Source organism: Glossina fuscipes, unplaced genomic scaffold (assembly GCF_014805625.2).
Source record: "Glossina fuscipes isolate IAEA_lab_2018 unplaced genomic scaffold, Yale_Gfus_2 73, whole genome shotgun sequence".
NCBI lineage: Eukaryota > Metazoa > Arthropoda > Insecta > Diptera > Glossinidae > Glossina > Glossina fuscipes.
Window position 1 is genome coordinate 64 of NW_023998436.1, and position 72,089 is coordinate 72,152.

The 72,089-nt window shown below is 34.7% G+C and overlaps 2 protein-coding genes across 2 annotated transcripts; one reads left to right on the top strand and one right to left on the bottom strand.

Annotated features, from left to right (window-relative positions):
* Nucleotides 1-10,934: 10,934 nt before the first annotated feature.
* Nucleotides 10,935-11,802, top strand: LOC119638147 (borealin-like). Its single transcript, XM_038034808.1, has 3 exons — nucleotides 10,935-11,082; nucleotides 11,174-11,494; nucleotides 11,540-11,802. The coding sequence occupies exons 1-3, from the start codon at nucleotides 10,935-10,937 to the stop codon at nucleotides 11,800-11,802; spliced, it is 732 nt and encodes a 243-aa protein (XP_037890736.1).
* A 44,312-nt stretch (nucleotides 11,803-56,114) lies between these two features.
* On the bottom strand, nucleotides 56,115-57,008 carry LOC119638081 (borealin-like). The gene has a single exon (XM_038034705.1). It carries the CDS (start codon nucleotides 57,006-57,008, stop codon nucleotides 56,115-56,117), a length of 894 nt encoding a protein of 297 aa, XP_037890633.1.
* Nucleotides 57,009-72,089: the final 15,081 nt, after the last annotated feature.

Sequence of the window (72,089 nt, forward strand, 5' to 3'; positions counted from 1 at the left end):
GGCCCTGAAAATCGACCTAGAAAAATATCTCGACTTTTCAAAAAACTTCAGGAAGGAACATTCACGGCTGAGAAAAATATTGCCATTGATGAAGCTTTGATTTCATGGCGTGGACGACACATCCTTGAAAAATATACACCGAATAAAGCACATAAATACGAGATCAAATTATTTAGATTATGCTCATGTGAAGGGCATATGTGTGATCAATGGAAATTTACCCTAACAAGTCAATTAACAAGAGTAGAGAAGAAGGATTAGGACAAACTGCGGGTGACCAATTTTCAGATATACTTCTTCACAAAAGACGAACATTGTAATATGTAATCTCTGAACCAAAAGACTTATCTGGTTCGAGCTCTTAAAAATACCAAAAAATTCATACTAATTCATGCTAAAGAACACAAAAAAGTAAAGGAAATAAATTTTCATGCTCTATAACATGGAGTAGACGAGGCTAATTTTTCTCATTTTCGAAATAAAAGTTTTTGTCGCCTAACCTTTTAGGCAGCGTAGGCGTGTCCTTGAAAAAGTTTAAGTCCAAATTGTTTTGCAAATTTGTAGCCAGAGTCTTCATTTTTTCGAACGGAAGAATCTTTACCGCAGATGCTACACAGTTGGACAGACGGACAGTTGGACTGATGAACAGACGGGCATGTTTCGGTAGTTTCTGCGTCCTATAAAAGTATTGAAAAAATAATAATTAAATTTTGATGTATTAAAATATTGGGTGGGCGTAGTCAAGTTTTTTCATTCTTATGCAGATGCTGCAACATCGCGCACATATTATCCAATCCTTAAATGAATTTACTGCAATTTACGTGCACGTTAGTTCAAGGATTTGTAAATCATCAGATTTGCATTAAAGACTAGAGTTCTTGATGTCATATATTAGAACTTGTTTTAGTCAAGAATTGGAAAAATGATATCTACACTAATTTGAATAAGTTATATGAGAACCATAAAAAAGTCATAAAAACTATTATTAAACATTTCCATGAAGTAAAATTATATTTTAATTTAGTTATATTTTCTCTTAACTGAAACGAGTCTCGTGTAAAGATCTCTTATGTTAAAGAGACGATTTCCCAACAAAGAGAGAATGTACACGCGTGTCTGCAGATTTATATTCATTTTGCTTGCTTTAAGTGCTGCACACAATGATTGCGTTATGCGTGACACACGAACTGTCCAAATAATAAATAAAATTGATTGTTTTTGTATTTAAATGTTGATGAAGATATTGCTTGCTTTGTGTTATGCGTGAAACTTTTTTAAAATTTATGCGTGCGCGGCTTTCGACAAACAAGACAGGGATGTATTTTCGTGAAAACAAATACAGTTAGTATTATAGAGTTTGCAGCGGTTCTCTGCATTTACCAAAATTTGATTGTAACAGTGAGAAATGAAATTAAATTGAGAAAATTTGATTAAATTGCTTGTATTAAAACAAAATTACAATGATTTGCGTAATAAATTCATTTGCAGAGAAAAAAGCAAATAAAATTAGGAGAGCAATTAATGAATACGGCATATATTAAATAAGAGCAAGTAAGAAAAGAGCACATTGGGCCTTTTTTAGACATCCCAGGAAGTTTTCATTTGTTAATTTGTTGAATAACAGAAGAAGAAGATAATAACACCTTGCCAGGATTCCGCAATAAGAAAAAGTTTAGGAAGTTATATCGGAGGAAGTGTGTAGTACGTATAGCATAACAAATTTGCAAATGGTTAAATTCAAATCTTTGATAACTGTTAACTAAAAAGTGCAAAGTGAGGCAAAGTCTGCAGAAAGCACGCTTTGTTAGCAGCTAAATAATCTCGAGGTTCAAAAGCTTGAAGAAAAAAATTTTTAGTAGTAATGATCCGATTAACCGATGTAGTGGGCGTAACCATCTGTGTTTGGGATAGTCCCCCACCTCCCGTTTTATTATCATGGTCATTGTAGCAAGATTAAGTTCAGGCTATCAGTCTTCTTTTATCGCTCAAATGTTTCTTTATAAATTAAACTAGACTACTACTAAATACTATATTATTAAAAATACTGTTAAGATACCAGGAATAATTAAAATTCTTCTTTTAATTTAAAAAAAAACACTTCTTTTTCGCTTTACTTTAAAAAGTCACTTTTAAAGAAATTTTTCTTTTCTTCGTTAAAGTTTATGTCAACAAACGTTAAGCCCCACGTAAAACGCATAACGCAATCATTGTGTGCAGCGCTTCATGTAGACATATGCCTTTGCTTTCGTTGTTATCATTTACGAATCATGGATGAAAATCAGAAATAAGCAACAAAATGTATTTTTATTTATATGTAACTGTATTAAAGAAGGGTTTTTTTTTTGCACGTAACTTTTAATTTCTTCTCATTAGACTGTGAAATGAAATTCTTGTAATTTATTTAAGTTTTACTCATAACAAATATACTTTCTTTGAACAGAGACTTTCCCTAACAACGATCACGCGTACACCGGTCACGGGTCAGCGGTATATTGAAACTGAGTAAATAAATCTACAGTTTGCTCGCTCATTTGATGTTGCCACTATTTTTTTACCCAATTCCCTATGCACGATGTCACCATATCAAAATAAGGCCACTCCAAAGAAGTGATGGCAATTTAAAGTGAAGAACCGCGCAGTGTTTGGTAAATAAAAGTTTAAATGATATATATATGTGATATTTAAATTATTATAAACTTTAAAAAGAGACTTGTCAGCTTCCAACACTTAATATAATATAAAATAAAAAAAATAGATGTCTAATTGGTCACTAATATCTTCTAAATAAACTTTTAATAAATTTTTTAACTTCGATTTTCATATATATACAGAGTGTGTTAGATTTCTGCAGACGTATGTAAAACGCAAAAGCGATAAAGACAGGCCCCCGTTTTATCAATCAACTCAGATTCACTTTCACAATCGATCCGTTTGGACGTTTGTCTGTCTGTCCATTTAATATTGTGCTCAAGCTGCAGGTAACAATTTTTCAGATCTTTTGATGAAATTTGGTACACTGACAAGCATTATTGAAAATAGTTCGGGTCGGTCTATTATATACCGTGCATACCGTCTCTCATATAACTGTTGACATAGAAATCAACCTCACCGAATTTGGACCACGTGGATCTTGACAAGGAGTAATCTTGTGAGAAAATAAAATTTTACAAAATATATATATATATAAACTTAATCCAACACAATGAACCATATCCAAAAGGAACACGGTGTTTACAAAAGCAGGTGACGAATGCTTATGGTAATCGCATTTTATTTCACAGCCTGAGCAACATCCTCACAAAGTGCTCACTTACTGCCCTTACCTTTATTTAAAGGACTTTGCCATTTTATTCGCAAACGATACAACAACCGCTAAATCTTTTGCATCCAAACTCTCTCTTACCGGTCTCTTTACCGGTCATATTATAAGTCTTCGATATGTGTTCGCTTTTTTTTTTTTATCAATGCTACTATAGTCGTTCGAACGCTTACTATGTACAATAAGTACAACGGAGTTACATATCATTCCTACTCAATCAGAATAATTTCGTTTCTTCGAAATTTTTTTATTTCAATTTTGTTTTTATCTTAAAGCAGTTGAGTTCCTGACATTTGAAAAAAATCGGGTTCCTTTATTCATCTATTTTCAGCTCTGCAATTTTCAGCTCAGCAATTTGAATTTGGTTGAATTGTCAAACCATCTCTTTACAAGAGTTATAAGAAGGGAAATTTCTATGCCCTAGAATACGTATGTTCTCTTGACTCATCAGAAAGACTGGGATATGTCATAAATACATTGAACGGGATGTAACCGACATGAGATCTTTATGAAATGGTATCAACATATTTTATTTTGTGCTCATATGACCCTGTACGACAAGGCTTCTCCTCTCCAGTTGTTACGCTACGCCATCTTACCTACAGTTTGGATTCATTGTAAAATCTGGACTTCAACTGGTTATGAGTGTATTGAGCTCCAGCGTCTCACCATTTTGCATTCTTTGCATCAACTTGAAGGTAAAGACATACGCTGCAAATCAAGTCTGCTACTGAAGCCTGGTACCATTATAACCAGTTGGACTCCTGATGTTACAATGGATAGAAAAGGATAAGTAAGATGGTGAACCGGAGCAAGTGCCTTTTCACACAGTCAGAGAAGAGCACTGAACTGCTCTAAAAAATAGAACTCGATGAAATCCTCACGTTGGGTACAACGCTCAATAATGGGTATAGCTTAGTGGCACCATTTCCCGGACCTCCTGATGAGTCTACAGAAAAGATTTTTCGAGGCAATCCTTAATTTGGCAATGAAGAAACGGGAAGTATTGGCGACTCGCGTGTCAGAGACAATCAGTTTTACTGAATACGGACAAAAGTCCGCTAAAGCGAATAAATGTACGATTATTTCGTCCCGAGTCTACTAAATGTGGAGAAGAATTTGGTTTGACTGAATATATTTTTTTAAAAACATACACGATAAAGCGCGTTGGGACTAAAAACTAATTGAATTATATTCCTGGACTGAGAAGGATGTAGAATGCTTAGATGGCCATGGTACCGGGGTATCCTTTAATATAAAAAATGTTTATGCCATGTGATGCGCCCATTTCAAAATGAAGGAGAAACTCTCTGGGCATAGTCCTTAAATTTTGTTGTATTCTAAGGTTATCGGCTAACATGTAGGATTGGTTTCCCTATAGTGAATAGAGACGAAATGAAAAGTCATGCCTTTAAGAGCCATTTTAATCATCTTTTACTTCATATGAATTTGAAATAACATATTCTGCAGTTTTAAGATTTCTCCTCTTAATTGGAATTTATTTCTTTTGACTAATTATATACCACATGTGATACAGCGTATATTTTGCTGCCGTATATAAAACCCAGAAGGACTTAAGGTAGACTTAGCGTTCGTTATTACGTATATATATGAATATTCAGAAAATAATTCTGAATCGATTTAAGCTTGTCAATCCAATCCGTCTAATGTCTGTTCATATAAATTAGTGTTCAAGCTACATGTCGCAATTTTTGACACACTTTTATGAAATTTGGTACACTGACCTGCGTTCATCTAAAGACAACTACTATTGAAAATGGTTTGGATCGGTCCACTTTCCATCTTCATATAAGACTCTACTTTGAGAAGTCGTTATATGGAAAAAAATTTGAACTTTAAAAATTTCTCAACAAAAGTGGCTAATAGCATTTCGGCATTATAAATTGATATGAAAATTTTGGACCGGCTCGGGCAATTTTTGAAACTTTTCTCAGATAAGAAGATTATGACAAAAAGGTCTCAATTTGTGTAATATAAGATAAAAAAAATTAACTCTACCAAGTTCGGATCATCTTGGCTTATTTTTCTACTTCCACCAAAAATAAAAATTACGAAAATTGATCATTTATAGAGCAGAAAAGTCCAAATTTTAATATATTGTGATGAAAAATGACATATAATAGTAGATTTATATAAGATTTAGCTGAAATAATTGAACTTGAAATCCGTACCTCAACTTTTGAACCTTTGAGGTAAAGCATTCTTTCAGAAAGTAAGACTTTGTTTGCAAAGATATACAGAAGCAAGGTATAATTTTTGTGTTCTATGGCAAAAATAAGAATTGTGTTAGGCAATATGGTGTCGGCTATTTAATAGCCGTCTTAGGCCCGCTATAATGTTATCACTTGTTTCAATATGGATAACGGGATAAAAAATTCGATTATTGAAAATGCAATGCACCAATGCATCGAAGTCTTTCTTTCCAATCGGCAATTGTGGACGAACTCTTAGCTCAAAGCACATTCTTAGTAATTTCCTAAACTGTTCCTTTATTAGGAGTATGATTTTCGGGCCAATTAATCCTTTGAAGATCCTTAAATCAGCTACAAAATGTAATATAAATTCAATATATTACTTTATTAAAATTAATTTTCTTTTCCAAACGGGAGCTTGTTTTTATACCCATCACTGCGGGATCAGAGGTATATTCATTTTGTCAAAACGTCTGTAATGCCTAGAAGGAAGCTTCGGAGACCCCACAAAGTGAATGTATTCTTGATCAGCACCAGCATGTTCGTCTGTCCGTCTATCCATCTGGCTGCCTACATATTAGTCTCATTGAACTTTGAATAGAACGCATTATGTGCCAAAAATGCATCAAACGCAGGAACCATTATTTTTCTATTCGATTCTCCAAAAAAACTGTCTTATTGCGTTGGATTGCGAAAGGGACACTACGATAAAATATCGTAAATGTCTATTTGTGTTTTTTTCAGGTCGGAAAGCCGTTAGAAAAAAAAACAAAATGCAAATAGTGGCTTCGTTTGTGGAGGTTAGTTTGTTTAAATACATTTACAGCTACCCAGGCATAGAGAAGCCTTCATCATGGAATGCTAACAACAATAAGTGATACAATAGAGTCGATTATCAAACGGAAAACGGCTGTAGTTAGAGAACACCATAATAACTCGACCCAATATTACATAGCCGGATGGGCTGACTGGTTGTCCGTCTCTGCGCCCGTCCGTCTATGGTGACATTCTCTTGGCCGCAAAAATGAAGCTAGCGACTTTAAATTTAGCAGAAACATTGGAAGTTCTTGCACATAGGTTGGTATGGAAAATGAGGCAAATCGCTCCAAGGACAAGCCCATGGTGCCACCTAAACTGAGAAAACCTCCTTTTTTCAACAATAACAAAAAATTGCCTTTTTGCTCGTTATTTATAAACTATAGCAGTTCAATTTACAAAATTTCGGACACACGTTCCATGGGCGAAGTTGTGATACCTCTACAAAAATGGAAAAAATAAACATCGACTATTTAATATTTTCATGTATAAAAATTTAGTTTTTTTTTTTCAATACCTTCATAACGCGCAAAAGCCCCATAACGCATATAAATTCCTAGATAGTTCCAATTCGCACAGATGTTCACACATCTGTCCACCTGCTAGTCTGCTCAATTGTGTAACGCCTGTGGTAAAAATGAAAATACTTCCAAACTTTTTAAAGAACAACTTTTTTCTTTGTGAAAAAGTGATTAAACTTAATGCAAGCGCTTATTATATTACCCATCACCAAATATAAGAAGATACGCTCATCAGCGTTTTCAATCAATTTGTGAATTATTAGGAGCTGAGGCCAATTTCCTCTTGTCGTTATTGATTTATCGCAAGATATGAACGCTTTTTCGGTAGATGATATTTGATTGCTTTCCTACAAGTGACTTATATAGAATATTACATTGAGCAAGAACGCATGCACCTTATCTCAAATGCTACAGAGGGCAGAAAAAAATTAGTAAACTTTAACATGTAAAAGCTGTCTTTCATCACTTGTTTAAAAATGATAAGAAATTTTCAAATTGTGTAACAAAAGTTTCTTTACTAAAAAAGAAAAAAAAGAAAGGGAAAGATAGAGAAAAGAGAAACAAAATAAAACAAGTGAGAATATTGTAGTTGGGCAAGGCCGACTTTTACATGCCCTACACCACATTGTCTAACATAATTCTTATTTCCGCCTGAGTGGCCGAAGGCGAGGAATCTCGACTAGCAACACGATGGTCGTGGGTTCGAATCTCAAGTGCGGTAGAGTTTTCAATAAAAGACAATAGCCTTACAATGCTACTGCGTTAATAGTTTAATCTTAGAATTTATTTCTCTGGCGAAATTAATAATAATAATATTAACAATAATAATAATAATACATCTTGTTTTCACATAAATTCAAATTTTTCAAGTGCGTATTTATGGAGAAGCATTGTGCAACCTAACGTAGAATAAGTTTAATCCTTACGTAGAGCAAGATCCAAAAATAGGCGTAGATGTTCCAAATATAGTAAAGCTAATTTTTTTTATGAAACTAGTATAATATTATGGGCCAATTTCGATCACCACGTATTACAGCTTAGACTTTTCTGCTCTACAAAGGGCCAATTTTCGTGAAAATCCTTATTAGAATAAGATCTAAAAACTAGACCGAGATAGTCCACACTTGGCTCAGTTAATTTTTTTATGTTAAATTACTATTATGATATAATTTTCTTCATGAGGCATTGAAAATTGCACCTTTTTGTCCTCTGAACTTCGGGTCTCGTTATATGAGCCAGGGTTCAGAAAACTGCCACAGCCTGTCTAGAGTTTCCATACAAATTTAGAATGCCCAAATACTACTACTTAGCCACTTTTGTTGAGAAATTTTGAAAATTGCAATTTTTTCTCATATAAACACTTTAAAATAGGGCGTTATTTGGGGAGTGATCGAAAAAGTGGACCGAATGAAACCATTTTCAAAGCAGTCGTCTTTGGGTGAAAATAGGCCAGTGTAACGAATTTCATCAAAATGCCTCAAAAATTGCAATCTGTAGCTTGAACACAACTTTTACATGAAAAGACATCGGACGGACACACTGGTAGACAAACAGGCTTAGATCGATTTTGAAAATGACTCTGAATCGATCGGTGGGTCTATTTTAAGCTCTTCTGCGTGTTGCATACGTCCGCACTAGCTTAATATTCCCTGTACCACAATAGGTGTAGGGTATAAATATGCATTGTATAGTATTGTACTGAAAACTTGTCTAGAAAATGGTATGCATAGTAAATATTGTAGTGATGGATAAATGTGTTTACTAAGAGTTTTCTTTTTCCAAATCGGTTTCAAACTTTCTTATTTTAATGTAATTGAAAATTCTTGTTTACGTTTAGAAAGTAAATATTCACTCCATAAACACATGATGTTGATTATCTTTATATATTTATACTTTATACTACTTGTGGTACAGGATATTAACTTAGTGTGAACGTATGTAGCGCGAAGAAGGGCTTAAGGTGTATCCAACTTTTATTATGCCGATCGATTCAGAATCATTATCTGCATTAATCTAAGCCTGTCTTCCCGTCTGTCTGTCTGATTTATGTGCATGTAAATTTGCGTTTATATAGGAAAAACATATAATTTTTTTATTCTTTAATAAAAATAAGAATTGTGGTAAATAATGTAGCTTAGGGTAGGTAAAGATCGATCTTGCCCGACTATAATGTTCTTACATGTTCCTATGTGAATAACCTTTAGACTTCACTAAGCCGTTGTCATAAACTAATTTTTATACCCATCACCGAACGATGTGAGGTATATTCGCTTTGTCAAACTGTTTGTAACGTCCCGAAAGAAATATCAGAGACACCTCAAAGTGTACACACTCTTGATCAGCACCGCATTATAAACCGATTTAAGCATGTCCGTCTGTTAATCTGCCTGGTTTGCCCGTCTATGAAAATGTCTATAACAAGCATTCTCTTAGTCACAAAAATAAAGCTATCGACTTTAAACTTGGAGAAATGTTGAAAGTTTTTGCACATAAGTTGATATGAAAAATGGATCAAATCGGTGAAAAGATACGCTCACAGGATCAAATAAATTGACAATACCTTTGTTTTCCAGAAGGATTAAAAAAATGATTTTTTGCTCATTACTCGTAACTTATAGCATATAAATGTAAAAAAGTTTGAACGTACACTCTATGGACGAGGCTGTAGCATCTATACGAGCATACGAAAAATTGATCACGCCTACTCATTTCGATAGTGTATTAAAAGCGCAGAGACAAGCTTCAAAAATCGTAGAGTTAATAAATTCTTCGCCAGTTTCAAATTTTGAATGCACCTAAAAATGTCCGCCAGTTTGTCTGACCACTTGTCTGTCTGCACAGCTGCGCAGTATTTGTGATAAACATTCTGCCGTTAGCGAATATGTAGGTATCGCCTACAATTTTACAAAACAATTTGGAAAAGACTTCAACTTCTCCAAGGACACGCTCACAATGCCCACGCGCCCCTGCAAGAAAAACTTTTACTTGGAAAATAGAAAATTTAGCTGCGGCCACTCCACATTACAGAGGGAATTCTTTTACTTTTGTTGACTTTGTTACGATAACGATGATGAGTGTAAAAGATTCGGTCACGCCCGAATATAGTTTTCTTGTTTATTTTTTCGCTTATAAACTCTTCAACTCGTCAAGGCATTTATGATCTGTTTATGTCTTTCGTCTTCATTGCTGCGCATTAAAGTTTTTTTACTTTTCGCTCATTCATTTTTTACTATTTTTTTTCTTACCTTATGATGTGCGTGACTTTTAATAAAATTTTCTTATGTTAAGACTCACTTAACTTTTCGCATTCCAATATCCAACCTCTTTTATTTGATAAGCATATTGACGCTACTTTTCAAAAAAACGAATATATCCACCATGTCCAGACAACTATCATAATTAATTTGCAATCAACATAATTACTTTATCGCCTTCTATTCTCAAAGTATTTTCATTTGTTACCCATATCGCTGGTGTTATTAAGAAAAAATTCATCCACCATGTGGCGATGTTCACCATATACGTTTTGGAATGAACCCCTTTTGCCGTCACCAGTGTACAAATTAGTAATAAGCATAAAATCTCAACAAATTGAAAAAAATAAAATTTAATTACTTGTAACGTTGTGTGGGCATGGCCGCTTTCTTTGCACATTAAGAGTTGAGTGTTTCGTTACGTAAATGCGGAAAATTTGAGCCTTCTCCGAGTAACGAGCAAAAAGTAATAGTCAAACTCGGTCCATAAAAAATAATTGGTGCTTCTTATAGAACCTTCGATTGGGCATTTTTCAAACTATAAATGAAAGGTGAACCTAGTCCAGCAGCAGTCTTAGACAAGTAGTTGTGCAACTTGAAGCTTTTATTATTAGTAATAGTGAGATTTTTTATATATTATCTTAGGGTCAAACTTTTACCTTTTTAAAATGAATATTCGTTCGGTTCAGGTAAAAAAGGGCAATAAAAAACACTTGAACAAAAAACTATTTTTTTTAATACTAAAGTAGGCGGGAAAACTTGTGTAGTTAAATTTTGTTATTGAATTAAAAAATAGTCAAAAGGAGAAAAAATGCCGAGGACTAAAGTAAAGCGAAATTTAAAACACTACCGCGAATCTGAAAATAGTTATAAAAAAATACGTGAATTCAAAAACACATTTGATATTTATCTCGCTGCTATGGACAATAATATAAAAACTACCGTCGCTGAATGGGACGGTGAACTAGATTTGATGCGTCAAAGAAACAAGCGCTAAGCTTTTGAAAATGAAAATGGGTGACCTTCTAAAAATAAACTTAAATGCCTTAGAAGATACCCCATTACGTGAACCGGTTCATGTAATTGCAATGCAAAGCAATAATTTTGTTAGTGTTAACGACGAAGGGTATCTTACAGAGGACGCTTCTAGGCCATGCAGTTTCGATAGTGCAGCCTCAGCAAAATCGAGTACTGCTTCGCAACAAGAAGAAAAGCATATTTTTCGTACACCAAAACCATTAAATTCAGTTCACGTCAGATACCCGATGCGAAGTCTTTCAGCTTGTGGTGAATGCTCTATTTCAATTGCCATGAAGCATGGAGCCCGAAATAATATGTTGTCTAATCGTATACGAATTCATAGTGCTGAACGTAAGCGTGAAATATGCCCTCAAGGATAGTCAGTATCGCCGCCAGCAGCCTTCATGCGTTGGCCTAAGCCAGGAGAAATGGTTGTGTCGAAATATGGCAGCCCAATAATAGCTCAGGTATTGCCGGATAAAGGTGCGAATGTCCATATACCCCTACAAGACGGCGTAGTGTCACTGCGTCCGAAAAAGCTTGATGAAGTTCAAGCAGATATTTTGGAAGACCTGGATCCTCAAACCTTGAGTGAATTACGTATATTACATGGCAATCTTGAAAAAATAGTCAATATGGCTGACGAAATCAGTAAATAGAAACGATTTTGATTTGTATTAGTCTTCTCGTTATATTCTAAATAAATGCATTACATGTACAAGAAGACGTTGTAAGAAAAAAACACCCTATCAAGGTGTTGTCTTTTTAACAGAAGGGATTTCTTCCAAAATTTAAATTTGGAAAATCTCTAGTAACTGACATGAGATTGAGAAGACTGAGACCAAGGGGCCACGTACTTATTCATTCGGTATGAAAATAGAGTTGAAAGCAAATGCAATATGTCCAGTCATGTCAATTATATGTGCTTAGCACATCTGCAATTTGTCATTCGAAATGACAGTAATAAGTAAAATCGATACGTTTTTTGATCAGTAATGTCAGCAACGCTACATGAGTTGATCAAAAAGTAATAAGAATTTTCAAATATGCAATAATAAGCAAAGCTCTTGGGCCCTCTGAGCAGTAATGTCAACGCAGAAGTTTACATAGGTTGATCAAAAAGTAATGAGAATTTTCAAATGAGCAAAGGTCTTATGTTCTCCGAGCAATAATGCCCACATAAGTTGATCAAAAGCTAACGAGAATTGTTACATATGCAATAACCAGCGGGAATTTTTAAATACGCAGTAACGAGCAAAGTTCTTAAGTCCTCTGAGCAGTAATTTTAACACGAGAAGTTTACATAGGTTGATCCAAATCTAACGAGAATTTTCAAACATGCATTATGTCATGTATCAAGTTGAATCTTTTTGCAATATAAGGAGTGCAGATGCAAATAGACGGCTTTAATGTTTTATCAATATTCGACGGGCAAACGAGCAAAACACATTTGTAGCATACTCGGTGAATAGCAAAAGATTATTATTGGTTGTAGGAGAAAATTGATTTAAGGTGCAATGAAGGCTTGAAAACAGTATAAACAGACCTTTAATAATGATATTAATAATAATTAATTTAACATTAGAACCAGCAATGTCTTGCATACACCTATCTCCACCAAAAGAAGGGTCGTATTAGTCCTCTATTTTTGCTGACTTCCCAGAACCGTAAAAACGAATGAAGGAAGCGCAAAGGTTGGTAAAGACATTCCTTGATTTAAAAAGGGTTGCCATGTGCCTACATACATGCTCACCATGAGAAAGTGAGAAAGACAACCTACAATTTTTGATCCTGCGAATATGGGAAAATCTGTTAGACATGCAGTCTTATCTAAAAATAGTCCCGATTGGCTTACTAATATACCCACTGTTAACGATAAAATTTGAATGCCAATTCATTTCATTCACAATAGGGCGGAAGAAATGCCGGCATGTGTGAGTATAAGAAGAGAATGAAACTAAATCGGAATTAAAATTTTTAATCGCAAATTGAGACCGTATTAAAAAGTCTTCGCAGAGTGCAGTTATTCGCTCGTCTTGGTAATAATACACCAAAAAGCACATATTATTTTCATGGAAAGCGCCGATATTATTAGATTAGATTTTCTCTTCATATAAGAGCTTGTGATTTGTGACAGCGGCAACATCTGTTGGGGCCCAAAAAAAACGAATAGGGCGTTATACGGAGAGTGGTCGAAAAAGTAGACCGTTCCGAACCATTTTTAATAGCGTTCATCCTTGGGCCAAAGTACATGTATGTACCAACTTTCATCAAAATATTTCAAAAGTTACAAAGTGCAGCATGAACACAATTTTACATGGGCACAGATCAGACGGACAGACGGAAAGACAGATAGGCTTAGATTGCGAAAATGATTCTAAATACGTCGGTATAATAAAAGGTGGATCTATTTTACCCCATCTGTGCGTTACATACGTCAGAACTAACCTAATATAACCTGTACCACAAGTGGTGTAAGGTATAAAGAGTTTCGCGACTGGCAATTAAGGGTTGTCAAAAATGGAGCATTGCACGAAAGAGCAAGACGTTTTCATTGTTGGGCAGTATTTCAAGGAAGTTTGGAGGCCACAGTTCGAAAATTTCATACAGAATATGATTTAATTTCGCCAACTGGGAAGAGAGTAAAATGTGAAAAATTGTGAGTGAAAAATTAAGAAGAAGTTTGCATCAATTAGTGATGCTAAATACGCTGGCCATCCAATAGCAAATGTTGACATCGGAGCAGCAAGTAAGAATATTTGTGGAAGTCCACAAACGTTTATTTGGCATCGTCGTGGCCATGCCAATTGCAAATTTCACGAAGCTGTCTGCAGCGTACACCTGCGATCTACGTGTCCGTGCTTATAAAGTTCTATTAACACAGGAACTGAAGCCTAATGATTGTGTACAGCGAAGTGAGTTCGTCGATTGGATTATTGAACGTCAACAAGTGAATGCTGATTTTTCAAGCGGATGATTTTGCTGCGACGAAGCTCATTTTCGCCTCAACGGCTTCGTCAATTGTCAAAACGGCCGCATTTGGGATTCGGAGAATCCGCACAGGATTATTAGAAAACAAATGCATACGCAACGCGTCACCATTTCTTGCGGGAAGTATCATTGAACTGTACTTCTTCGAAATTGCAACTGGAGGCCCAGCAATGACCGTTACTGGGTCTAGTGGAATAAACCAGTTTTTTCTGCCCAAATTGGGTGATATTGATGGAAACGGCATGTGGTTTCAACATTCCGTCAAATAAATCAATTGCTCGATGAGTTATTCCATGTTTGCGCAGTCCCTCGTTTCAGTGATCAGAATTTCGATAAAAGAGCATTATTCCATACATAACCACACATAATATATTTGATATCGAGCCAGTCCTAAATTGAAAATCATGATTAAAGCAAGCACATGCAATTACGTAATAATAGTGCATTCCAGTAGAAACGTTTATTTAAATTTATTAACTTACGTTCATGGAACAAGTTTAAGTAAATGTTTACATATAACAAATATAAGATAAAAGTTTACCATACTACGTCTTGTAAACGTAGCTTTGTTCCGCCGCACGTCCGTATATATATATATATATTTGAATTATTAAGACTGTGTGTCATGGCGTATATACCAGCAAAGGGATAACACGCGAACCCATATGCAGAAAAGAGCATGTACGGTAAGTGGCGCGAGACAAATGCAAACACATAAATAATGCAGTACGAGACCATAAACAGTTTCGCGTACACACAAAGTAACAAGATATTGCAAGTTGTGGTGAAAAAGACCATAAAGTAAGTGCGAATCAACGACAACAACGACAACAACTCGTATTTAAGAGAAGAATTTTACAAAATTTGTCTATCTGGTCAAGTGACTGTTCGTCCCGGATTTAATACGTACCGGCAACAAAAAGGAATGTTTAAAAAATTTTTAAAGCTTTCTATTAAATAACCAGAAAATATTAAAGAGTAACAAGTAAGAAAATTATATTCGGTTGCGTCCGAATCTTTTATACCCATCACCGTTACCCCTTAAAAGATTGAAAAAGAAGAGGAAAAATATAAATTTGCATATTCCATAAAATCGGATGGGTTTGGGTGATTTTTATACCCACCGCCGAATAATGAGCAGTATATCCATTTTGTCAAAACGTTTGCAACGTCCAGAAGGAAACTTCAGAGACTCCACCGCGTGTATATACACTCTTGATCAGCATGAAATTCTCAATCGATTTAAGCATGTCCGTCTATCCTTCATCTGCGTAATGTTTGTTGTAAGCATTCTTTTAGCCGAAAAACGAAAGTTATCAACTTCAAAGTTTGGAAGTCCTTGCACGCAGATTGATATAGAAAATTGGCCAAATCGGTTGAAGGACACACCTACAGTAACGCATAAACTGAGAATACCTCTGTATTTCAAACAAAGAAAAAAATTGGGTTTTTTGCTCATTACCCATAGCTGATAAATGGTTAAAAATTTGAATGCATATTCTATGGGCAGTGCTGTAGTACCTATAGAAAAATGGAACAAATTGACCACGCCTATCCAATATTGACTTTGAAAATGTAATTTTTTTTCAATACCCTTACAAGCTTCAAAAACACTATAAAATATATAAATTCTTGGTCGATTTTAAACTTGAAACGCAGCTAAGCAAACATGCTCAATTGTTCGTCTGCCCATCTGTCTGTCTGGCCAAATGGTAAACTTTCTTCCGTTAGCGAAAATGAAGACATCCTTTGAAAATTTACACAACATTTTCAAAATGACGCAAGCAGTTCAAAGAACAAAAAGAAAGAAAAATGCATCGGCTAACTTTAGACCGAATTAGAACGAATTAACGAAAGGAATAGTTTTAATAGAAGAACAAACGAGACAAATGAAAATGTGTAACGAGGAGTTGTGCAGTCGAAGTTTAAATTCTAATTGCTTCTTACGACGGATTTAAATGAAAATAGTTGTACCACATATAGAAATAGCAAAGTGGTTGTGTCCGAGGAAAAAAGAGCAGATATATAACATCCGAAGATATATCCTTCTTTAGGCAGAATTTTCGAGTTTGAAATCTTTCACAAACCCATCAAATTAATGACTGCTGTAAATTTAATGTTAAAGTCATAAATATGTCCGAAGGAGCTACAGAGAAACATATTTTTCGGAAAAACGGTATGAAACAAAAAATTTGAGTTCAAAGGTGAGTTAAAGATACATCGTAGTGCAATTGCTGTGAATGCTTGTGAATTGCTACATGGTAACTTCTTTGAAATCCATATGACTGAATGAATTTCTGAATAAACGAAATTTTTAGGAAAATACATTATCTCTTATCTTATCAGGGTTTTTTATAACGAACCGAGCTAAGGCAGGACTTTCAGTCTTTTATGAGAATCACGAGAATAATTGAAACATTATTGCAGAAGGGCTTAAGGCGAACCCAATGTTTTGTTACACCCATCGATTCAGATTCATTTACTGAATCAATCTAAGCTTGTCTGTTTGTCTGTACGTTCGTCCGTACAAGTTCGCATTCAACATGCAGGTCGCAACTTTCAAGATATTTTGATGGAATTTGGTACATTAACGTGGGTTGACCCGATTAAAACGATATTGAAATGGATAGGTCCACTTTTCCGCCCACTTCCAACATAAAGCCTTATTCAGACAAGTCGCTTTATGGAAGAAAACGGCATTTTGAAAAATTTTCTACAAAATTTGCGCTGTAGCACCATTTCGTTGTTGTAAGTTCGTAAGCAAAATGTGGATCGGCTAAGGCAATTTTTTGAACCCCCTCTGATATAGCGATTCCTACGAAACCGGAATTTTTACATGGTAAAACGGTCCAATTTTCAATATTTTTTTTTGAAAATTACTTCATAAGAGCAAATCGATCATTCCCAATTTGGACCATGTCGGTTTATTTTTTTGGAAATCACAATATGTAGGCCGTCTCAGCAACTGTAAACCTTTATAAAATGCAAAAAGGGTCCATGTTTTACGATAAAAGTTTGTTCATAAGACTAATTCGGCATAAAACTTAAGTAGATCAAATTTGAATCACAGTGATCCATTTCTTAGACCCCATTCCATGTTGGGGTTTTTCATGAATAGTAAACTATTCAGAGAGAGTTTTAATTTTTAATATTTTATGAGGGAAATCAGCTCATATCAGTGGTTGAGGAAAAAATATAAAGACAAAGAATTTGGATTCCATTGGTCTATTATTTAGACTTGAACATATACAAGAGTTATCATGAAAAGCAAGCCTCTATATAGAGAGACAGTCTAGTCTCTAGTTTTCTCTGACAGAAACTGAAAAATAATAAAATATTTGGGAAGTAAATTACGTTTTGTAAATTTCGATCACGTCATGTTATATTTTGGACTTCCTCTAATACCCCGGGAAAGAAAGCTTTCTTTTCATTAAAATAATGTATAATATTTGAGGTATTATTACCAAAACGAGTGAACTAGTGTAGAGTATCTAACTGTAAATCTTGCCCGACTACAATGTTCATGCTTGTTTTGCTTTTCTGCTTCCTTCTTTAATGCAAACACTATGACTGGCATCAATGCCTTAAAAATTTTGAACGCCTACCAATAGCAAATTATGAAAAGATAAACGACGAAACATAAATAGAGAGTGCTTGCAGCATTCTACGTTTATACATAAATGCGTATATCATCCGCATCATCCTTATCGGTAGTGTCAGTCGGATGTTGGAAAATTTTGTCAAGCATTTCTTTCACTTATGTTTTCAACGTCACTTATTATTTTCTGTAGTTGATGCGTTGCGCGTTTGTCCTACTGGTCCCAAATTAATAAAACACCAACAGACTAAGGTTGAAAAATGCTTTGTTTTTTTTGGAATGCGAATTTTCATCATAGTTTAATTTAATTTACTGTATTCCTTGGAGTTCCGAAACTTTCTATTTTACATATTCGTTTTCACATTTTGCCTATTATTTATTAGCAACTCGATGACCCTTATCTCTTCTTTCTCTCTCGCCGAGAAGGTTATATCGATCAACTCGGTCTTTAATTTTTATATACCGTTCAGGTCTAACAAAAACTCGATAGTACTTTTAGTAAATTCCAAGCCTCACAGAGCTTCTCTCACAGTTTCTTTCTTCAATTGCGTTTAAGAAGACTGAAGCAAAAAGTCACTGTGTCACACGTTCATGATTACAATCGCAAAAATGCAAGGTTATATGAATTGAAAATTGTATTATCTAACGTTGTTCCCAAGTAACAATTTTGTAAATCTCGACAGGAGAGTCGCGGGAAAAAGATTTGAACCAATGAGAAGACCATAACCTAAGCCATTCTATAAAAAAGCTATTAAGAGATTAAAGAAAATTTGAAATGATTGCATTATTCTTGAAGGAGACAAGACTGATAAATACTTCAGAGCTTGAGTTGTCGAGAAAAATTGTCCGATAAGAAAGACATTGACATGTTATAGATGCTTTGAAACAATGACCTCACCCTTGAAGGGAGCAATCTTGATGAATAATGAGCGATTAGCAAATATTCTTATCATGGTGCAGTATGCGTGATAGTAGTCATAGCGAGTGGCATAACATTTGCCGATTGGGTATAGCCTCACTCTCAGGTCCCACCACCTTATACATATGTATTATATTTATAATATATTGACGTATTATAGGATGCTATAAGTTCGCAAAAGGGTCAAGTTTTCCTTCTCATATAAAAAAATAGATACCGGAAGCCTTATAAGTTATATATTTGGCCAACCGAATTAGCTTAACTATATCTATATATTTGCGAGAAGGTCTCTCTGTCTATACTTGCATTGAAATTACTGTTAGGATCAAGTCTCAGATGTTCTCACACGTAGGAGATCTTATGGAAAGGAAAGCTTGTAAGAAAGCAAAGATTAATTTCTGATACTTTACAGTATTGAAATGTTTGTCTAAAGATCTCTCTGTTTATACTTGCGTTGAAATTATTGATAGGACCATGTGTCAGACACTCTCACATGGGAGTTCTTATGAAAAGCAACGCTTACATGACAACAAAGCTTAGTCTTTAGTACTTTTATCAGAAAAATTGCTGAAGATTAATAGGAATTTTACTAAATTTGGATCACGTTAGCTCTAAATTTGGGTCCCTTTAAAATTTAAGAATTCCCATATAAAGTAAGGTATAATTTCTGACTTTTTATGATGAAAGCAGCTACAGAGTAATACGTTCTGTGTAAAAGAATATTTTACTACAATAAATTTGGAATATCTCGATTCGCGTTTTGGACTTTCCCGCCTTCTCAAAGAAGACCTCTTCAAGAAATAGCAAATGGTTAATAAAATCCTTAATTTTCATTAAATTTTTGAACTTCATTTTGTATTAGCGCGAAATGGTGTAGAGTGCTTAATGGAACTCTTTGGCCGACTATAATTCCACAATTTTCTTATTTTTGAACCTTCGCGTCAGAATTCTATGTCATTTGTGATGAAAGTGGCAATGCATTGGCACTGCAACTTGCTGCCGTCGATACGTATTTATATGTGTAACTCAAGATAAACATGCAGTGTACAAAAGATTTTGTTTTTTTGATTGTTGACGTTTCTGTTAAATGAAGTGCCAAGCAATTAAAATTTCTTATAAATTGTACAGACAAGTTCCATAAATTGAATATATTCGAAGAACATAAATTTAAACAAACAATAATCATGGACATCCACTTCCGCTAAGTTTAATTGCGAGGACATTACGTATTCCTAGCACACCTAGCACATAGTGAATAGTTTGCTCCGAGCAAAACTTAATATAACCTGCACATCGTTTGAAGGGCTATTAATAGAGGATTCACACCGTATTAGTCGCATTTTTTGGCAGGGCATGGTTTGGCCACAGTAGCTAAGCAAACTTTCGCTTTATCAACCTCATTTATGACATAGTGTAAAAATGTTGTCTGCTACAAGCACTACCCAACCGAACAGGACGACAAACAGAGAGACAATTGGTAACTTGAAACAAACTGCGGGCAAGAATTTTCAATGTTTCCGCCAAGCTTAGGAGCTGGTAACTTCATATTTGCGGTCAGGACAAATTAAGCTATTACACAGCCAGATAGGCAGACAGACAGACAGACAGACAGACAGACGAATAGAGGGATAGACGGATATGCTTAAGTCAGTTTAAAGTTTGATTCTAATCAAGAGCGTATACATTTTTTGGATTCTGTCCGAAGCTTCCTTCGAAATGTTGCAAACGTTTTGACAAAATCAATACGCTCCCGCAAATAATAGGTAGGAAAACATTCAAATCATTCAATACATTACAAATTAAACACAAACAAGATTTATGTTAAAGAACCGTATAATGATTTTCAAAGGATCATAAATAACACTCGTAAAAATATAAATAATTTACTTAAATAATTCTTTTTTTCTTATAATGAAATACTTACCAGCTTTACAAGCATTTATTTTTGCTCCTTTCGTTCACTTTTACGAAACTAATTTCGAAAAATTTTCGCTTGCATTAAGTAATGATTTTCAAAAATTTATTCAAGTCATGTTTTATTTGTGTAATAAATATTACGCCGCATCCTCCTCACATTACCCCTGGATGTAACGAAAGAAGATTACAAAAAAGATGAACGGTATACTCATTTTGCCAGAATGTTTGCAACACCCACAAGGAAGCTTCAGAGACCCAACAAAGTATATATGTATACTTGGTCAGATTCCAATTCTGAACGGATTGAAGGATGTCCGTCTGACTGTCCGTCCGTCCGTCTGTGTAATGTCTGTTTTAAAGATTCTATTGGCCGCAAACATGAAGCTGACCACTTCAAATTTGCGGATTGGTATTGAAAATGAGCGAAATCGATGGAAGGACCCTCCTGCAATACTATGTAAAGTAAGGAGGCCTCTATTTTTCAAAAGGAATAAAAAATAAATTTTTTCTCCTTACCCATAGACTACAGCAGTTTGGCGGTGTATTCAGTGGGCGATACTGTAGTGCTTCAGCAAAATCATCCACGCCAACTTAATTTTATAGGGAGTCAAAATTGCAATTTTTTTTCGAAACTGTCATAAAACACAGAAGCAAAGTTCTAAAGCATACAAACTCTTGGCCAGTTTCTAATTCGGAATGCATCTAAGCATGTCGGTCCGTCCATCTGTCCGTCTGTGCAACTCCAGCAAGTATATAAATTCTTAACCAGTTTCAAATTACAAATGCAGCTAAGCGCGTTCATATGATCTCATATGTTCTCTGTCTGTCCGCCTATGCAACTGAGTAGTATTTGTGGTAAACAATCTGCCGTTCGCCAAAAATGGAGATATTACTTACAAAATTTCAAAAGAGTTTCAAAATGACCCACATTTTTCAAAGAACGCGCCTGCACCGTCCATACGTCCGTATAACAAAAACTGTAAACTTCTTTGCTTTCCTTGCTTTTTTTCTTGTGGTGTTACATACACCATATAGATCTGCTCTTTTATTGTGACAAGAGAAACAATCGGCCGCGCTTACCCAATATTGTTGAGTATGAGAATTTAATTCTTTTCCTTTGTTTGGTGTCACGGTGACGGGTGCAAAAGATTCGGTCACGAATGAATATAATTTTCTTACTGGTTTTCTTTTATTTTCATTTCTACTTTTCATTCATTATTAGGTTATTTTTCTTTCTCTTTAATAATTTTTTTTCTATCAAGTTTTAATTATACTTGAAATTCTTTGCACATATCACTCGTACAAGCAATGCGGAAGCATGTCTAACAAACTATTCAGCGCGAAACCCTTGCAGGCATTCTTTCCTTTTCCCTATCTCTCGCTTCCTGGCAAACCTTTCTGCCTTTTTCTTGAAAATAAACTAAAAAGGAATGCAAAAGATAAATGAAAATGAATGCAATCCATTCACAAGTTTGCGTACGTAACGTAAAATAGCAGCAAAAACCGCAGATAAGCTGGCGCACCTGAATTTGGGCAAAACAAAAAAGAAAAGAAAGCAAAAAGAATGAAGAATGAAACAATAGTGAAGTATTAATGAAAGCTCTATATTCACATGAGCTGTTTAATATTGAAAGTGGAACAAATCCTTTTTGGAAAAAACAACAAAGACAACGATAATTATAGTTAAAATTTAATACACAACTTGTAGTGCAGGGTTACATTAACTTAGCGCGGTCGTATGCAATACGCAGAAGAGCTTAAGATGGACCCACCTTTTATAATAAAGGCCGATTCAGAATCGTTATCTGAATTGATCTAAGTTTGTCTGTCCGTCTGTCCGCCTAATGTCTGTCTATGTAAATGTGTGTCAAAGCTACTGGTCACAATTTTTGAGATACTCCGACGAAACTTGGTATAGTGACGTGTTTTGGCCCAAGATCGCACCCTGCTAAAAATAACTCGGATTCGTCAGCTTTTCGTATAGTGCCCTATTCTGAAAAGTCGTTATATGGAAAACAATTGTAATTTTCAAAATTTCTCAGCAAAATTGCCAAAGTAAGTATGAAAACTTTAGACCGGCTGGGGGCAATTTTTGAACCCCCTTTCGTATATCGAAAACTGCATATCATACGAAAAAGAGGAAGAAAGTTATCTACACCAAATTCGGACCATGTCGGCCTATTTTCTGGATCCTACCCTAATAAGGATTTTCACGAAAGTTGATCTTTTGTTGATCTTTTGTAGAGAGACAGTCCAAGTTCTAATCTCTCGCAATCGAAATTGACCCATAATATTATAGTAACTTCACACAAGAATGAACTCTACAAAATTTGGACCATCTACGCCTATTTTTGGATGCCGCTCTATGAAAGAATTGGACTATATTAGGTTGCGTTTTGGGCCCGCTCCCCAATAAATACGCTTATGAAAAGTATGGGTTTATATAGAAACATAGATAGATAATTTTTGTGTTCTAGAATATAAGTGAGAATTGCGCTAAACAATGTGGTAGGATAATTAATGATCGACCTTGCCCGACTATATGTTTTTACTTGTTAATACTAAAGGAAATGTGGAAAACAATTGTTGAGAGGAGTCTCAATAAAGGGCGTTCAAAACGTGAAATTTTTATACAAATCATGTAAAAGAATTTTTATTAACCTTTGAAAATATGGAAAGTATCGTAACAACAATTCGGGAATTTCGCCACCTTTCTAAGCCGAATAAGACAATGCAATTAAAAGAGCACACATCCGATTCCATAAATATAATATCAGATGAACCCATACTAATTGTACGATTAAAGGACTGTATTTTTTAATAAAATATTATATAAAATTCCCTGGTCAGGTTCAAAAGGATACTTTAAAATTGTTCCAGAGAAAATACACCATCTAAAGTATAAATAATTAATAAGGGACTAATTCGAGAGGAACAAAGTAAATTTCTGGAATATATATATATATATATATATATATATTTATATAAACTCTTCATTTAAGGTAATTGAAAATTCTACTTGATTGTTGATCAAATCAAGCATTATGAGATAATACTATCGAGCCAAGTCTACACAACGATGAAGAACCTTTGCTTTACACACGTAACTCCGCTATCATTACATACTCGAGTAAGTCTAGAGCCAGAAACTAAAATTTGTTTATTGTCAATTACGATACGCTCAGATTTATTTCATTTTAAAATATTTATTATATATAAGTTTTACATCGTATCAAGTGCTTGTTAATCGCCTTATATCGATTATTGTGAACCGATTCAACATAAAATTTTTATGAGAAAAATATAGTATATATTAACTTTGTCAAAATGATTGCAACACCTACAAGCCGACTTCACATACCCTATAAAGTATATATATATATATTCTTGATCAGAATCAAGTTCTGTATCATGCTTTTACCATGTCCGTCTGTCTCTGGTGAATCTTTCCGTGGCTGCAAATATAAAGCCATCGGCCTCAAGTTTGGCAAAAATGTAAGTCGTCATTATCGGCGAAATTGGTCGTAGGACACGGCCATAGTCCAACGTAAACCGATAAAAATCTAAAAAAGAAAAAAAAGGTGATTTTTTGCTTATTACCCTGATTTTTAGTTTCAATCATAAAAATTTCGACGTCTTTTCTACGAGTGATCATCCTATGGAATCGGTGCAAAAATAGAAGGGTTCGGTCACACCCACAATTTCCGTATTAAGTTTGTATATTAAGCTTATGCGACTGCATACAACACCCAGATGTACTTGAGATAGACCCGTCGTTTATTATACCAATCGATTCAGAATCACTTTTTTATCGATCTAAGCTTGTCTTCCTGTCCGTCTGTATGGTTTTGTAGAGTTCGACCTACACACCGGTATTTTTGAGGTATTTTGATGAAATTTAGTTCACCGACTTGTTTTGGTTCAAGGGGAAATGCTATTGAAAATGGCTCGGATTGAACTCCCTTTTCGATCACTTACCATGTCACTCCTTATCTTGAAAAATCGATATATGAATAACTGTAGGGTAATGTTGGTTATTTAATGGTAAGCCATGCCCCACTATAGTGTCCTTAGTTGGTTCTTTCTTTATATTCAATATTCAAAGCAATTTTTGCTTAATGAAAAGCGTAATAACTCGAGGAGAAGACTAGTAATGTAGATAAAAAATACTGAACGAATCTGAACGCTTCGCCCTTAATTGAAAATGTGTGCTCCTTTAATAAACTTTAGTCAAGCTATAATCTTTTAAAATTTTATCTTTTTAAAAAGCCTTTCCGCAGTTTGGAACTAAGATAGCGTCGAAGATCGAGCAGCCGATGATATTAAATCGTCGCTTAACTCATAGGGTATCCAGAGAAGCATCATCCAGATTTCTTCATTCTATTACTAGATTAGAAATCAAACTTCGCAGTTGAATAGAAGAGTAAAGAGATAAGGACGCACAATGGTATCATTCAGTGATGTTAAAGATATTCAATGATAAAAACAAGCTAATGATTGACATAAAAATGTCTAACGCGCGCGAATAAAAAAATTTGATTAAAAAATTCCAAATGCATATCCATCAAGTCGTTTGCACTTTTCAGCAGCGAAAGAATTCTTGCAATAAATTAATCTTATCGGGCAAATATATTAAATGAAGAATTATAGGGCAACATATATTTAATTGGCTTTGATTAAATTTAATGGATGCCTTCTTTTTTTTCTTTTTTTATTCTGAAACTTTCTTAGCTCACTTCGCTCGTTTTCTCTAAATTTATAGTTTGTTATGTAGACAAAAACGAAACGAGTCGAATCTTTTACTATTGATTATGACTTTTGTGTCATATCATGTCAAATACTTTGCAAATGAAGAGCGAACTTGATACATACAGCTAAGATTTTATTGATTATACATCCTGTATATATTTCACACACTTTTATGCTATTTGGAAGAACTTTGTAAATACCTTCATAACTTACAACTTAAGGAAAAATTTAGCATCCAATATGAAGCTATAAATATTAAGAAAAAGATTTATTAGTAACTGTGGTTCAACCGATTAATTACTATACCGTTTGCGGTAGTGGATATATTAAGTTTGTGCGGACGTACAATGGCTTAAGATGTATCCGCCTTTTATTATGCGGATCGATTCTGAAATCAAATATTAAAAATTGCATCTTTTTACCATATAAAAATTCAGTTTTCCTAGGAACGGTTATACGGCAAGGGATTCAAAAAATCCATACCGATTTAAATGCCGAATTTATATATAAGCAAGGTGTTATATGTGGTCGAAGAAATGATCCGACCCGAACCATTTTCAACAGCGTTTGGCCTTCAGCCAAAACATATTTACGGTTGGCCTGTGATCTGGTAGAATGGCAGACTTTAGACAGACAGACGGACAGGCCAGCTGAAAATCATTTTAAATCGATCGGTATAATAAAAATATGTGGATCTATAACAAATTTCTTCTGGTGTTACATATGATCGCACACACCCCTGTACCACAAATGGGGGTAGAATATAAAAAAGGAGGGGAGTTAGGATAAGACCAATGCCTTTATTAGCATAAACTTAACTTCATTAAAATGCTTTATGCCTTTTCCATTTATCTATCTAATAAGAAAATTTAAAACAACGAAAAAAATGATATTCGGTTGTCATCGAATCTTCTATACATGCCTATGCATAACGTTTATCTCAACAGAAGATTTGCAGTATTACGAAAACACTAACTCTGCGTAGCCTACAATATTGAATAGACAAGGCCGATTCCGTTTTCCCTGTTTTTGTAGAAAATTCACGTGAAAGTTGTATGAGCATGAAACTCAGAAAGCAGAGATGCTTCTAACATATATAGTACAACAGATGTGTCCTTTGACCGATTTGTCGCATTTCATTTAATATCAATCTGCGCACAAGAACTGGTAGTGTTTGTATTAAATGTGAAAGCAATTTCTTCATTTTTCTGAAAGAGACTTAAACGGATGGACAGACAGATAGAAGAACATGTTTTAAATCCACTCAGAATTTAATGCTGATCAGGAATATGCATAACTTAAAGGCGTCTCTGAAACTTTTTTCCTTGTAACGCAAATGTTATGACAAAAGTAATTATAACCTCATACTTCGGTGGCGGATAGAGGGCGTGCAATAAGGCGTAAAACTATAATTTATTATTTATGTAAGCTTTTAGCAAACTAAGCATAAAACAACGAAGAAAATTATATCCGGGTGTCAACGAATCTGTTACATGCGTTATCTTTGTCTTGCAACAAAACAAAACCGTTACATTTCTATCTTCTTCAATATTTGGCCGACGTTTTCCTTCATTTATATCTTTACTTTTGCATACCTACGGCAGGATCATCAAAAGAATAGACATGAAATTTCCATGAGTAGTTAGCAAAACTCCTTAGTTTTTTGGAGAACGACGTCTTTTACGTTACACCACGGAGTTCTCCTTTGACCGAGTTGACCCAATCTCAGTACCAATTTACCTCTACCAACTTTCAACGCTTATGCCAAATAGTAAGATGATATCTTAATCTTTGCGCCAAGGTGAATATGTTTGGACGGACAGACATTTCTCGATCGATTTAGAGATTAATATTGATCGAGAACATTTATACTTTCCCGAGTTTCTGAAGCTTTTTTCCGCATATCGCAAACGTTTTATCGAAACGAGTGCACTTTCAAGTGTCAAGAGCAGCTATAGTAATACATCAATTACGGCTATGATTACTTTTGACTGCGATTCACAAACACACTTGGTTAAGGTACTTAAGTAAAAAGTGCAAGCATTAACGGATTGGATTTTTATATAATCATTTTCATTTATTATTTTATTACGTTTTTTCCTCAATGAATTAATTGATTAAAAGGATCGAATACTGTAATATATCACAATGTTTTTGTGTCCATCGCCACAGAATGAGGGATATATTCACTTTGTCAAATCGCTTGCAACGACCTGGAGGGAATATCGGAGACTGCAGAGAGTAAATCAAATTCTGAGTTCTATGAGATGATCTGTGGAGTTTTATGTAGACATCTCCCATAATTACTATTTAGCTCCAATGTGGCCCGATTAGATAGAGGTAAACCGCGCGAAGGGGTGATTGTGTCACTCATTGGCCATTACCATCTGACCAACTCGCTACTGATGTAATGCTGGAATGTGAAAGTATAGATGGGCGATTTTCTTATCTCTGAATTAGGAGTGGCTCATCAAGTATTTTAGGATTTAATCCAACGTGGTTTTGAGGTAACTCCAGTTGGGGTAAAATTTGCCGAAGGTCCGTTTTCAATTATCATAGCGGTGACTCTTGCCGTGTCGCAAGTCTCTCCGGGCTAATCTTTCCATAGGCACTTGACACCCGTGGCTTCTGTAAGGTAATAAAGCTCTGGGCTTCATCTCTTGCATTCGCATTATTGCTTATGCGTCTTCGAATATAATTAGATTGCGAATGTTCGCGCAGAAATACACACGCTTCTCCCAGCCTACATGCTATCTTTCAGGTCTAAAGAAATCTGCATGAATCTGGTCAAATGCCTGTGGACCAATCATAAGTAGCAAGAGCATGCAAGCAGCATTTTCCGTCAATCTGGGAACTCTATGAAAAACTTGCATCGTTGGAAACTTTTATTTGACTATTCATGAAAGCTGGGACATTGAGCGAGTAGCTTGGCGAGTACTATTCTCCCCGCCTTTCTGCCTTTTACTTGTACGTAAGGGACGACGGCATTTTCTAGTGGCTATCGGCACACTGTACACCAGTTGTAGAACAATGGTATGTTAAGTTTGTACGCATCTGTGCAACACCTAGGATAGCTTCAGATAGATCCATCTCTTGTTATATAGATAGATGTAGCGCCATTTTCTAACCTTGTCTATCTGTCCGTCTTATTTAGTTATGGTCACTTCCGCGACCACTTTCCGTATAACGTTTTATTTTAAAATTTATATGAATAATTGCGGGTTCGTACAGGGTATGTAAAAGTGGACCATGGCCCACTATAGCTTTTTTACTACTTTTTAATATGCAGAAATATAGCCTTTCCTCCTTAACATTGTTATCGGAACTAAAGTTGTTCTTACAATTTCAGCATAATCGCCGATCGACTAATTTTATTCTAATTCATTTTAATATTTCGGGACCAAGACGAAACCGCGTCAAACTCGTTCAAATATCAAGGTCATACTGGAAGTAATTTTCTCCTATTACCGCATTATTGTGGTCAACACTTTTTCTTTCTTAATGTGACAAACCACTCAGGTGATTTTTCCCCTATTCGTGTAACAGGGTGACGTTGAGAAAGAAATTAGGAAAGGGAAGTAGGTAGGGAATCGCAGTCTAATGTACGTGTGCCTTCACCGACTGACGGTCGAGTATACCATGCCATACTGAGATAAAAAATCGAGCTGGTTTCATATCGTTCCACAATCATCGTATTCATCCCATTTCACATCATAGGACTTCTGGCTGTTCGATAAAGCCAAGAGAACGCTTCGGAAAGAAAGCATTTACCGGAAAAAGACTTCCCGGACTGATTAGAAAAGATCCTAAGAGAAATTTGGAAAAGTAACTCATTTCATGCACAAATTCATGTTATTTCCGATCACGGAAGTACATGAATGTTCGCTTTGTAGAAATATTATTCTAACGGTTTTTCAATAGCTTCCATAGTTTAAAAGAAATAGTTCAAAACAAGCTTCTGCTTTCTATTTCAGTGCTTGCAATATTAAGCTTTTTAAAAACGACCGCTGATGCTCTGACGAATGAATGGTCGTTGCAGCGAACTTGGACTTGCAATGTTAGGTTTTATGTTATAAGCAAATTCAGCATATTTTCTAAACTTAGCAAAGATTGATTACTAGAATCAGATAAAATCTACTCTTCATTTTATATACTCTAACGTGGGGCCTGATTATGCTCATAAAATAGTTAGATAGCTCAAGTTTTTTACGGTTAATTCATTGACTCATGGAAAATGTTAACATGACGAATGCACGATGAATATAGATCAAGTTTAGAATTTAAAAAAAATTTTATCATTTTTAAATTTTATTTTTTTTTTATGGATTATAACAGGCTACGACTTAAACCAAAATCCAAAGCCATATAAAATTTTGGTGGAAGAAAAAGTAACAAAAGGAAAAAGGAACCGTAGGTTATTATCGACAAAAGAAATTAATCAAAGCCCAAACCAAACCGAATGTACGGCTTAAAAAAGGATCTTGATCAATTAACTAATACATTTATATTTAACAAAGTGTTTCTTTTCGTTCATTTACGTATTGTTTTTGACATTATAACCAATATATTTTTTTACTTGTTTCGCTATTGCTTTTATAATTTCATTAAATTAATCATTGAAGAGAAATAAAAAAGTTAACAAAATATAAAATTTTAACATTACGCAACCCAAGCTATTACTTGATATACAAAAACAAACAATAACATTATAGTCGGATAAGGCGGACTATTGAATACCTTACATTACTTCTCTCAAAACAGATCTTCCTTTGTTTACAATAAAATTAAAGCTTGCTTTCCGATGAGGGCATACTTTTTGTTAGCGCCCTGAGGGGCTCCAAGAAATTCTATCCCATCCTATCCCTATTCCATTCCACTGAAAATCTTCCACATATATATTCTGCCAAATTTTCTCTCTTTTCCTCTCTCTCTCTCTCTCTATATATATATATATATATATATCCATATCTCTCCCTTTCTCTCTCTCTCCACCAATCACTCTCGCTTTTTCTCCCTCTCTTTCATCGAGAAATATTCCAAATCTCTATTTTTATATTCACTATCGTAGGATGAGAAGAATATTCATTCTGTCAGAAAGTTTTCATCGTCCGGAAGGAACTTTCCGAGACCCCGCAAAGCATACATATTCTTGATAAACGTCAAATTCTGAATCGATTTAACTATGCCCGTCTGTCCGTTTTTTCATCTCTACAGTCTGTTATAACACTGGGAATTCTTGCATGTAAATTAGTATTGAAAATGGGCCAAATGGGTCGGAGGACATGCCTACGGTACCCTGTAAGCTCCGCTCTCCAAGACGAATAAAAAATTCAATTTTTGCTCACGCCTTATGAGCTACAGCAAATTAATCTAGAAAAATTTCATCGTATAATCTATGAGCGATGCTGCAGTACGTAAACAAACATTGGAAAAATCGATCCATCCCTATTCAATATCATAGTGTACTAAAACTTGATAGTTTTTTTCAATACCTTCATAATGCGTAGGAGCAAACTCCAAAAACTCCATAAAGAATATAAATGCACCTAAGTATGAGGATTTGTTCGTCCGACTGCGAAAGTGTGCAGAATCTGTGGTAAATATTCTCCCGTTCGAAAAAATGAAGATATCGCCTGCAAAGTTGAAAGCGAATTTGAAAATGATACAAGCCGGCAAAAGAACGTACCTACAACATCCACACACAATATAACAACATCTATACACCATAAACACCTAAACACCTAAAAAAAAACAAAATCTTTGAGTTCTTACGCTCTCCGTGTTTTTTACTTGTTATTGATGAAATGCATACAACATAAAAATTTCCGCTAAAATCAACCACGCCCAGTCAATATTATGTAATATGAAAATTTAATTCTTTTCCCTTTATTTTTAATCTTTTTTTAAGATAATGTATACGGGTATAAAAGATTTGATTACTGGACTGAATCTAACTTTTTGTATTTGGTTTTCACAGGCAGCCTTATATGGGAAAGGATTTATTAAATTGGCTTACACGGGACAAATGCACTAAGATTGATTTCTATGAAGAAATTATTCTTATAGGTCAGTTTTTACGATGTTATTAAAAATAATTCTCAAACGATTGGTATAATAAGAGATGAATGTGTCTTGAGTTCTTCCTGATGTTACAAGCATGCGTACAAAAACAGGTAAGCTATAGAATACAATAATATGATATAATAATAAACAACACGCTTTAAATTAAAAAAAAAAAAAGAAAAGCTATTTGCGTAAAAAACGAACGAACACAAATAATGAATGAATGAATGTGTTAATAATTCAAATAAGCTTAATTAATACACACAAACAATTAATGAATGTTGACTTTTACATAAAAACACTTTAAGAGCAGTTCTGCAATGTATTTTGACATGCTTTTTTTTTTTTATTTTTTGTTTGTTTGTTTATTCAACACTGTCAATTCAGGAACAGGACAGTACAACATGAGGCTGACATTTTTACTATGAATACAAATGTGGCATTATCAGTGTAGTGTAGTGGTAGTGTGTATCCCTTGCAAAAGTTAACCGGCAAGAAGGACCCAAGTTTTTGGAAACAGCGAAAAGATTCCGCAGTTCGTTACATGTTCCGTTTGCAGGAATCTTGTTCCGGTGAAAATTCTAGGAATCTAGATTTAATGTATCAAAATAATATATTATTAGGGCGAGTTATAAGTAATTTCCGTTTTTTTTATCATTGATTTAACAGCTGATTTAAAAGGTTGTCGTCAAAGTCGGAAGGACGTCTTGCCGTCGATTTCTCTTTTAAGGTCATAACTCCATAACGAAATTTTTACAACTAAATTTCTAACTGCCCGATCAGTTATCAGTCCTAAATCACCAAAGCATCACATGTCAGATATGCATTTTTGGATTTTCCATTTCAGAGGTTAAGAGAAATAGTTAAACGTGCACCAAATAAACAAAAAAAACAAAAAGAAAGTCTTAGTGAATCCTCATCTATATATATATATAGTGAAAACAAAAACGCGTTTCTTTCGATGACTTATAGTGGGTAAATAGGAACAATGGATTCTACCTAGCTGCAGCGGACGTTACTTATGACTCGACCTAATATTAAAGTTTCATCTAAGTCGGATCTTAATTCCGAAGTCACAGCTTTTCCAAAATTTCTCTCTTACTCTAATTATTTTAATATCATTTGCAATTAAATAATAGGTGCTTGCATGTATTCTGATCATTTATTCACTTGGAAAAAATCATTTGTTCAAAAAAAAAACGTACAGTATACTTTAATCCAAATATTTTCGATTACTTTCTACAACCTTTTCACATCTTTCTGGCAATATCGTGCCGAGAGAACAGTATTGGTATGGCGGCGATCCGACCAGCGAACCATTTTCACACTCCTTCAGCATTTCGAAATTGTATAACAGCTAAGCCATACCGCCTCAATCTGCATAAGTGGTGATGGGAAAGAACTACATGTGATAGGAGCGATAGAACTTCCCTTACGAGCCGCAACAGTGTATGCTTGACAACTTTTGTAACATGCGACCGAGCGTTGTCACTCAAGAAAATGACTTTGCGTCAGTTAGTTGCTATTTCTGTTCTATTATGCAACAATAAACTGTTCAATTTTTTCAAGTGACGCCAGTGTACATCTGCAGTAACAGTTTCGTTCGGTTTGAGCAAACCGCAATACATTACATCTTGCCGATCCCACTATATGTAGAACAAAACCTTTTGTCCCATGAATATTCTACTTCAGTGTCGATGTGGATGACTCTTCTGGACTGATGGCTTTTTACTATTAAGATTGTCGTAGAAGAGCCAGTCACGATACACCACAGCTGAGTTTTCTTCTAACAAGTCTTCTAATCCATTGTCTTCGAACTTTTTTTATTTCTCCAGGCCGTTGTTTGTCGTTGACCACTTTTAAACCCTTGAAACAAAAATCGACATATGTGCAATTGACAGCGGGATATAATGAAGCAACATTACCATAAGTTCCGAAAGGCATTTGATTAGCTGATTTCTTCAAATCCAACAACAAAAGTAATGATTGCCGCAAATGCAATTCGCAAGCGTTTCATGATTAGCGCCTTCATGCGCTGGATAACTCAGCAATATTAGGTGAAAAACTGTTATTTTATGTAGAGAAAGGCCAAAATCATCGAACTTAACCATTGTCTAGTATGACACTGCACATTACTTTATCATTTTTGCCAATAGATGTCGCTAATTAAAAACATGCAAGTATCTAATATATTGATTTGTCTTTTATTCGTCCAATTGTTCTATTCATTACATTCTCTTATTGCCTCGATCATCTGTCGCTCATAGCGCCATAGTTGAATGTGCCATGATAACATGTCGACTTTCAACAAAGGAAGTTTTATGCATAATACAAAACAAAATAATGATTATATTTCGTACTTATGTGCGAATCGATTCGAATATCACACGCTAGTAATTACAAATCAAGAGTTTTTCGCGTTTCGCAAGTTGGATAAGCGTTTTGATTGTATAGCTTACTTTGTTCCGAACTTGGGCATAAAGTTTGACAATGACACGTCAATCTACCAAATTCAATTAAAATATCTGAAAATTTGGGATCTGTAGCGTGAACACAAATTTACATAAACAGACATCAGATGGACCGACGGACAGACAAGCTTAGATCAGTTCAAATTAGATTCTGAATCGATCGGTATAATAAAATGTAGGTCTATCTTAAGCCCTTCTGCGTGTTCGATTCGTCCGCTTTAACCTAATATTCCCAGGACCATAAGTAGTATAGAGTATAACAAGGTTTCATATGCCTAAAGATCGTAATTTTTAATATTTTATAATAAAAAATTGCCTTTATTAAATCAATCGCGGGAAGTTTGGATCACGTAGATCTATTTTTTAGACCGCAGTGTACATAGGGACTCGAATAAACGCGAACCCTGTTATGGCGGCAAAACCTAATTTGAGATTTGTTATGACGGAAGCAACCGGAAAATATTAAAATCTTTGATACGAAAATTACGTTTCCCAAATTTAGACCACGTCGACGTTCGATATGATCGCTTTTATGAAAATTATGCAGTTACCTTAAAGGAATTTCTGATTTACGGTATAATACTAATTAAGTGGTTTAAGGTATCTAAATTTCACCCTTGCCCAACTAAAACATTCTTATATCTTGCTTTACATCTCTGCAGAGGTTTTGTCATATACAGGCTTAGTAGGCTGCATAATAAAAATCTTTTTAACTTCACTGAATAAAATATAATATGATATTTAATTATGTATAACTTTTGAGAGCAACATGTACGGTAGCCAGGTTAAATGTCCTTAAACTTTTTGTTGAAAAAAAAAAAAAAGAATAAAAATAATTATTCCGCATATTAAGGATTAAAAACTTTTGATCATCATCATTATAATAATCCAACAATCAACATCATTAGCCATATTTTAATTAGCAACATTCGCGGTAAAGCTTTTAAAAAACGATTAAAAGCCATAGTTCTAAGAGATTTCATATGATGAGCGAGCTAATTAGACGTAACAAAAAAAAATAATCACTGAAGAAAAACTTTTGTTATATAACAAATAATAAAAATAAAACAACAGATACAAGTTATGAAATTTGTGTAAAAAGTATCCGGAAGTTAAACAAGTAAAAAAATTTGATTCAACCGAATCTCTCCGTTATTCTATAAAAGATTAAGAGAAGGAAAAATGTAAATTTGCATATTGAGTGGGCATGACTGAATATTCGTGTAAAATAATTTTGTCCAAGTTTCATAGATCATATTGAAAAGTCCCCGCGGTTTCGAGCTTCTCCTTGTAGCCTGCTCTTTTCAAATGGTTCGAAACTGTCATGCGGCTGATGTTCTGTGCTTCCGCTATGTCCTGCCGGTCTTCGTTCACTTTTTCAGTGACTGTAAGGTGCATCTTTGAAAAGCAAATTTCTGGAACGGAATCGAGCAAACCATTCCTGGGTCCTTCGTACACTTAGAGCATTCTCACCGTACACTTCACAAATTTCTTCTTTTTTTTGCAGCATCTTCACCTTTCTTATAGTAAAACTTCATCACATAGCGTCAATCTTCAGATATTTCACTCATTTTCACCTCAAAGCACCTTTTTACACGAGTTAGGAATTGGAAAATTATTTGCACAAAAAATATCCGCTGAAATGCCACCTTTTAGGCATATATTTGTTTGGGACAATCTGGTTAATGCTGCCATATACGTGGGGCATCACAGGATCCCGCGGGAAAAATTGCGGAGAATTGTCAATATGACCTAAAATATTGTGTATCCGTTGTAGTTATAGAAGGAAAAGTCACGGAAAGCAAAGTTGATTGCATCGTTGTTCGGGCTTTGTAGGCGTGTTCTTTGATCTGCTTTTGATATTTTCAAACTACTTCGCAAATTTGTAGGCGATATTCTTTTTTTTGCGAGCCAGAAAATGGGTGTCTCGGGGACCTTAGATACTATACATGTATGTGCATGAGCGGGCATTGATAATATTTTACCTAATTCTTGCGGCTGGCGGAATTAGCAGGAATTTAGCGGAAAACAGGATTAACACAAAAATGTCGCAATGAATTTAAGCAAAATTTAGTAAAAAAATTTTAGTCGAGCAAGGCCGAAAATTCAATACCGTGCATCACACAATTTTTATTCTTGTATGAAATTACTATTATAGATCAATTTTAATCACCATTTATTAAAATTTATACATTTCTGCTCTACATTGGATCAACTTCCTTGAAAATCTTTACTAGGCTACGACATAAAATATGGGCCGAGATAGTCCAATTTTGGTACAGTTAATTTTTTTATGTTAAATTACTCGTACAACATATTTTCATCGCGAAGCATTGAAAATTATAACTCTTCGTCGTATGAAGTTCAGTTTTCGTTATATGAGAGCGGGTTCAAAAATTGCTACAAACTAGTACGAAATTTTCATACCAATTTAGAATGCCGAAACTTAGCCGCTTTTGCCACAAAATTTTGAAACTTTTTCGAAAATATAACGACTCACCAGAATGGGGCCTTATATGATGAATGGCAAAAAAGGTGTCCCCCGATCCGAACCATATTCAATAGCAATTAGCCTTGGGCCAAAACACGTCACCGTAGTAAATTTGATCGAAATATCTCAAGTGTTGCACCCTGTAGCTTGAATACAAATTCACAAGGACAGACGGACAGTCAGGCTAATAAAACGTGGATTTATCTTAAGCCCTTCTGTGTGTTACATACGACCGCACTAAGTTAATATACTCTGTAGCACAAGTGGTGCAGGGTATAATGAACTCTACAAAATTTGGAGCATGTACGGGTATTTGTGGATCCTGCCTTATCTAAGGATTAAGCTTGTGCTACATTAGGTTGGGCTTCCCCACAATAATACGCACTTAAGTAACTTGCCTTTATATAGAAACAAGATATAATTTTTGTGTCCTATGATAAAAATAAGAATTATGTTAGATAATGTGCTGTAAGGTATTTAATGCTCGTCCTTGCCCAAATGTTTTATTTGTTTTAATGAAAGTGTGAAAAATGTATGATTTGTATAATTGTTACTTTTATAATTGGATTTTATCTGTTAATTCCGGAATTAGATGCAAATGAAAAAATAAATAAACAAGCAAATGAGTGAAGAGAAAAAAATAAAGGAAAACGCGTGCTTTGTTAAATGATTTAAAAGCTAAAAAATGCAAAAAGAAACAACAATTAAATCAGACAAACCATGCGTGTCATAAACACGCGTTTTTCAGGAAATAAATTGAATTTTTTCCTGCATTTGCACTTAAAACAACTAAAAACACGATAGTGGGCCACGTCGGGCAATTAAATATCCTACCACAGCCTGCAGTTATAATTACTTTTCGAAATAGTGCGTTATGTACGAAGTAGTCGAAAAATCATTTCGATCCGAACTATTTGTAATAACGCTCGCCTTCGGACCAAAGCACGTCAGTGTATAAAGTTTCGATGTAACAAATTTCATCAAAATATCACAAAAATTGCGGCTAATATCGTCAGACGGACGGACATACTTAGATCTATTCAAAAAGGGATTCTGAAGCGATCATTATAATAGAAAGCAGGCCCATCTTATAGCCTTCTCAATGCTGCATACATCCGTACAATCTTAAGATATTCTTCTACCCCAAGTTATGTGGAATATGTTGAATAATGAACACAAAAATATTGGGGCAAATATTAGACGGAAATAGGGATAGACAATCAAGGCAAGCTTAATGGATTCACAAACTGATACTGGATCGACCAGTATAATAAAAGGCGGGCCTGTCCTTCTGTTCTTCTGGATGCTGTATACATTCGCACAATTTAATGTACGTTTGTACGAAAAGCGATGTAAAGAATACCAACGACGCGAAGCGGTTACTGGTCCCTATGAGTCACATAATCTTGTGTATCACTGTGGCTAAGAGGTAATGTCCTTGATCTATTGATCTTAACCTGATTTTTACAAGCTTTTAGAAGTGATCCTACATTATATCTTCTTCTTTCCTCCCTACACTTCAGACTAGCTCTTTCCGCAGCGCCTAGATCTATGGTATTTTACGCTCGTACTCCGCCCGTCTGTCTGGCTTGTTTAAGCTACAAGAAATTTGGTACACCGACTAAGGAGGAAAACTATTGAAAATATTTTGGACCGATCCACTTTTTCGACCGCTTCCAATATAAAGACTTATTTTGGAAAGTCCTTACACAAGTAATTGAACTAACTAAAACGATATATAGTATTTGATGATGAGCCGTATCCCACTATAATGCTCTTATCCGCTATTATTATTTCTTTTTTTTATACCTACCACTGTAAGGTGAGGGAGAGAAGAGAAATTTACGGAAGGAAATCTATTCTATCTGCAGTACTATTGCTCTGTTAACCCTCAATTAGTTCCACCATTCTATCCAACAAATATTGAGAAAATCAAGCTCAATACATTTTCGAGAATTCACCTTGACCACACAATCGCAACACACCGAAGGATCTTAAAGAAGCCTTCTTCTCCAATCTGTAATTGCGGTACATTCTTTAGTCGAAGGATTTTATTTGGAACAACTAATTCTATGGATTTCCTGAAATCAGCTACAGAATATCTCTCCCAACAAAATATATTACTTTATTAAAACTACTAAGCTCAATGGCTAATTTTCATTCCACTGGAGCTATACTGATTGTGCATTTTCCCATAAGGTATGTGGCACCCAAAAGGAAGCTTAGAAGCTCTGTAAAGTACACATATTCTTGAGCGGCGTGCAATTCTGATTTAGCCATGTCAGTCCGTCTTCCATGTGTGTTATGTTTGTTGTTGGCCCTCTCCTAAGCGCAAAAATGAAGACTTCGGCATAAAATTTCGTAGGCACATTGAAGGTTTCTGCACGCAGGTTAGTATTGAAAATGGGCCAAATTGGTCAAAGCGGTCATTATTTTCGCTAAAAGGAGATTGTTACCACATATACTACAAAGTTGCGCAATCAGACAGATGGACAGATGAATAGGCAAACATATTCAGATGCATTACAAATTTGAAACTGGCCACGAACTTATATACTTGATAGGGTTTCTGAAGCTTATTTCTGCGCGTTGTAAAGGTATTGAAAAAACAATTACACTTTGATACACTATAATATTGGTTAGGCGTGGTCAATTTTTTCCATTTTTGTACACAGCATCACCCATAGAATATGCGCTCAAATTTTTCTATATTTATTTGCTACAGTCTATGGGTAATGAGCAACAAACCAATTAGTCATTCCTTTTGAAAAACAAAGGTGTTCTCGGTTTACGTGGTGTTGTGGGTGTGCTCTCTGACCGATGTGGGCCAAGTTTTAATACCAATCTGCGTACGAGATCTTCTGATGTTTCTACTAAATTTGAAGTCGATTGCTTCACTTTTGCAACCGTCCACAGACGAACATAAATCGTTTCAGAGCCTGATGTTGATAAAGAATAAACATACTTTGCAAGGTCTCTGACACTTCCTTCTGGACGTTAAAAACAGAAAAATACTTATCTACATATATTATATATATCCACGAACGTGAGAGATGCTCAAGCGATCTCATACCATCTTCTATCACATTCTTACTTCTATGCGTATGTATTACGTTTAAGCCAGCAGGTACGTTGTTGTTGTTTATTAATTAAATCGTACATCGTATTCGTAATAGCAAGAAAAGAAGCTTCTACAAAATAATTTTATATCACACATGGAAACGTAGTGTTAATGAAATTTACTTGAGCTCATTTGAATCGTGTTTGCTGATGACGTACAAAACATTTATATTTATTGATAAATATTTACACACAATTTCACATAATATTCATAAAGATTTCGACATGCACACACACCCATATATATATGCACCTATATGTATATGTACCTATATATCTCTATATATCTACATCCACCAATATCTGCATACATATATATATATGTTTCTACTCATCGGCATACTATCACATAACTATGGTCCATTTATGTTCATTCATATTCATATACAAATTCTTTTTGTGCAGATTCCTCTTCATTTGTTTAGTTCGAAAGGCAAATTTGCTTGCACATGACAAGGAATATCGTATTGCGTTCAGTTAAATTTTTCTCTAACCTTCACGTAGGTATGCTGAACATAACAAATGTTTCTAACCCATTAAAACATTCAAGGAGGACCGTCTCTTGTAACAGATGTAGAAATAACGCATTCACGATTATTTTTATATCCATTACCGAAAGATGAGGGGGACATTTGCAACCTCCAGAAACAAGCTTCAGAGATCCCACAAAGTATATATAGATTCTTGATTAGCATTAAATTCTGAATTGATTTGAACATGTCCATCTGTTCATCTACCTGGTTATCCGTCAGCCCATCTGTGCAATATCTGTTGCAAGCATTTTTGTGGCCGCAAAAGTCAACCTAGCGATTTCAAATCTGATCAAAACATTGAAAGTTTTTACATGCAGGTTGGTATTGGAAATGGGTATAAATAGATCAATGGACGCGCTTAAGGTACTGCGTAAAGTGAGAGCATCTCTGTTTTAATCAAAGTAATAGAAAACTGGTTTTTTGCTCATTACTCGTATACTGCAGTAAATAAATCTACAAAAATTTAAACCTATAGCCATAGATTATACTCTAGAACTTCTAGAAAAAGTGGTATTGAATTTACCACGCCTACTTAATTTTATAGTGTGTCATAATTTTATTTTTTTTCCAAAAATTGTGCACAGAAACAAGCTTCAGAAACCACCTAAATCATATAATTTCTTGGCCAATTTCAAATTCGGAATGCATCTAAGCATGTTTTTTTGTTCATCTGTCCATCTGTCCAACCGTGTAGTAACTGCGATAAACATTTCAAAAGCTAAAATATTAACCGAATATTTCGAAAGTTTCGAGACGAGATTATTGCCAGCTATTTAAGCAGATCATCTTTGCTTGCATATATACCGACCATACCAATTTCTTATGTTAAGTTTAGCGGGTTTTAAAAATAAGTAGAATACGGACATAACTGAACTTACCCGGAATATGATGTCGATGAAGATTGCTTTCCCTTACAGACGAAGGCGTGCGATAGCTTAGACAAATCGACTTAGAGCCCCAAGTTGATCTATAATTAGTATAAAAGACAATTAGGGAGAGCAAGAAGTGCTAACGCCATACCTAAATCGACTTAGAATCTCACGTTGCTTAAGAATTTATGTGGACAAATGGACATATCAGTGGTTCGTTAATTAGCTAGAAATTAACTTAGCGACAGGAAGAAATTAAAAAACAAAAGCCTTAAAATGTTAACACGTGAGGCTATCTATCGACTCTATCACACCTGAGATTTGGACCCACGAGCATTGTGTCGGTTGAGTCGAGATTATCAGCCTACTCGGTCGATGGACAAATTCATGGCTTAAGCGGTGCACAGAGTCACATTTCTAATTCGTATGACTAGTCGAGCAGGCAAACAATCGCAACTAACATCTCAATGGTCGTGGATTCGAATTTCAAGTGCTGTAGAGTGTTCAATACAGGCGAGCATATGATCTAAGTTATTTATAGACAATAGATAAATAAATATGTAAAGGGAATAGTCAAAATAATATGAACACTACGCAATGTGGTGTCATCTTGTTGCACGTTGGCAATGCTGCTTCCACTTACGTGCCAAGGTTACATACTCTACGAATCGATTCCGCAAAGGATTGCAGCTGGACTTTATTAGTAAACAAATGTTGTACATATGTTTTTCATAAAACATATATATACATATACATATATATCATGCAGACGCATGAACGATGTTATTAAATAGAATCGGATTTTTAGGTTGGCTAAGAACTTCTGTACTAGAGGGATGGAAGCGGTAACAATACAGATAAATGCACACACTTCCGGCCTAGAAAAATCGGCTCAATTGACTAAGAATGACAGATTCCTCGATGACGTAAATAAATCAATGCGCAATTTTAAGTTGATCAAGAACAAAGAAAAAAACGCAGACATGGCATAATTAAATCAACTCAGAAGCGTTGTCTAGCAATTGCAGAATTGACAAGACAGACGGACGGAGATGAACATCGGTAATTTCGTTAAATCGACCCAGTGTTGCACATTTCTACTGATTTTATATTTATTTACATTGTACAGAGAGATGACATATAAACAAGCAAAGATAACCTGAAATTTTAAATTTGTCAAGAACTTGCATACCAGGCAGACAGAAGCAGCGACAGGATGCTTAAAATGATAGAAAATTTAAAATTACCCAAGAATTTGTTTGCATATAAAAGCAACTAACTGATATTTCGATGTCTAATAAAAGGGAGGAGTGATGGCATACCTCTTGTCTGTCATGAATATATAAAATTTATATCATTTGGCTTAGCTCAGACAAGAGATTTAAAGTTCAATTCACTATGAATTTGTGGAAAGACAAGCACGTTTATGCAAAATGTACAGAATACGTTTATGTACTTTCCATCCGTCCATATTATATTCATTTAATGCTCTTCCTTTCAATTTAAACCTTTTACTTAGCTTCACATTACACATATGCACACATGTAAATAGCTGAAAGCTATACACAACAATATATGTTATTATGACTATTAGTACATCAAAGCAAAAAAATAAAAAGCAAACGTTTAAAGTTCATTCGATATGCATAAAAGAAACCATAAATTAAATACGTGTCTATGCGTATTCATACGTATTGTATGGCATTATTTTTCTGATCCCTTACATATATATGTGGATTTTATATAAGATTAGCATTAGTAAGTAACTAGTATTTGACTCAAGGCCATTTTTACTTCCTTGATGCACTGGCTGACATTATCGCATATTGCATAGGTCATTGCAAACAAGAAATGTTAATGAACACCACATGAAAACATGAAAAACTTCATAAAAACATATCGAAACAAAGGAACGCTTGTGACTTTTGCACTTGGCTTTAAGAAATTTAAATATAACAACATAGGAAGTTATAATCGCTTATGGCCGAATTTTTTATTCCCGTCATTGTTATACTAAAGACGACTAGAAAAAAAAGGGAAAAAAATCTAATTTTTATATTTTATAGCTTTGTGAATGGGCGTGGATGATTTTTTCATATTTTCAAAATAAAAATGCAAATTGATATGATGTATGCCGTTCGCTTCAAATTTTTTCATATTTTCAAAATAAAAATGCAAATTGATATGATGTATGCCGTTCGCTTCGATTGTTTTTGTTGCATAATCATGTAGACGCTGTAGGGGTATCTTGCGACCGGTTTGAATCATTTTCAAATTGCTTTGCCAGCTACAAAGTCGATGACTTCATTTTTGCGATCAGGAGAATGTTTACAACAGATGTTACACAGGCGCACAGACGGATACACGAGCAGGCGCACACGCGAACATGCTTAAATCAATTTAGAATTTGAAGCTGATGAAGAATACATACATTTTATGGGATCTCTGAAGCTTTCATTTGGGCGTGGCAAAAGTAATGGGTTAAAACTACTATAGCGAGTCACGGCCCACCATTAAATGCCCTAGGCTACTCCACTGACATTCATGTACTTATTTTCAAAATTAGACGTTACATGGGAAGTGACCGAAAAAGCGCTTCGATTAGAAACATTTCCGGTAGCGTACGTCGTTGGGACAAAACACATAAAAATATCTGAAAAATTGTGGCCTGTAAAGTGAACACAAGACAACAAGACGAACGGATGGACAGACGGACAGCAAAACTTAAATCGGCTCAGAAAGCGATTTTGAAATGATCGGTATAATAAATTATGGGCCTCTCTCAAATCCTTCTAGGTGTTGTAGACATCCGCACAAACCCATCACCGAAGGATAAAGGGTATATTGATTTTGTCAAGGCGTTTGCCACGCCTATAAGAAAACTTCAGAGATCCCACAAACTATAACAATGTCCATCCATCCATGTCCATGTTGTCTGTCCATCTGCCTGTTTGTGCAACTTTAAAATATTTGCAGTAAACATTTTTCCGTTAGCGAAACTGAAGATATCGCTTACAAATTTTCAAAAAAATTTGGAATTGACCTAAACTTTTCAAAAGACACGTCTACAATGCCCACATGTCTATGCGAAAAAAACTTTTATTTTGAAAATAGAGAAAATCAGTCGTGTCCTCTCCTTATTGCAGAGGATGAAAATTTAGCTCTTTCGCTTTTATATATATATGTATATATATGGATTCGCTCCCGATCGAATTTAATTTGCTTACTTGTTTCATTTCCTATCCGTTGAAGATGGATTTAAAGGAGATTCTTGGGTTCCCTTTATAAGCTTCCATGATGAATCTTAGTGTCCAATGGAAATATTAATTATAAGCGAGTAGAAAACAACTTTTTGGCAGGATTTGCTCTGCGGCGGTTTATATGACTCTTCTCATAAGCAAATTCGAGCTTTTCGGAGCTTTATTGAGATTTAATTGTAGACATAGGGTATACTTCCGGGTTGCTTTTCACTTATACTAAAACTTATGTTTCATTCACATAAACAATCATAATAATCTCATGTACATGCAATATAATTTGGATTAATTTCTCTAACTAAACACTCTATCGCTTATGATGGTCGAGCTAATTCATCTAATGTCTATCTAATTGGCTTAAACCTTTCCTTTATAATTCAGAAGTTGCCTTCCAGTCATTTGAATTAAAATTTTTATTGCAGTAGGAGGGGCAATACGCTTGCTTGATTCCTCCCAATCTGTACACTTTACACATGGATCCTTCTACTTTAACTATACCTCATAACTGATCTGCCAATTGTCAACACTTTTTTATAACAGAGCGTTGTTAGCACTCCAACTGTGCAAAAGTAGAAGAAAGAAGTACAATTCTATTCCTTCTGCCATTACCTCGGTTTCTCTCCAGACCGCTATTGCCGAGTAATCAGAATCAGAACCATCCCTGGTTTATAACGTATGGTCTATTAAACGACAATCCCGTCTCATCTATAAGTAACGTTATTTATTTATTTAACTAAGAGAAAAACTCAACAACTACATTTTACCTGTCGAGTTCATTAACTATGAGAGGCTATCTTAGGCTTATTAGCAATTACAATAATCTTAAGCATATATATATATATATACTTATTAAGATTTAGGGATAGGTAAATACTAGAGTAGAGTAGACTTAATAGTACTTAGTAGAGTACTGGGATAATAGACATAATTACTACAAATTATAAATAAAGTTGAAATATAAATTGAAGCTTCACGTGTACATAAATAAGCCTGCAAGGCGCTTGCAACGTTGCACCACTCTCCCAAAGAACCGATCCAGAAACTAGACGCGAGTAAAGCCAAATTTGTTACCCATGGCAATCGACAAAGGCAGAGCCAAATTTATTGTCAAATTTATAACTTATTTGGATTCAAAGTTAATATAAATGGGACATGGGAAAATTCCTTGTATTAAGTAACACTGTTTTATTCATCTTTAATGAATCAGAAATTGTAATCAAGTGATAGACTTTATTTGAATTACTACAAGCAGCTCTGAGCGGGTTAATCAGTTCGTAGTTGTATTTACAATGATTGAGCTCAATAAATATAGAGTGCCTAGAATGGTGATTGGGAACATTAAATCGTATCTTCCCAAGTAATGTCGGCCAAGCAACAGCACCATTGATTACGTTAATTAAGAAAGTAGTAGGGAGTTATGCTAACTCAAAATACATACAACGGCTGAAATAATCTTAAATCTACGTATGGAAGCAAAATAAAGGACGTATTGGGTCCTCACAATCTACACAATTTATGAAATCAAGTGTTGAAACTATAGTCAGCTAAAATCTGGCCTTGAAAATATACATTACGTTCTAGCACTTAAACTTAAAGAAATATTCTACAAGAAACATGAACATTCCGCCCCAAGTGTTGCTTGGATGGTTCATAACACCCAATTACAAAATTGTATTTTTAATACCTTTAAACTATTAGTCTTGGGCTTTCTATACCAAATCATTGTTGTATGACATTTTGTTTGCAATTCAATGCAGAATTGTTTTACTCATATTGAACGCCAGTTGAGGCTGATGAATATGTCTAAACATGCTCTAAAGTATTTACTTTAAGGCGGCAGCATAATTTTCTTGCTTTTAATCTAAGCAACCATTCCCTCTTTGTTGACAAACAATTTCGCTTCACATGTTCCGCGAAATGCTTGTTGTCTTCCAAAGGTGTTGTTTTTGTATATATTATATATTTTACCTTAAAATGTGCAACATTTTGTTATTTTCCTTTATCTTTCTAATATTTTCTTTCCATCACTTTTCCGAATCCTTGCAATGTAATGTTAAATCAGAGCACTCTCCTCTATCACATTTCGTTAAATGCTATCCTTTTTGTTGTTGCCACTTGCATGTACTTTGTATGTTTGTGAAAATTTTTGTCATCATCAACATACATATATATATAAGTTTGCTTTCATTCTTATGCACGTATTATTTGTTACTGCACATGTTTTTAGATTTGTTCATGAAGGCAGAAGGCATCTATCTCTCGGACATTTTGAATTCATGCTAAGCTTACGTTAGTTGTTGCTTGATATAAGTTTCCTTTAGTACAATGACAAATGGATTATTGTTGTTATAAAATGTATATGTATATATATATATATATATATATATATACGGTTTGGCGTTTTATATTAAAGAACTTTTAACAAGGGAACAAGAACTCGGTTGCGACTGAATCTTTTATATCCATCACTGTCATCTTATTTTCATAATTAGAATAAATTTATGTCGTGTACCTGTTGCAATTTGTAAGCAACGAGCAAAGGTGTTCTCAGTTTCGTTGGTACAGATGTGTAGGCGTTGGAGGCGTATTCTTTGATCTGCTTGAGGCATTTTCAAACTCTTTTGGAAATTTGTAGGCGTTCTCTTCTTTTTGCCACAGACACTACCCAGTTGTGCAAACGGACAGACGGACATACTTAGGTGCAAGAATTTATATACTTTATAGAGTTTTCAAAGTTTGTTTCCAAGCGTCACATAAAGGTTTTGGAAAAAAAATATGAAATCATGACACGCTATAAAATTGAGCTGACGTGGCCGGTACTACGCCATCACCCATGGAATATACATTCAAGTCTTTGTAGATCTAACTGCTGCAGTTTATGAGTAATGACTGAAAGATCAATTTCTTACTACTTTTGAGAAATAGAACGATCACCACTTTACGTAGTACTATAGGCGTGGCCTTGGACGGATTTGGCCCAATTTCAATACCAACCTAAGTGCAAGAACTTCCAATGTTTCTTCAAATTTAAAGTCGATAGCTCCATTTTTACGACCAGGAGAGTGCTAACAACACACACCACATAAACACATACAGAGATGGACAGACGGACAGACATGGCTAAATCAACTACGAATTTCACGCTGATCAAGAATATACGTACTTTACAGGCTCTCTGAGACTTTCTTTTGGGTGTTACATACCTTATAGAAAAAAACATAATGAGTATACCTCCATCTTACAGTGGTGGGTATAAACATTACGAATGTTATCGCGAAACAGCCATACGTGATAACAACAATAACCATAATTGATCAAAAGATCAGAGATCGATGTAGAAACCGCAGAAACTGAAAAAAGCAATTATTCGTCATCTTGTTGGGGCGCTGGGCGTACTTAACAGCAGAGCGCAATGGACTTCTTGAAGGGAAAAAATCCTGAAGAGTCTTTCATCAGCAGATTTATCAAGCATTCTCAATGGATGTTAGAACAACTTGCACATCCTCACTCGTATTCTGATAGCAGTTTGTAGAGAATTCTCACACAGTCGCTTCCTTAGGTCTATTGTCATTTAACCGAGGCCAACTGCAATGAAAGTAACAGTTTTTCCCTAATCTATCAAAAAAAAAAGAAAGATCAAAGGTCTTTTCTAAGTAAACACATTTCATTCACTAACATAAATCGTATGAAAAAGAAACTGCACTAAGTATAATACACATATTGGTGTGTAGTTGTTTGTAAGCTTATTTATTTATAGCAAAATTTAATATTAAAGCTAACGAATTCCCACGGGGCATATAATGATTTGCATAATAAAATGTTAGGTATAATAAGTGAGAAAATTATATTCGGCTGTGGCCGAATTTTTTATACTCATCACCAGTATTCTAAAGAAGGCTTAAAAGAAGGCAAAAATTAAATTTCCATACCCTGCAATGTTCGGTGCGCGTGGCTCGGTTTTTTTTTTGCACTTTCGTATAATAAAGCTGGGCATTTGCATCTTGTGTTGCAAGCAGACATCTCCATTTTTGCTAGCATGAACTAGGGACAGTAACGCACGCGTTGGACAATTGCACGAACAAACATGTATAAAGATATATATAACGATTCAGATTTCATGTTAATCGAGAATATGTAGGTTTAGACAATAATCCACAGACTGTCTCTGAAGCTTCTCTGCGGTTGTCGCAAAGGTTTTAAGAAACTAAAATCAGCAACATATACCAAACTATACCAACAACTGTCAAAGAAAAATTTAATTTGCATTTTTATAAAAAAATTATTGCGACTTTTTTTTATTATTTATTAATAAATAAAAGAACTATTTGATTGAATATGCGAGAGAGAGAGAGAGAGAAAGAGAGAGAGAGAGAGAGAGAAAGAGAGAGAGAAATAAAAAAATGGAAAAATTATTCCACGTAAAATAGTTACGTACGATCTTTTACGCACACTAATAACAGTGGAAGGACGAAACTTTACTCCACATCTGCTTCTAGGTACAATTTGGAGGTTTTGATAATACTCGTGATGATACAACCGGAGAAAAGAAGTATAATTAAACTAATTCTTCTCCTGCTCATGATCCTGAACATTTGCACCTTACGAGATCGCAAATGCGGCACAATCGGTCCCAGACATATTTCATAAAATTTGCTAAATATACCTAAAGCAAGTAAAATAATTATTGTCAGACAAAGTCGACCATTACATACCTTACGCCATTTCACCTACTACAGTTATTCACCCCTTGCCCCAAAGGCATACTTTTCATAATTTTTTTGTATTATGAAAGCATGCTTTTCATGATAACCCGTATATTTATTGGGGCCTAACATATAGATCTATGTGATCTAAATTCTTTACCGTTAATTTTCTTGCTCAAGGGCTACTGCGGACTAATTTTCACAATAAATTATTGAAAATTAATCTTTTTCTGCAGGGTTTACCATTCATGAGATGTCTTATATGGAAAGAGATAGACCCATGTGGTTCATATTTGGTCCACTCAATTTTTATGTCAAATTAGTATCATGAACAAATGTCCATCGTAAACCATTAACTTTAATTAGTCCTTTTTGACTTATAACATTACATTTTTTTTTCCTGAGATTGCTTATGTGCTGTGGTATTCACACAATAGACCTACGTAGTCTAAATTCGGTAGAGTTGAGTTTTCTGTCAACTTACTTTTGTGAACCAATTTTCACGCTGAAATATGATAAAGAATTGACAAAGAAATCAACCTTATTCGATTTGGACCACATAGGCCTATCTTTTGGATATTACCGCATATGAAGTTTCTCAGAAAATGTAAATATAACGAAGGCCAAACAGCTACAGTATTCTGTATATTCAGTATAGCAACTTGTTACCGGAAACCGGTGCGGCTATTACCTTCGAAACTATATCAGCTGTTTTCGAAAGTGATTAGTAACTGATGGGCAACGCCGGTCGTGGCAGAGAGGTATAGAGAAAACGGCGACAACACATCCTCTCTCTTTTTATTGATAGCCGCCACTCCGAGAAGGTGTAAGCTTTAAAAATCTGAAAACATCCTGGTATATTTGCTGAAATGGGAAGTCTTTTGAGGAGAGGAAATTAGTAAGAGCAGGATTAGACTAGGGGGCGAACGGTCTAGCCAAGAAAAGGGTAAATTCTAGGGAATCACCTCATTACTATCCGAAGGTTCTAGATCAATGTACTTAAGAAAATGTAAGAGAGATTTTCCTTAGCCCAGAAGTCTTAAGTCCTCAATAAAGTGTATGGTTTCCAATAATTATATCAAGGAAATCCACGTTTTGATAAATTTATCGGAGTAGAAGAGAGTCGGGAGCATAAGTGAAACTCTATTTCTAACGAGCAGTTGAACACCTGGATAGCCCGTCGGACTAACCCCAGCACTCAACAGTTCTCATAAGAAAATTTCTACTAAGCAGGAATTTTCAGTCTGTGTTTGCGTTGCAAATACGATTTCTGCACAAATTAAATACTAATAATAATAATAATAATACAATTCAAAAATAAACAATTATACTAAATGTACAAACAAACATATTAAGCCAATATATGAGATATAAAAGAATTTGTGAAAAAAAAAAAAAAAAAAATTTTTTTAATTAAAAAGTTGCTTTACTGCAAATGCCTAAAGCGTATAAGGAAAACTTAAATGCAAAAGAAAATAAGTAAGAACATATAGTCGGGTAAGGCTGACCATTAATTACCCTACACCACAATGTCCAACCCAATTCTTATTTTTATTATAGAAAACAAAAATTGTATCTTGGTGCTATACCAAGGCATAATTTTCAAATGCATAGTTCTGTGGAAAAGGGCCCAAAACGCAACCTAATGTTGTACATGTTTAATCCTTACTTACAAGAGGATCCAAAGACAGCCGTAGATGATATTAGATATTAAAACATCGACTGTTCTGCTCTATAAAAATCAATTTTCGTGAAAATCCTTATTAGGATCCATAAGATGGACCGAGATGGTCTAAATTTAGCACAGTTCATTTTTTTCTGTGTTAATTTACTGTTATGATATAATTTTCATGGTGAAGCATTGAAAATTATACCCTTTTCTCGTACGTTTTCGTTATATGAGAGGGGTTTCAAAAATTCCTTCAGCCGGTCCAAAGTTTCCATACCAATTGAACACCGAATTACAACTATTTAGCCAGTTTTGCCGAGAAATTTTCAAACTACAATTTTTTTCCGTATAACGAGTTTTCAGAATAGGCCGAGAAAGTGAAGCGATCCAAACCGTTCTCAATAGCGTTCATCCTGTACCAAGTTTAATCAAATTATCTCAAAAAATGTGACCTATAGGTTGAACACAAATTTCCATGACCAAACGTGCAGACCAATCAATTCAGATAATGATTCCGAATCGATCGGTACAATAAAAGATGGGTCCACCATAAGCCCTTCTGCATGTTACATATGATCGTACTAAACTATTATACCCTGTACCACAAGTAGTGTAGTGGAGAAAAAAAAAAAAAAAATCATTCCAAATTTTTCATACATAGAAAAACTTTGGAAGTTGTTCCTTTGACCATAGTCATACACTCGCTTTACAATTGTTATTGAAAAAAGTTTTTCAACAATTTATTTAATGAAATTTTCTAAAGAGCTCTTCATGACTACTTTGTATATGCGTAGGCATGGATTCTATTGTGTTTGCAAGCCATCCTTGTTCTTCAAAGGAGAAGGAAAAAAAACAACTCACTTGCAAAAAAAAAATCCCTTTAATGAGTTCTTTGAAAACACTTTTGAAAAACCCTTAATGATTTATATTTGTCTGATTATTTTGTAAAAATAAAACCAGAAAAATATCAGCTTTACTCATCTCTAAGGAATGCAAATTTGTTTAGACTGATAGATCAAAAAACAAAAAGAACAGATTTCAAGAAACTTCTATCAATGGTGCAACAATGCTATGCCTATTTTAAATTTATTCCTCTACGTTTACTACTGAGATTAGTGCTATGCACACAATGTTAACCACACTTACTGTCTGTACGGACACACTTTCTGTTATTGGCACACAATCGAAAACGTCAAAAATAATGACTAATATGCTGTCCTTCTTGCATGATATATATATATGTTGCTTTCTGTCATGTTAAAATCCATTGCCTGCAATGATCTGACTTGGTAGGCAAATTAGCTGAATTATCTCTTGCATCTCCCTTGCACATTGTCAATAATTCTGTCCTATCCCATGTGAGTACGTTAAGAGCTTATTAAGTTTGCGAAGATGTATACGACACTTAGAAGGACTTAAGGTAGTTCCTCCTTTTTTTTATAATACCATCGAATCAGAATCACTTTGCGAAACAATAAAAGTTATTTGACTCTTTGTCCGCTCCCAATGCCACTGCATGTCCGATAATTCGACCTGCGGTTTATTATTTTTGACACATTTTCAGTAAATTTGATGTTGTTCTGCTGATGATGGTTTGGATTGTTGATATTGTAAGAATTTGTATTTCTCCGTTCGGAAAAATTATTTATTCCTTTTGTCAAAGTATCTAGTGGAACTAAGAAGGAGCAACTTACGCTTGGTCACAGGCTCCTATATGGATCATAATTCCTTCAGGTATTACCTGAAAAATATGGATATCTCCGCTAGCAGTTCATGCATATTCTCTCTCTGCGCTGGCAGTGTGAGTGAGACAGTCCATCACAATTCATGTGAATGTGAGGTTTCCTGCAGAGTCAGATACCAAGTGTTTGGCGAGCACTTTATAACGCCGAACGCGATACGGTGCTCCTAACGAAAGAAGGTGGCGGCATTTATAAGAGGCCTAAAGTCACTTGCAAGTCCAATAGATCTTTTAGACCGCGGCAAGGATTGCCTATGCAATGAATAATAATAATATTTGCCAGAACTTAACTCAGGGGCTTTTCAAGACGTTTTTACCTGCGGTGTTTATATTTCGCTGCATGAGTAAAGAATCCCACTGTCCAATTAAATTTTATAACTCGACTTCGTTTATTTCTAAAGGAAATATTAAAAAAGAGACTTATCTCCTACGAACAGCGTTTACTTCACCTACTTTACGGCTAACTGCCACGATATGTATGTATATCTAAGGAAAATCTGACGGTTATGCTTCTTATAATAACTTGTCTTAGAATTCTACGAAACTACAACTAATCGTATAATCTCATGACTTAAAATAGACAAAAGATCTTATGGAGATGAAGTGATAAGACTTTATTTATCTCTGTCTAAAATCTATCACTGCCAGTCTATTTGAAAGTTCAACTGCAGTAACTAATCGGCTGCCCTAAGGGCAACTCACTTACGGATCGTTACGGTTTGCTCCTATGTTTCGGTAATGGTTTTCAGATGACGGTTTAATTCATAAGGAAGAAGATGTGCATTCTTCTTCTTCCCTATTCCTTTGTTAGAAATCAAAATTGGCATTACCAATCCGTTAATTGATCATATTCGAAATGCAGCTGACACACTTCGAACTTTCCCATATTTCAAGCCGGCCCCGATTGCAAAAAAATAAAATAAACAACTCTACAACTACAATTGTTAACTGGAAATATATTTAAGAAAATTTAACAACACATAAAAGTAACCTAAAGTACACTTAGCGAATAAAATATATATATATATATATATATATGTATATGGATATATATATAGAGAAAGATAAAAGTCCATAAAAACAACTCTAAACAACTCTGTTAAATACATATGATACTCTTAGGCCTAGGTCGCCAAACAAGTCTTGTGATTTTGGTCCTCAGAAAGCTCAAGCCAAACAGCAAGCCCAATTGAAAATGAGTGTCTGAAGTTTGTCTATCCGTCTTGTTTTCTTGCATTCAAGCTATAGACCGTAATATTGAAACATTTTGATGAAAGTTGGTGCCCTAAAGTAGTTTGGCTTAATGACGAACACTTTTAAAAATTATATGGATCGGCTCGTTCTTTTCGACCACTTTCCAATTAGCGACCTATTTAGAAAGTATGCAGCCTGCTCTTGTGCTGTTTAGGCCCCTAGTTTATAGGCATTGTGGGGTTAAGCTATCAAAGCCCGTACCCACGTGAAACCCATGTCACAATCTGTGTGCAGCCTACTATAAGATGCTTAATGGAAAGATGTAATAAAAGGTGTAATTATTTTAAGTCCTTGTGGATGTCACGTACATCCGCACAAACTTAATGTACGCTGAAATGCAAAGTAGTGTAAGGTACAGTTAATAGTCATATATATATATATATATATATATAACATATGCACACATATTTTCGTTATATTGAAGCAATTTAATGTGGATTTATTTATGGACTACAAATGGGAGCAATTTACTTTAAATGACTTTACTTTCAGATGTTGCCTTCTAAAGAATATAACAAAAAGAACAGAAGAAGAGAAAAAGTTTTGACATTAATCGAATTAAATCCTCTTACCTCTCTAACTGTAACTCATAGCCTAACAAACCTAAGTTCAAAAAACAACGCCATCGCTCATGTAACAGCTCGAAGGGAAACACACTAAGCCACATGTTCATGTCACCATAATACAAAACAACTATCAAAGTAATCTAGCAAGAAATTGTAAAAGAAAAGTGTAGCTGAACATGTACACAAATGTAATCATTAAAGTGATACCGGATTGCAGTGAAAGTTAACACTATGATACAACATTACGTAGATAAGCAACAGTGAAAATGTGTCTTAAAAAGTGCATTAGACTTGATATAATCTTTTCATATAAACTTAAGCTTTAGAGTGTTACTATCAGTTTGTATTTAAGCGAAGAGTGACACCACACACATACTTGCGGATGGTGATCACTACACTAAGAGACGAATGAAATTTTTGCAAAAGAAACCATTAATACCAGCAAATAGTTTTAGATCCACAGTTCACAACGAATTGACTCCCATTCATTTCATATCCTAAAAAAAAAAAATAAAAAGAATTTTCCAGATAATCGCATTGCAAAGCCTGCAGTTTCTTAAGTGACCTGCCAACAGATATTCGTTGTCAATAAAAGTCCTTTGCACTTTTTCCAAAGCTTAACTTTTCTTACAAAAGCACCAACACGCGTTCAGAAATATCAGCGAATATCGTACAATACATTACAATACTGACAAAGTACCAGAGTTGTTGGCCAATTTTTGCGTACATAGCTTACATGAGTAAAAAAACATCCGATTTCATATATGACATAATATTGAAAAATTCTTGTTACTTTTTGATCCTATCATGTAGCCTTGCGCGCTGAAATTATTTGCTTTTCTTATTCATTTTCTCTTACAATCTTTTTATACGCAGCACCGAAGGATAAGATAATCGTTTTGTCAAAATGTTTGCAAAGCGCAGAAGAATGCTTCAGAGATCCCTCGAAATATATACATCCTTCATTAGCATCAAGTTCTGAAACGATTGAAGCATGTTCGGTTGTCCCTCTGTGTAGTATGTCTTGTAAACATATTCCAGATAGCAAAAGCAATCGGTTTCAAATTTGGTTTGGATCTGTTGAAGGTTTTTGTAGGCAGCTTGGTCTTAAAAAAGGGATTAAATCGGTCCAAGGACATACCCACAAACTGAGAATAGTTTTGTTTTGCAAAAGAAATAAAAAAATAAATTTCTCGGTCATTACTTACCAGCTACATCAGATAAGCTTACAAACATTTAACATTTGTTCTACTGACGATGCCTTAATAAGTGCACAAGAATGGAAAAAATTGACACCGTCTGCTCAGTATTATGGTATATCAAAATTATTTTTTTTTTGTCAAGACCCTTATAAGCGCTGAAGCGACCTGCAAAAATCCCATTCTTGGCGAATTTCAAATTTAGAATGCACCTAGGCATGTCCGCCTGTCCGTCTGGCCAACTGTGTAGTATCTGCGGTGCACATTCTTCCCTTCGCAAGAATGAAAAGATCGTCTACAAATCTGCAAAACAATTTGAGAATGACACAGACAGATTGGAGAGCGTATCTACAACGCGCGCAAACTTATGAAACAAAAAACTGAGAACAAATTTGCTTTCCGTTGATCATTTATAACCTACCGTAGAGAGACAATATAAATTTCAACTTTCATTCTAAAAAATAGAAAATCTCAGCCGTGCCTACCCAATATTATGAAGTATAGAAATTTCGTTTTTCACTTTGTTTTTTACTATATTTTAAGATAACAATGATGAATATAGAAGATTGGCTCATAAGTGAGTGCACTTTTATTAATTGTTCGTTTTGCTTTTACTACTGAAGGAATGAATACGAGAGTTGAGATGAATTACATTTTGGTCTCTCGAACTTAGCCTTGTCGATACCATCTTCTACTACGGTGGAGAACGGAGCAAACATTGAAAATACATTGCAAATTTTAATTCGGAACTCTTTTATTAAATAAAAATGAACAGATTGAAAATGAAAATATATATGAAGATATATATGTGTTGAAAGAATTTTTAATTAAACGAGAAGAATAAAAAAAAAAAAATCTTCTCTATTTGTTGATTTTGTCAGCCATATTGACTATTTTGTCGAGATTGCCACGTAATATACGTAATTCGCTCAAAGTTCGTGGGTCCATATCTTCCAAAATATCTGCTTGGAATGAATCAACTTTTTTCGGACGCAACGACATCACGCCATCGCGCAAAGGTATATTGACATTTGCAAATCTATCGGGCAATACCTGAGCTATTACCGGGCTGCCATATTTCGACAGAACCATTTCTCCTGGCTTTGGCCAGCGCATAAAGGCAACTGGTGGCGTTTCTGGCCGTCCGTCGAAATATTGTTTACGTTCAACACTATGAGGTCTCGTTCGATTAACAGTTAATATTTTATTCCTTGCTTGATGCTCCCTAGCAACTAAAGACGAGTATTTACCACAAGCTGAACGGCTTCGTCTCGGTCCTCTGGCGAGAGCTGAATTTAATGGTCCGGGTGTACGACAAGGATCTTTTGGCAGTTGTTGTTGCGCACGACTCAAACGTGAGTTATTTATAAAATTCGTGCCCGATTTTACCGAGACTATACTACCAAAGCTATTTAGCTTAGAAGTATCCTCTGTAAGATACCCCTCATCCTTATTTTCAGTGAATTTATTACTATACTTTAAATTATAGTTGAATGATTCGCTGACAGAACTGTGCTCCAAAATGCTAGAGTTCATTGTCAAAAATTGGTCCATTCTCATTTTCAAAAGATTGGTGCTTGTTCGTTGTCGCAACAAACGCAGCTCCTCATCCCATTCTTGAATGAAGGTTTCCACTTCACTTTCCATAGTAGCAAGATAGCCGTTAAAAGCACTTTTGAATTCGCGTAACTTTTCTTCCCGATGTTCCGATGCACGATTACGTTTCGTAGTTTGGTTCACTTTAGTCCGTGGCATATTGTTCTATGTTAGTTAAGCAAGTCACAACTCGTTTCCTTTTTTGATTCCTTAATTACTTTTGGTCGTAATAATTGCTAATGAGTTCTTCACAGAGTTAAACGAATTTATTTATGAAATTATTTGAAAAAAATTGACTTCACCGATAGCATAGAAAGAAGTGTTTTCTTTGGTTTCACAATTAAACTAATTTATGTGAATTGAATACCTTTGCTTATAAAGTGTTCAAACAGGTAACGAATATCCCGTTTCGTCAAATTTTATGTGTTACATATACAAATATATTTGATTTCCGCTCATATATATCATCAAAAATTTATGTTAATCGCTAGCTGCATACGGGGTTTTTATTTTATAGCCTTATCAGGCACAGTAATGTAAATTATTATCTACTGTGTAGGTTTGGAAAATTTTGGAAATTCCATCTTGAACAAAGTTCGACGTCTTTTATATTTATTCGTTTTATTAAACAGGTAAGCAGGTAAAATTTGTAACAGAATCGTAATAAAACGTAAGAAACTTTTGATTTCTGTATCCATCGCCGAAGGATGAGGGGTATATTCAGTTTGTCAAAACGTTTGCCACACACAGAAGTAAATTTCAAAGGCCGCACAAATACTATATATATATATATATATAATATATATATATACTTTTGATTGACATGAAATTATGAATCGATTTAAGCATGTCCGTCAGTCCGTAAAATATTTATATTCTTAATCACTATCAAAATCTAAGCCAATTTAAGCTTGTCCGTCCGGCTGCCTGTCTGTCTAATGAATATGGTTAATTTTCTCCTCGTCCCAAAAAATCGGCCTCAAATTTGGCATAGAAATTGAAAGATCTTACACGTAGGTTATTATTGAAATTGGGCCAAATCGGTCAAAGGATACGCTTACTGAGCTTACGTCCTGGACTGACATCACTGACTATCTCTGTTCTCAAAAACAGAAGGAAGATTAGTTTTTTGTCCGTTACTTACAAACTACCAAAGATACAACGACAAAAATTCCTTTACATTCTATATCTGATCCTGCTTATACAAATATGGCAAATATCGACCGCGCCTACTCGATATTGCAGACTGTTGAAATTTTATTATTTTTTTTTTAGAAGAAAGAATCTTCATATTAGATATTTTTGATTGAAGATCAAATCTGAATCGTTCTAGGCGTTGTTGTCAGTCGGCCCTTCCATGTGTTTGTTAATTGCTGTGGTAAGCGTACTCTAAAAATATTTGCTTCAAGTTCGGCAAAAATACTCGAAATCGTTGCACACTCGTTAATATTGAAGATGGAGCAAATAGACAAAATAACACGCCCATAATATATTATAAAGAGCAGAACATCTCGGTTTTCTGAGTTTTTTGTCCCTTACTCATACTACAATAGCCTCACCCAGTATAAAAATTTGATTTTTATACCCGTCACCGAAATATGAGCCGAATATTCATTTTGTCAAAATGTTTGCAACGCCCAGAAGTAAGTATCGGAGACCAGACAAAATATACATATTCTTGATCGGCATCAAATTGTAAATCAATTCAAGCATGTCCATCTGTACGCGTGCGTAGCGTCGGTTGTAAACATTCTCCTGGTCGCAAAAACGAAGCTATCCACTTGAAATACGGTAGAAACATTTGAAGTGCTTCCGCGCAATTTCGTATTGAAAATGGGCGAATCGTTTGAAAGTCATGCCTACAATATCAGATTCATTGACTACACCTCTGGTTTTGAACTGAATAAAAGATGGGTTTTTCGTTTATTGACTATGAACTACAGCAGATAAATTTAGAAAAATTTTGAATTCTATGGGTACTTCCGTACGATCTGTGCAGAAATGAAAAAACTCGGTCACGGCTATCAAGTTTTATACTGCGTAATTTTAATTATTTTTTCAATATCTTAATAACGCGGGGAGACAAGCTTCAAAAACCCTATAAAGTGTACAAATTTTTGGCAAGTTTCAAAGCATGCCTATATGTTCGCCTGATCAACATTGTAATATCCGTGGTGAACATGCTCCCGTTAACAAAATGCCTAAAAATTTTCAAAAGAATTTACAAATGACTATTCAAAGGACACGAGTATAACGCTCACATGCCTTTGCGACAAAAACTTTTATGTGAAAATACAAATAAATCATTCTCGCTCACTCCCTGTTATAGATCATGAAAATTTAGTTCTTTTACTGCTTTTGTTTTTTTAGGGATAACGGTGATGGGTATAAAAGATTGAATCGCCGCCGCATATAATTTTCTTATTTGTTCAAGTTCGCAATTAGAATGCAGGATGTTAAAGAGAGCTAATTTTTGGTAAGTAATGCGCATCAAATACAAAAATGAGGTGACATACAAATTTCTATGGCAAGAAAAATGCTCCTTATTATCACTATAATGTTCTATTGATTTTGTTTCGTTCGTCTTAATAAAAATATAGGAATAAATATAAAAACAAGTGAGACGAGTAGGTAAATTCCCGAATCTTTTACACCCATCAACATTACAATTTTCATGCTCAATAACATGAACTAGGCGAAGTGAATGTTTTTTATTTTCAATATAAATGTTTTTGTCCCATAGGGCTGTGAGTGTTGTAGGTGTGCCCTTTGAAAAGTGCAAACTCTCTGCAAGTTTGCAGACGATACCTTCATATTTACTTACGAGAAAATATGTACCACATTTAGGCAGGCGGACATATGGACATGTATAGATGCATTCCAAATTTGAAACTGGCCAAACATTTATCTACTTTATGGAGTTGCTGGAGCTTCTTCCTACAAGGAAAAAATTTAAATTTTGATATACTATTATATTGAGCAAGTTTGGTCAATATTTTCCATTTCTCTGCAGATACTACAGTACCGCCCATAGAATATACGTTCAAATTTTTGTACAATTATTTGTGAAAATTTATGAGCAATGAGCAAAAAACCAATTTATTATTTCTTTTGAGAAGCTGAGATGTTCTGTGTTTTCGTGGTGCTGTGAGCATGCCTTGAGACTGGTTTGGCTCCATTGTGGATGCCACCCTGCGTGCAGGAACTTCCAAGCTTTGAAATCGAAAGCTTCATTTTTGCGGCCAGGAGAATCTTTACATACGCACACTACGCAGACGGACCGACGGACAAGCTTAAATCAATTCAGAATTCGATATTGGTCGATAATACATTTGTTTATGCAGGATCTCTGAAGCCTATTTGTGAACGTTGCAAACGTTTTGACAAATTTAATATACCCTTTATAAGTACAGAAATGTTTGATCTATTCATCAACGGAGGACCATACAACCACTTCGATGTTGGCCTTCAATGCAGAGTTGCAATCTATTCACTTCTTGTCCTTCATGATTTTATAAATGGTTACCATTACTACCTAAAAAAAAATGTTTACATCTTTCTGTCTCAGTTCGTAGATTACTCTACAGAACTTCCTCGCATAGCTTATGAAAAAACTCATCGAAAAATTAATACACCTACGCCTGTAAAAAAAATTTAATTCATCTCTTCTTTTAAATGTTAAGCTAAAAATTTCTACATTTAGTAAAAGCTTTCAGTTAATGTTGGTATTAATTAACGGCGAATAAAGCAAAGAATGCTATCGTGACTACCCTTTTCAACAATAAATTGCATCAAAACATTAATTATGAAACGCTGAACGCCTTCATGTAGGAAAAAAAAGTTAAAAAGCAACAATAAAAACAATTAAAAAAAAAGGGAGTAAAAGAAGATAAATTTTGTTTTGACTGACATTCGTATGCTGCGCATAGTACAAAGGATAATGAAGATATAATAGGGAAGGAAATGGAAAACTTTTAAATAAAATGAAAGTACAAAAAAATGTACATAAAAAATGAATTATGTAAATATTACGAGTTATGTGTAAAAATTTTCATAATTAAAAGAACGAACTTACCTGAAAGCAACATAAGCAAAACAAAATAAAAAAACAATTTATTAAGCCTTTCATTTAGCAAAATGAGCAAAGCAACATTTAATGTAGTGAAAGAAATTTACTCATCATGCGAACAGTTTGGCCCGACGTTATTTTAGCCAATAAGTTGTAACAGTTGCTTTTATGATATTTATTTTCCTATCTATTTCAATTTTCCTGTACCGACTATAGCCGTAGATGGTAGATGGGCGATAGATAGATAGGTAGAACTAAACACATCCAGACAGTCACGCTTACGAAAGTCAAGCAACGAAGAACAGTTCTTGTGTGCCCTCATTCTTAGCCCATACCATTCTTAATTTAATACATAAAAATATTATTGATAAGAATTAATGAACAAGAATGGATAAAAAACATGTATTTATTTACAAAGTCGTATTTGCACGGATAAGTGATCGATGTTCAAAAATTTATTTTTCTTTGATTGCTGAGCTAAGAAAATTGTTGCCTTCGGCGCAACTAGAGAGAGCAAATGCAACTTTTTTTCACTTGACATTGGTCTGATGATCTTAAGATTTATTGCACTCTTGTGGTACAGAGTACATTAAGTTTGTCTGGACGTGTGTAACGCCCTGAATAGCTTAAGATAGACCTAACTTGTACTAAACCGGTCGATTCAAGCAACTCCGTATAAGGATCGAAAGTCTAGTTTCTTATGACAAAGAAATGAAAAATAATAAAATTTGTAGGAAGTAAATTAAGTTTACCAGATTTGGATCACGTCAGGTGATGACTGGAGCATCTCCGAATAGTCGAACTTTCATGAAAAGTATACCTTTCTGTAATTTTTGATTTACTGTAACCAAAAGCTGCGTAAGCCTTTTAGGTTTTTAGATCGAGTGTGGTTTTGATCTGTTTTCTTTTTCTTACATGGTATGTCGGTAGTGTCAAATTAATTGTAACTTGTCCATGATCGCGTGCACAGTATTTTACTATATACGAGCAGATATATTCTTCTTAACATGCTAGTTATTAGTAAGCGCCGCTATTTGTAAAGCGGTTGCAATTTTTGTTACACGTACGGTTGGCATAAGGACTGCAAGGATTCTACAATGTTAAGTCAGAGGCAAATCGTATAAAATTTGCAAAACATTGCTTTGAAGATATTACTTGCGGTATTTTTAATATAAATCTGCTATATTTCTTCTTCCTTTCTTCTTCTTCTTACTTTCACGTTTTTAAAAATTAACTTTTTTTAACTTACTTGTCTGATATGAAAACCACATCAGTTATTGTTATTTCAATTCGACAATTATCCAAGCTTCTAGCATTAATTTATCACTAGCAAGAACATTATATGTAACACATATAAACATAGATAAGAACATTAGCAAGAGATCAAGTGATGCCATTTTGTAAAATGCAAGCAAACGGTGTGTAAGCACGAAAGCGGAACGAAGTGAAATGAGTGCAATTATTGATTTTTGTGTAACAAATACTCGTAAAGGTTACGAACTTGAAACGTTTTAACGTTTGAGTGTATATTACAGCAGGATGGAACAAGATGCAAGCTAACGCTTATCAACATCTCTGCTTGCTCTTGTACATATGATTCCACCGCCACCACCACCACCACAATATTGTTACTTGATGGCTTCAGTCCAAGTTCGAGCGGCCTAAAGTAGGCCAAGTTGAGTGTCGATTTAATTGTGAAAGACATTAAGCTAAAATTTGATAGAAATATTTGTTAGACTCATTTAAAACTTAAGAGCTTAAATCGCTATAATTCCGACAAGAACATATATAATTCAAGAAACTATAACATATATTGATCTAAAATATACCAAAAGGTCTAAATGTCATCTAAAAAAACCTTTCAGGAATAGTGCTGATCGGTTGAATTCATCCGAATCCATCCGGATTTTTGCGAATTTACACGAATTCACTCGAATCCAGTCGAATCCATCAATTATCCATCAATTTTAAAAAGTTTTGTCTATGAATAATTGTAAGATGGTCTAGGATATTGTATGATGGGACGTGGCTCACTCTAGTATTTTTTCCATTATTTTTTAGTAAATTTTTCTTCTATTTAATTAATTTAAGATCTTTCACGGCTTACATTTGCTTTTCTTTTCTATGAAAAGTCAGTCAGGAGATGTCTCTGTACATGCGGGCACGATGGTGGTTGGGAAGGTTTATAGGAAAAGTGGCAGGTACGGCAAGAAAGCTCTGGCATTCAACAAGGCATCTTGACCATAAACACCAGAGTGTTGGCCCCGATCCTGCCCTTCGTTTTTGCGATTTTGCCTATAGAACGGTTGCGAGCTTATTATTATAATCCTTCGGACTACTCTATTTGGAGCCACCCTTCAATGACAATGCGAATAATTCTCAACTACGATCATTAATTACATCATTTTAATTACTCTTCGCAAATTAATAGCTCTTCCTCTATCTCCCTCTCCTCCTCTTTCTTCCTCTCTCTATCGCTCTCCCTCTCTCTATTTATCTATCTATCTATCTATCTATCTGTCTCTACGTCTCTCTCTCTCTCTCTCTCTCTCTCTCTCTCTCTCTCTCTCTCTCTCTCTCTCCCTAGCTCTCTCTCTCTTTTTTTTAACTATCTATCTGTCTATCTATCTCTCTCTCTCCCTCCTTACTTACAAATGTACAATGCTTTTAAAGTGTGAATATGTTCACGGTTCGTTTATCTAATCTTCTTTTTATTTTATTGAGAAGAAATTTTCCTTTCCTCCTTAACTTAAATATTTCATCTAAATTTTACACTTGATAATTAAAAGTTTTTGTTTATTTATATCTAATTCTCGCAAGAATTTTCCGCTTGAAAAATATTGTTAATTTGTTAAACCTATGCTAATGTATGTGTATGTGTGTGTGTGTGTTTGTGTGTGTGTCTGTTTTGTATGCCATCAACTGTCAAACAAACTCGCTTTTATACGCATAAGTAAAACATTTACTAACTAACAAGTAGTTAAACGTATGCGTTGCTATTGAAATGCACGCACATAACATAAATAAAGTCTTGCATTTGTATACTTTTGTGCTTGGATGATTATTACGAGCGTGTAGGGCTTAATTGCTGTAGGCGTGCGGCAAAGGAAAGAATTTCTAAAAACATTATATAATTGGTTAAGCTTTTCTATGAAAGTGAACAATTTGCATTAAAAGTTTGCTCAAGCATTTGCTTAAATGTAGACTTTTCTATAAGTCAGAGTAATATCTGATTTAAAATGACTGTGGTTGTATATATATATATATTGTATATATATATTGTATGCTGGTATGTATGCAGGAATATTTAAAAGTTTTCTTATCCAAAGAATTAAACACTTAAAGGAAAAAGAACAAGAAAACAAATGAAAAGAAAATAGTTTGTGAACAATTATTTACAAATTGATGTATGATGGCTGCCAACAATGCCAACCAGTCGGTATGTAGTCTTATTGAGGATTATTATAATACTCAAGTTTCCTAAATGAAATAATTAAAATTCAAGCCTTGCAATTAAATATTTTTACATCCATCACCGAAAGATTGACGCGGTATATTCCTTTAGTTAAAACGTTTGCAACCTCCAGAGGATAGCTTCAGAGACCCCTCAAAGTATATATACATATATATATATATATATATATATATATGTATATATATATTCTTGGCCAGTATCAAATTCTGAATCGATCTAGATATGTCTGTCTGCCTGTCTAACTTTCTATCCGTCTGTGTAATGTCTGTTGAAAACATACTCCTGATTGCAAAAATGAAGCTATCGACTTCAAATTAAACAGACGCATAGGAATTTGTTGGTATTGAAAATGAACCAAATCGGTCGAAGGATGCGCTCGCAGTACTACGTAAACTGAGAACATCTCTGTTTTCCAAAAAGAATTTTTTTTTTTTTTTTTGCTTACTATTCATAAACTACAACAGAAACATCTGCAAAAATTTGACCATATATTCTATGAGCGATACTGTAGTACCTGGATAAAAATGGAAAAATTGACCGGGCCTACCCCATATTGTAGAGTATTAATATTTTTTTCAATGCCTTTATGATAGGCAGAAACAAGCTACGAAACCCTTAGCAGGTATATTAATTCTGGGTCAGTTTCAAAGTCGGAATGCACGTAAACATGTCCGTCCAATCGTCAATCTATTTGCTCGTCTGCGTATCTGTCGTAAACATTCTCTCGCATCGCATACAAACTAGCAAAAGATTATGAAAATAACCTTAAGTTTTGAAAGAATCCGCCTACACTGCCTACACTTTCCTATAACAGAAACTGTGGACATCTTCGCTTTTCGGGTTTTTTGCTTTTTACTCGTACAACAGTACAACACGTACACCGTATAAATTTCCACTTTTATTCTGAAAATAGAACAAGTCAACTGCACCAATCCAGTGCTATAGGCTATGAAAATTTGGTTCTTTTCCCCTTTTGTTACGATCGCGATGATGGATATAAAATGTTCTGTCCCGCCCGAACATAATTTTCTTATTTACTTCTTTTATTTGTGAACTTTTGCTTAATCTTTGATGGAAACGTCACACAAGTAGAATGCAGACTTTCCGGGCTATTTACGAGCGTCCTGCACATGACACGGTACTTGTAAAACGCGCTTTCAATATAGTATCAACCGTCTATTAAGGATTATGAAGGGTTTCAACAAAGCTTCCAACAGTTACACCAAGATAGCTTTTAACAACTTCTAAAGTCGCATCCGGTTAACTGCATTGAAATACTGAGATTTTAAAATACCCGAACAGACAATAACACCTTTAAGCCTGATTTGGGGAATGCGCAGTATAGAGTGACAAAGCAAACGTCAATTCATGAAACTTTTGGCAACGACTTGCGCACAATGCATTATGTCCGCTATAAGTAAAAGCGTTATCCATATGGAAAGCAACTTGGTCATGCGTATAGTGATTGCGAATCTGTAAGCTACCAGTTTGCACGATTTTTCTGATGGCGTCTAATGTAAACAGTTCTTTTAGTTATCCACTGCATATAGAATCATTCATGTCCACACGACCTCATTTACTGCGATTATATTATTAATCTAGCCAGAAAAAGCAATTCTAAGACTAAAGTCTTAAAGCGCTAGCTCTTTAAAGCTATCGTCTGCAGCACTTCAAATCTGAACTCATTACCATTGCGAAGTTGATCGAGATCCTTTACCTATTCCGCCTATCAGGCCAAAGAACGCCATTTAAAATCGGAAAAGCACAGATAAATTGTCGTTTCCGACAAAAACAACTTACCATACGCTTCTTCTAAGCCAACGCTCTGTTTGAACCATGTCTTTACCCATCAAACAACTACACATGCCATCAACGCACCAAAACTCAATTTTTTTTATTCTTTTGAAAATAATGAAAGTAACATCGCACTGCAGCTGATAGAAAACTTCTCGAAATGACATGAAATTTTAACAGACGTCAGTTAAACGTCAGCTGGTGATGTTTAAAATTCAGCTGCCAATTCTGTACACACGCTTTAGCTATGATTGACGTGTGGCCGTAGCTATAGTGAGTGGTGGATCGATAAAGGCCAGCAAGCCACAAACCTCTCAGACTGCGGCCGCTTTTTATTTCTCTTTCACGATTTGTTTCTGACTATGATCATGCTGTAAATTTAGGGAACTGAATGGTTGGTCAGATAAAAAAAAAGGAAAAAAAATGGAGATTACGAGTAGTTGAATAGGAGATATAAACACAGATAGATATTACACAAAAAATTTACATATTAAAGAGTTGTTGAAAAGAGAATTTATAGCCCGAAGAAAATTGCCATTGACATTTACCTTTCGTCCCTGGAATATTTGCACGATTAAGGAAAGCAACAAGTAGATAACTGGAAAGGTGTCTAACAAAAAAAGCGCAGTAATAATAGTAATAATATGTAGAGCATTAGTTAGCTAAATATTTAGAAGAATATGAACAAGTAAGAAAAGTGTATTCGGTATTGATCGAATCTTTTATATCTATCTGCAGTCTACAACTAAATTTCCATATTCTACAACTTTGGTTGGGCGTTTCTATTTTTGTGCAATGAATTTGCCCTTTGATCGTTTTGGACCACTTTTAAATTCGTAAGTGGTCTCTTAACTTTTGCGAACGATAGAATGCTTACTACAAAGGCCATGTAGTTCGGTAGACAGATAGATAGACAGATGGATATACTTAAATGCATCCTGAATATAATTTTTTTGATATCACCAATCACTCAGAGGACTCCCGCTATAACGGAGAGGAGGGAAGAGAAGGAAAAAATAGGTAGATAGGGGCCGCAGCGTAATGGAGCTGCTCCCAAGTGGTAAGTGTTATGGTTTTACCGACTGAGTATTCACTGTAACTACGACCGAATTTGACTCTACGGCAATGAGATTTGAACTCGCGAATACTCATTCGATAGCCGCTATTCTTGCCGACTTGAATACTCATGCGGATAAATCCTGAATATGACGCTACTCAAGAATGTTTACACTTTATGGGGTTTTTGAAGCTTTCTTTTGGGCTCACAAAAAAAAAATGAAACTCGACATGATGTAACAACGTAACAATGGTTACGCGTGCCCGATTTTTTCAATTTTTATACAGTTACGACAGCATCGCCTATAAAATATCATTTCAACTTTTTGAAGGTAATGGGCATGAGAGTAATAAGTAGAAAAACATTTTTTTTTTTTTTTAATTGTGGTGTTTTTCTGTTTATGCGATTCGGTAGACGTGACCGTCGAGCTACTTCTTCCTTTTTCAATGCTCTGCGAGTTGTGTGCAATAACTTCCAATGTTTCTGCCGAATTTGAAGCTAATAGCTTCATTTTTACGATATTCATAAAAGACATTACGCAGATGGACAGACGGACGTACTTAAATCGATCTAAAATTCGATGCTTAAAATCAAAAAAATGTATAGTTTTTTGTGATCCATGGAGCTTCATTTGCGTGTTGCAAAGCCTTTGATGAAAATAACGTAAAATGTTCTTAAAATCTGTTCATAACCTTATAAAAATCAATTTTCATTTCATTTTTCAGAATTTTAAATGACTTTCATCTCTGTAGTGGCGTGTGGCTTTATTCCAAAGGGTAAGTGCAAATTCATTTCATGTTATATATGATTTGATTCTATGTCATTCACATAACACGTTAATATGCAAATGTATTCCGCTTTTAAAGCATTTTCATTCATTGATGATTTTGGAGGTTATATGCTAATGTATTTTGTTTACAGACTAACGAATTGAAACCACTCCACCGGTGGCATAAACTTTACATACACGCTTTCTCTTTATGTATAAAAAACACTTTCTTTTCTATGCAAAAGGCATTAGGGCGAAGCCAAATAAATTGTTCTATACATTAAACAACAACAACAACAACAACAACAACAACAAATCTTTAAATTATGAAAAATACTTTAAAAAGTCAAAAGCAGCTTTTTTTTTTTTTAAGATTTGAACACTCTGTTAAATTTTTTAATAGATTGTCTTCTCTAAGTCATTCAGGATGTCTTGATAGCAAACAAGGGAACGATAGCAAGGGGAGCTATTGTCTTACTGAGGCAGGAGTACAAGAGGTGAAAAGCGTAAAATCACTAAAACAATCATAAATTTTCAGGTAAATTTATGTTAGAAATATGTATGTAAAGAAAACCTCTTGCAAATTACGTTGTTAAACGGCGAAATAAACTCACATAGATACTTAACCACAAAACCAAAATGAAGTAAGTTACAAAACTTAAAAAAAAAAACAAAAAACAAAGGAGAACATCACAGCCAGGCATAGCCGACTCTTAGATATCCTACACCACTTCATTTGTTCAATTTTGTAACAAAAACAAGTAAGAACATTATAGTTGGGCAAAGACAACCGTTAAATACCCTACAGCAAACTGTCTAAAACAATTCTTATTTTTGCATGAAATTACTCTTATGGCTCAATTCTCGTCACCAGACATCAAAATTTAGACTTTGCTGCCCTATAAACAACCAATTTCCTTGAAAATCTTCATCAGACCAGGAAACAAAATATAAGCCGATAATGCAGTTAACTTTTTTATATTAAATGACTATTATAATGTAATTTTTATCATGAAGCATTAAAAATTATTGCTTTTTATGAACTTCAGTTTTCATTACATGAGAGAGGGTTAAAAGATTTTCCCAGCCGGTCCAAACTTTTCATGCCAATGCCGAAATACTATTACTTAGCCACTTTTGCCGAAAAAGTTGGAAGAATACACTTTTTCCCATATAATGACTTGGGAAGTGGTCGAGAAAGTGGACCGATCCTAACACCAGACGGACAGATGGACAGACAGAGAGGCAGAATCAATTCGGATTATAATTCACAATCGATCGGTATAATACAAAGTGGGTCCATCTTCAGTTACATACGTCCGCACTAACTTAATATACCGTGTACAGCAAGTGATTTAGGGCATAAGTATACATTATTTTCATGTAAAGGAATAATTTTCTGAATGAAAGTTCTTATATTGGAGGGCATTCAAAACATCTAGCAACGTGGTCCAAATTTAATACACATCCTCCCATTCGCAGAAATGAAGATGGCGTCTGTAGATTTTCAAAAGAATTTTAAAATGACCAAAATCGGCCAACGGACACGCCTACAGCACCCACAACCCTATGAAACAAAAACTCTGAACAATTTTGTTTTCCGTTTTTTTTTGCTTATTCCTTATAAAGCAGCTATCAAACGCCACATTTCTTCGGAAAATAGAAAAAATTAGTCGAATCCACCCAATACTATACTATAGACTAAAATTGAATTCTTTTCCTTCTTTTTAGTCTTTTAGAATGAATATAAAATCACGAATGAATATAATTTTCTTACTTGGTTTTTATTATAACCTTTATATGGATTGTCATCTAAAAAATGGCCCAACGTGGTCCAAATTCGCTAATGTTAATTTTCACGTTAAACTGTTATTATGAACGGATTTTCATCAAAAACTATTAAAAATTTCTCCCTTTTACCATATTAAGATTCAAAACCCGTAGGGCCAGTTGTATGGTAGCGCATTCAAAAAATTGCCCCATCCGATTCAAAGTTTTCACAGCGATTTAAAATGCCGCAATACTAATACACAGCAATTTTTGTCGCGGAAATCTAAAAAATACAACATGCTTTCGTATAACGACTTCTCAAAATAGGGCGTTTTGTGGGAAATGGTCAAAACCGTGGCCCCATCCGAACTATTTTGGACGAAATCACGTCAGCATTGCAAATTTCGTGAAAATGTTTCAAGAATTGCGGTTTGCAAGTTGAACACACAAAAATACATGACAGACAGAGGGGCAGGCAAGGTTAAATCGATCGAAAAAATGATTTCCAACCGTTCGACCTAATAAAAAATGGGCCTATCTTGAATTCTTCATGGTGTTACATACATTCGCACCAACTTAATATACCCTTTACTAAAAGTGGAGTAAGGTATAAACAAAAAAAAAAAAAACCAGGAAAAAGTTGAAGTATTTTCTCCAAACCCTAATGACTGCAACAAAATTTTACGTTTCTGGTTGGAAGTGGAAAACTTTGTTAATTATCTCTGGCGTATGTATAAACTATAAGTGCATATAAAAGTTATGCTCCTCTGATATTCACTTCATTTATAAAATATTTGAGTGCATCATATTTATTTGAATATATGTGCATAGGAGATTTACTCAAAATATATGCAAAACTCTAGAACATCCGGAGGGTAGTTATTAAAAAAAAAAAAAGATTTATTTTTTCCACAGAGAGAATGTTACATATGTCATATGTTTATAAATAGGGAACATAAACATTAAGTATACGTTTTCTGATAAGCAAGACTAAACGGAAGGGTGCAGTTTTGCCTCTGTCGAATTGATCATCAATTTTCGAAACCTCAATATGTACATTGGGGCTCCCGTAAAGTTCGCGAATGGCGTGACTAACAGAAAGTAAAGCAATTAAAAAAATTATATTCAACCGTGACCACGTCTTTTTTATCCATCACCATTATCCTAAAAGAGGCAGAATAAGTAATGCACGTGGGCATTGGAGGCTGCTTAAAAAGTTTAGGCTGCTTTCAAATTCTTGTGCAAATTTGTCGGAGATTTATTTATTTTCGCTAACCCGAGATTATTTACCACAAATGCTGGGAAGACGAAGATTTTTAAGTGCATTCCAAATTTGAAATTGGCCAAGAATTTACATACTTTATGAAGTTTTCGAGTAGGAGGCGTGTTCAAATTTTCCTATTTTTGCACAGATGCTACTGCATCGCCCATAGACTATGCGTTTGGATTTTTGCACATTTATCTGCTTTAGTTTACGAGTAATGAGCAAAAAATCTTTTTGTTCCTCTTTTTTGAAATAGAGAGGTGTTTTTTATACCCACCACTGTAAGATCGAGATACACTCACTTTGATTTGTTTTTTCATAATGCATGTGACAACTAAAAGGAAACTTCGGAAACTCTATAAAGTATTATAGCGTTGATCAGCACGAAATTCTGACTTGATGTAGCCATGTTTGTCCATCTGGGCGGTATTTGTTTTTGCCGCTCTCCTGGTCGGCAAAAAGAATATGCCGACTTCACATTTATCGGAAACATTGGAAGTTATTGCATGCAGGTTGGTATTAAAAATGGGCCATGTCGGTGGGAGCAGAAGCTCGCAGTGGAGCATAAACTGAACGCAAATCCTTTTTTCTTAACAAAATTTGTGAGTTTTTTTATAGTTACTCGGAAATTAGAAAAGGTAGAAGGTGGAAATTTTCCACATTTCCTTCAAGAAGCACAAAGGAAAACAAAAAGGAAAAACTTTCGCCATGCCCACACAAAGTTACAAGTGATTATACTCTATTTTTTCACTTTTTTGAAGTTTTATGCTTACTTCTCCTAAGGCAAAGAAGACCGAATGTACACAATAATTTTGTACGCTGCCTAAAAATGGGTTAATTCTAAAATGAATATGTTGGACACCGGCGATATGGGTATCAGATAAAGAAATTTGGAAAGTAGAATACGAAAAGCGTAGCGGTTTTTATGCGAGATTCGCTCCCCTCCGAATATATTTTTCTTACTTGTTTCCTTTCTTCCCCATAAATATGGAATTCAGCTACACCAAAGATTCAGTTGAATTGCGCAGTTCACACATTTGAA

Bases quoted from the DNA above. Each gene is read 5' to 3' on its own strand.
- LOC119638147 (XM_038034808.1), top strand. From the start codon at position 10,935: ATGCCGAGGACTAAAGTAAAGCGAAATTTAAAACACTACCGCGAATCT. The intron at 11,083-11,173 runs GTGAACTAGATT...TAAATGCCTTAG, and splicing joins TACCGTCGCTGAATGGGACG to AAGATACCCCATTACGTGAA. The intron at 11,495-11,539 runs GTAAGCGTGAAA...TATCGCCGCCAG, and splicing joins ACGAATTCATAGTGCTGAAC to CAGCCTTCATGCGTTGGCCT.
- LOC119638081 (XM_038034705.1), bottom strand. From the start codon at position 57,008: ATGCCACGGACTAAAGTGAACCAAACTACGAAACGTAATCGTGCATCG.